The following is a 66,302-nucleotide window of genomic DNA, read 5'->3' as shown; positions in this document are numbered from 1 at the left end:
TTTCATTGTTTTCACATGTGTTCTAGTCAGGGTTGGGCTGGGGGAGAAATAGGACCCGGCCACTTTTGGCTTCATAGGACCCCTCATAAGAACTGACTCACTGGTGGGTCCTGCAGAAATGTTAAAACAAGTAATTATTAAAAACAATGAACATTTCTGAAAATAGGGGCCCACAAGGGTGCAGGGCCCACCGGGAAATGCCTGGTATGACAGATGGCCAGTCCATTCCTGGTTCTGGTTGCCTTGTCTTGTCTATGTTATTTACTTTGTTCCCATTCCCTTGTTATCCCCTCTCGTTACCCTGTTTGACTCTTGTCATTGTATGCCTGTTCTGGGGTCCGTTTCTCGATTCTTGTCGTTGCTAACCGTCTTAAGACCGTCTTACCGTTCCGTTGGATTTAGTGGTGAGCGTTGCTGTCGAGAGAGAGTTGAGTCGCTCTTACGAAGGACTTTGCTAACGTTGTTAGCAAAGACGCTTTCGAGATACGGACCCCTGATTTGTTACCCCCTTTGTGGTTTGTCTTCTGTGTATTTAAGCCCTTTGTTTTTTTTGTCCTGTGTGGTGTCATTTTGTTCTGTTGCGTCAACCTCTGAGACGGCTGTAAACCTTGTAAGTGTTTATGTTTTTACAGTTGTACACAGTGTACAGTTTCCCCCCACATGGGTTTTTAAAAAAATCCCTTTCCTTCTCACACACTTTTGTGCTGTTTGTAGTTTTTTATTTGAGTTTGTAAATAAATCCCCTGACCGCTTCCTGTCGTTGTGTGCTGCATTTGGGCTTTACTCCGTGAAAACCAAGGAGACTAGAGATAGGGCTTATTGACGTCATCATAGCAAAATACGGCTTGCTTGTGAGAGGAGTCACTTGCATTCTTCTACGGTCTGTAGGCCTACTGGAGGCATGGTAAAGTGCAATAAAGTGTGGAACAGGTCATAAGACCATGGGTGCCGCTAGGGGGGGGGAGATGTTACAAATTCTAAGGGCCCAAGCATTGACAAGGGCCCTTAAGAGAGCCCAAAAGCACTAACAGGGGCCCTTAAGGCGCCCAAAATTCGAATCTTTCATAGGGACCAACATTTCTGGTGACGCCCCTGCATAAGAGACAGTGAAATTTTGTCAGCTGTCCTTAATTATCCCCCGCAATTAATGCTGACTGACAGCGGCAGTTAATTTGGCCACAAACTGAACACTGACGGCTGGACATCCAACTGGACATATGGAATTTTTAATCATCATGGCGTCACACCCACTGACCGTCGCACCGTGTCCTTAACCTACGGCCCCATACTACTCTGTGGCCAATGCATTTTCAACCGAGTGATAGTTCTTATACAATCTAGTTTCTTTGTTGAAAACCTAACACGGGAAAGCTTTCAGTCTTTCATTTAAGCCCATACTAAACTATGCTGTAGTTTATCTCTGTGGCATAAAAGAACACCTACACTGTAAAAAACGATACATACATAAGATTTGACAACCTCATTACACAGGACCCTCTGCTGCTGATACAGAAAATGTATAAGCCCATACAATTTTTTCTCCACTCCAACTCCCATTGTCATTGTGACACAGCACTCCACAACACACAAGTGTTCACTGCACACTGCACACAATGAAATTGCATTTATGCCTCACCTATGCAAGGGGGCAGCCCTCAATGGCGCCCGAAAGGGAGCAGTGCGATGGGACGGTACCATGGTCAGGGTACCTCAGTCATGGAGGAGGATGGGGAAGAGCACTGGTTAATTAGGTGCTGTTTCCACGTAGCTGGATATTTTTATATGTGGATATTTTTTTCTCCTGCTTGAATTGGTTTTGCATTGGTTTTGGCCTTCCGTTTCCACATAGCAGATATTTAAAAATCCTGGTGCAGGAGAAAAAATAGCAGGAGAAAAAAATATCCTGTTTAGGGGTCTGAAACGCATTTGTTACAATGGAGGATTTTTTTTTATCCACATGTTGCGTTTACACCTAGCAGGAGAAAAAAATACCCTGCTAAAAAATATCCTGCTACGTGGAAACAGCACCTTATTCCCCCCACTAACGTGGTGGCTACCTTTTGGCTACAAGTTTGACGCCCTTACGTCTCAAGTACAGTAATCCACTGTGAACATTTTTGCAGGATAATATGCCAGTTTTTGTCATCAGTATCCTGTTTATGCAGTGCGATTTAATCATTTTCTCACCACCAGGATAAGGTGGAAAAATCTGTATTTAATATTTATTTTTCAGCCAGCCTTTGCAAACATGCTGATAGATTGTTTAAAGGTGATTTTGAAGGTGTTCATGTCACAGTGTCTGAAAACAAACCAGACAAGATACCATTAATAGTTTGAACATTGTTTTGATTTTTGTTCTTCTCTGTGTGTGTAATGTGTCGATAAAATATCTTCTCTTATGCTTCATTGTTTGTTTGTTGTTTATTTTATTCTGCTTACCTGCCTTTGGATAACGGATGTAATTTAGCAACTATACTGACTCCCCCATATTTATATTAGTATTTTTTTCCGATTAATTGATTAATGTGCATTGTCCTAATCAAGTGAGTCAATGACTGACTGACTGACTGACTGACTGACTGAATGAATGAATGAATGAACATGTCTGTTAGGCAGTAAGACAAAATAGTGCTGAAAGAGGTAATCTATTGAAACCTGCATGGAGAAATCAGCAATTTTAAGAAAACAGACGCCATATTGAATTTTGAGCCAAATTTGAGATGGTCCCAAGTTTGTTCCAGTGGTTCTCAACCTTTTTCGAACAAATGCCCCCTTGACCTCATCATAAGCTTGAAAACACCACCCTTAGTATTAAAAAAATAAATGGATTAATGCCCCCCAATGGCAACAAAGCACCACCCCCATTCAGCTGTATCTTTCTCAACGCCCCCCCTAGAGCTCCCCAACGCCCCCTGGGGGGCTGTACCGCCCCTGTTGAGAAAGACCACAGTAGGCCTTCTGGTTAATAAAGTAACCTCCTGCGAAAACCTTAGCAGGACCAAAGACCACGTTTTTTCAGCAGCTCCTGTCTATGTGCCGCATTTGACCATTTTCTGACCACTTTCTCGAGATATTTCAAGGAAGCAAAATGTAAATTCATATATTGTTTGCTTAGTAAACCTTTGGCAGCATATCTGTAAGGGAATAGGACAGAATTGTTCTGAAAACAGGCAATCCGTAATGTAGGCTATATTATGGCCTAACAGCATTGTGGAGCAAACTTGAGATGGCCCTTAGTTTTAACATTGTTAGCTAAGTAGCCTATAATGTTACAATGTAATGCATTGTACAACATATGACATATTGTATAGTTATTGAAAGTTATTTTAAGGTTAAAATCACAACATATGTCCTAAAGAAACACCATGCAAAGTCTGGTGCTTTTGTCACTTCCTTACCGGTACGGCGTTAACTAAACGGCCTCCACTTCAACAGGTGAGACTCATGAGTTCCTCTGTGCTCCAGTGTGATTGCTCACTGGCCCCTTCTGGTGGATCAGTGTGTTGTGCGGTGCTGTTGCAGGCTGATAAAGCAGATCCTCATATCCGGACTAGGGACTGATAAGTGCATTCGAGTAGTTGTCAACGCATGCATGCCCATTTAGACAGCAATGCACTCTGGATGAAAATGCTGCATGACGTTTAGATTTCCTGTCAAACTTCAAAATTTCGGCGATGTTGCGTTGACGAGGTGATATGTCACATGGTGTCAAACTATCGCGGGATGAATGCGACTGCAGTCAGATCTTGCAACCTCTGCAGTTGCTTATCCCCTTCAACGCTCGCCTGCAGACCGCCTCCGAGGCCACGCGCCCATGAACTGGTTGGTCAACAGCCCCGTACGACTTTGCTGCTGTCGACCAACGTTGACGGAAGCACGTGAGCGAGGGTGTTATTAAAAACAGCGCATTTACAGTCGGACACAAATATGAACGAGACGATGAGCTCGCGCCAGTTTGCTCTACTAACACACCACGAGTGAGGAGTGGGGAGACAGGCAGTGAGGAGCTGAAGTGGGGACCTGCGCAAACCTGTGTAGAGGTGTGAGACAAGACCCATATACACACGTGAGTGAGTTGTTGACCAACCAGTTCATGGGTGCGTGACCTCGGAGGCAGTCCGCCGATGAGCGTTGAAGGGGATAAGCAACTGCAGAGGTTGCAAGATCTGATTGCAGCCGCATTCATCCCGCGATAGTTTTACACCATGTGACATGTCACCTCGTCAACGCAACGTCGACGAAATTTCGAAGTTTGACAGGAAATCTAACCGTCATGCAGCATTTTCATCCAGGGTGCATTGCTGTATGCATGTGCATGTCTGCGTTGATGTCATGTCGAATGTACTTAACAACTCATTCACCTCTACACAAGTTTGCGCAGGTCCCCACTTCAGCTCCTCCTCACTGCCTGTCCCCCCACTCCTCACACGTGGTGTGTTAGTAGAGCAAACTGGGGCGAGCTCATCGTGTCGTTCATATTTGTGGCCGACTTTAAATGCGCTGTATTTAATAATACCCACATTGTGACAACAAGTTCTCGCTCACGTGCTTCGTCAATGTTGGTCGACAGCAACAAAGTCGTATTGGGCTAATATAAAGGACTCGAGTGACTGGTGGTGGTGGTGGGGGGGGGGCAAAGCGGGTGGCAGGAAGGGGATCTTCATTTCACTTGGAGCTAGCACCCTTTCATGTACTGTGGGCAGGGGATTTTGACATAAGTAGGCTATGTAGTACAGTGGCTAGGCTACGTTTACATGAGACATTTTAATTCGGAATTAGCTGACTTCAATTCTGAATAAAGCTGAATTCCACTTTGAAAACATCATGTAAACACCTCTTCGGAATTAAAGGAAAGATCAAAGCAAACTCAACAGAACTATTTAATTCTGAATTATTAGTTCTGAATTAAAAAAACATCATGTAGGCCTAAACGTAGTGATTCAGTCACATATCTCTGACACTGCTAACCCCAGGCCCCCACCACCTTGACTATCATATTTGGAAAGACTATAGTACTGGACTGCGATCAAAAAAGGCCCCTGAGCATATTTGGCCTTGACTGGCCTCTCACACATAAACTTACACAATCCACTTGTCTTTCATACTGTATCCGGATGGGCTCAGTCCACTATCTATTTTGAAGGTGGAACAATTGCCTAACATTACCCCCTCTATCTTGTGGGCCAGTCCCTCAGGAAACCCCAAAACAAAACAAAACAACAGCATGAGCCCCTGGACTATAAAGCACAGTCCAGCCCTGAAAGACTATGTACAGTTTTATATGAAATATAACGTGTAGGAAATTAATGACTAAATTAGAACTTACACTACTGACCAATCTGACATGTTCATTTCTTAAATGCATAGTGTAGTAGAACATTTCTGGGTGGTAATTGCTAATATGTATGTTGCCCAAATTCACATCATTTCAATAATATTTTATTGCACATATAATATACTGCTAAAACCTGTGTTAAAGGGAAATGCAATACAACAAATGTTCATCTAAAGTCTCATCTTTCCAGTTATGCTGACAAAAGCAGATTACAAAACATGACCATAAAATGAATTAGTTAGTGAGATCACCTTAACATACAAATTATTAGAACTATTTATATGTGATATCAGTGAGTAAGCAGTAAGAAGCTATTTTCACACTCAAAGTGTTCTTAGTGCAGTGAAGTCACATGTTACTAAATTACATTATTGTTTCCATTCATTCATTTAATTAATTTAAGTTTACAAATGTTATAACACAAAAATGACATATCTCTCTCCAGCCTTTGCTGTAAATTACATTTCAGTGTACACCAGTGGTGTAGTCTACGTAGAACGCAGGTATACGCAGTATACCCACCTCAAAATGTCAGGGATGTTAGTATACCCTCCTAAAATTATTTAGAATAGCACAACTAGGCCTATGTACAGTATACCCACCTCAAAAAATGCTCAAATATACAGTATATAGGACCCACCACATAAAAGTAGACTACACCACTGGTGTACAGCTATAATATTGTATACATACACTGATATTTTACATTACAAGGCGCTCTACTGCCGCGTTTCTTAACTGGTGGGTCAGGACCCAAAAGTGGGTCACAGGGGGGTCCTGGGTGGGTCGCGGAGCTGAGGTGTAAAAATGTATTAAAACAAGATGCAGAAGGCAATGAATAAATTATTGTGATGTTGAAGAGAGAGTGAAACATATTTTAGACTCATCTCAACTAGAAAGACAAGTCATATGTCAGAAATACAATGCAAATTCTGATGCATATTATCAAATGCATGGATATATTTTTTGATAATTATTTGCAGATTCCGGAGGGCTCAACAAAATATTGGGTCCCAACGTAATGGCCATGGAAAATTGTGGGGCCCAACACTATTCAAGTTAAGAACCACTGCTCTAGTGTACACTGGAGTGCCAATGTTTCTCTTGTGGTGGCTGGCTCTGCAGGATCACATGAAACGTCTTCTTTCCATCCAGCAGCTCCTCCTGCATGGCTCTCCTCTGATCTCATCTGGGCTGCCATGAAGATCTTGATGCTGAGACACCTGCACAGTAAAATACTGTATATCAGTCACTACGTTTACCTTACGTTTTAACGGTGGGGTTGTAGGTATGACATCACGTTGGGGGAACTCCCTCTAAGGTTCTACATAGACTCATATAGAGCCTAGGGAGCCCCCAACGTGATTTCATAATAGTACATATTCTTAAGATGGTTAACCTGCAACCCCACCTTTAAAATCCGAATTAATAACGCCGAATGAATTAGTTCCGCCGAGTTTACTTTGAACTTTCATTTAATTTAATTTAATTGTGAAGTGTTTACATGACATTTTCAAAGTGGAATTAAGCTTTATTCAGCATTAAAGTGAGGTAACTTTTGATTTTTTTGCTGTCTGGCCCAGGGGCCCATCGAGTCATAATCCGTCTCTGGGTCAAATGATACTCTTTACACTTGCTATAGTTTTCAACTGAAGAGGGTAAAACACTGACTCTACAAGTAGGAAAGCAGTAGGTCCCAGGAACTCAGAGGTAACTCAGTCCGAAGAAGGAGGGACTGAGTTACCTCTGAGTGCCTGGGACCTTCTGCTTTCCTAATTCTGGATTTCCTAACCCCTAGAGCACCATTTTGGACATTTTTTCCACACACCTGAACGCTGGGTTGACCTCTCTCTTTACACTGTCTACAAGTCTTTAGCAATAACATCTTCAGGTAACTCTTGTGCTCTAGAGTCAGTTACTCAATTTTTCAATGAATGTCTACTCATACAAAATGTCCAGAATTTACCTTCACTGGCATTACTTCTTCAAAGATGACGATGTCAAGTTTCGCTTGCTCTCACTTCTCGTGGAATTCTGTCAATAATTCATAAGAGATTATATTCTTGATAACAAACTTGAATGTGCAATTAGAAGAGAAGAATAGGTTTTGTTGTTAGTGAGGGACTCACCGGAGGCATAATGCATTTTAGAAACTCATCTCGGACCTAATTGGAACCAGAAGATCGGGGATGTTACTGCAGTCATGCTACAACAACACCTTATAATAAGTGTATTTCACTGGAGAAAACAGTATTTATTTACCTTCTTTTCTCCAAGACATCCTGTTACTAAAATGAAGAACCCCTGCAAGTACAGATAAAAACAACATTCAAGACCACATAGAAAATATTCTAAAAAAAACACACACACACAGATGAAGTCAATCAAGAAGCAAAAGTCCACATACCTGAAGAGAATTCACGATGGTGAAAGCATAGTTCACTAATATCCCAGTATTTGTCTTAGGATCCACTGAGAACACAAAGTATCCAAGGAGCCACGTTCCACCAAAGACGGGTGTCAGAAAGACTACGGCTTTGAGGATGCTCTTCAGAGTCTGCTTGTCGTCTGCCTTGCCTTCTGACACCTGGGGCCGGAGCAGAGTCACAATCACCACCACCATGGAGACCAAGTTCATCAGTGTGATTACGCCAACGGGGAACAGGAAGGCGTGCAGCGACCCCTTCATGGGACCCTCGTAGTTGAGCCAGCACGAATCTGGGTTGTGGTAGTCGCTGTCCGGCACCCGATCGTAGTACACATACGAGACGCCTACCGTGAGCAACGGGCAGCCGTAACCCATGGTGAAGGCCAGGATCATGAAGACCTTCTTCCGGAGTGGACTGAAGACGAAAATGAGCTGGTGGAGAAGCATGATGCCGAGGCACAGCATCCAGAAGAACATGGCCATGAAGAAGAAGTGCTTGGCAAGCACCATGAGGAGGCAGGTGAGCGATCCCAACTCCTTGGGAAAAGCTGAGGCCAGAAAGCTGCAGTCTGCTATCAACAGGCACACGCCGATGTTGACCAGGCACGTGTGGCGGAAATGGGACAGGTTGGACCTGGTGACGGCACCCCAGACAGCACTCTCGATGATGAGGAAGACGATGAGGGAGCAGATGGACACACCGAGGCCGATGTAAGTGAGTTCGTCCAGGAAGGGTAAGCCGTCCAGGTCCTCTGGGTTTTTGGCCATGAGCGCTGAGAAGGAGGTCAGGTGGTTGCACTTGCACACAATGTTGTCGTCCTCGTCCTTCTCCGTCACACAGCCCTCTGACGACCAGGTGCTCTCGTTGATGTTCCAGAAAACACACTGGAATGTGGCGTTGGGGGGGCCTGCAGTGTTGTTGAAAGGAAACATCATGGTGATGTTTGCCTTATGGTCTGAGGCATTTTCGAGAGTGGCTGAGAGAACAATGCTGTCGTTTAAGGTTAAGAACTCGGTACCATTTACTTTACTTGGCAGTCGGTCTGAGAGGTTCCTCAATGCCAATACTTTGGACTGGTGTGCTGTTGTTGACAGCGACATTTCCACACCAAAGATCGAACTGTTACAGACATCGTTATCTTCACAGACCTGGAGTTGAATTTCTGAGGAGTTGTATCCCTTGCTTTCATTGACTTTGATGTTTTTTACCAAGCCCTCGACTGCTTTAATGTAGTTTGTGGAAATTCTGTGTAAAACCTCAGTGTTGTTTGTCCATGATGTGGTTAGGACATTGCTGGCAGAATCAATAAAGTTCTGAAAAAACAAAAAAATCCAGCCATTTCCCCAAGATGTCATGAGATTTCAACACATATAAAAGCAATTTCAGAGCACTGTCATAATTTACAGCAATGATATGTTGCAAAAATGTAATTAAGCTAGCCAAAATTAATATGCTAGCCAAAAAAGAGCTTAGCTCATTATGGCATGGCCCCTGCTAAGCTTTACTGTTACCAGAAGGGCAATGAGCAAGTCGTGATGTATTACTGAAGGCCCTGCTTACTGCCATAGTAGTGTGACTATGGCAGTTAACCGTCTTAACTGCCATAGTCTTAACCCCCTTAGCGCAGAGCCTATGTCATAACCTTACTGTCACCAAAATTGTAATGACTATGTCTTAATCTGTTACTTAAAGGGACACTGTGCAGGAAATGGTCAAAAAAGGTACTGCAACTATGCTGCTTATTGAAATTGGGCTGCCTATTGCCAAATTTGATCTTTACATGAAAGTTTACTAAGTAATAAGCAAATATTTTCTAGTATGGCCCAAGTACAGTAATATTTGGAGCTAAAATTTGCTATTTTTGGAAATTCAAAATGGCGGACCATGGAGAAGATCCCCCTTTTCATGTATGAAAAGTGCAATTTTTCCAGTCATAATGAATACTTAAAATTTGATACTGGTGGTAAGTATTCATGAAAAAGGTAACATTAGTGAATGGGCAGCATGAATTCTGGAAATAAACAACTAAAAATCTCACACAGTGTCCCTTTAAGACTCTCCTTTATGTCATAGCAATGTTGTTATGATGTAGTTGAGTATTTTCAGCAAATAGTGAATAGGCCCGCCGGCAACCCCATCTGCACAAAGAGGCTACATCTTTTCAATGACTAGTGCAGTGTTCCATTGGCGGAACGGCATGCATTATGAGGCTTCTACTCACTCCCATCATTGAGTCGTCTTGTAAAGGGATGACTTCGGAGGCAAGAGCCATGCCATCCAGGATGTCTATGGAGGCTGCAATGTCACCAAGGCTCATGTTGGATCCTGAGGAACTGCTGTTTTTTAAACCAGAAAATATTTCCCCCGCAACCGCTGGTGTGGCGTTTAATCCAAGTTTGAAGTTCTGAAATGACACATTAGGTTGCATGAGGGTACGGGGCACAGTCTCTGGAACAACACTGCCCTACAAAGGCAAAACGCAGTAACTATGCCAACATGGAAACTGAGAAAAATGCCTTCAAAGCCTTGGTACTTGTGGTTGCTGCAAATTTGTCATAGCAATATCTCTAAAACGGGACACATTTGGACCATAAGGCTTTGTCACAAGATCCAGTGAAGGAGGTGTAATGAAGACAATTTTCCAAAAGTCTAAATTGAGTCTAAACTCAATTTTATCAGAATATACTGCTGCACGTTGCCTTTGAAGGGCAGAATGCCGTTAGTGCAGTCACACACAAAGCACAAAGCTGTGGAACCTGCAAGGGATAAGACTAGGCGTGAGAGGTTCAGGCATCTACGTATGTTGTGTTCAAATGTCAAATGCCTGAGTTCGTAAACCCACCTCAACAGAGGAGCTCAACTTCTGAATGGACTCACTGACACAGAAGTCCATCTGAAGTTCCCATTCACCGAGGTCATTACACGGACGGCTTATGTTGCCAATTTTGCCGGGTGGACAAGGCCCAGTCGCTGTTTCGTCTGCTTTGGTCTTTGGCCAATCTTGGTCATTTTCACAAAAAAGTTCTGAAGCTTGATAAGAAATTAAACAATGAAACAGTAATTTAGGCATAGCATGCGCACATTGAAATGCAAAGAAGTCTTTGATTTTTAAAATGACAAAATCAGTGAAGTGGGTGACCGGAGACAAGTGCAGTGAGAGACCCAGGCTAGGGTTGGGAAATGACCCAGGCCGAACTTGAAGAACCTAGGTACCCATGGACAACTGGTGGGTATGTTATCGCATTTGCATCACGGCACCCCCAAAACAGTCAGATTTGTATTGTTATGGTGCTACTTACGGAGGAGAACCGGGATGTTTAAGGTTGCCACTTCAAACTGCGACAGGCTGTTTTCAAATTTACATGAAGTAGAAACTTCCCCTGGAGCACATGTTATACTTTTTTTTTGGGAGAACCAAATTTTCTCCTCAGAAGTGTCATCTAAAAATGTCAAAGAACAATTAGGAATCATGTGATCCTGAATCATTGTCTTACATACATATACTCTATACTGTATGATACTATACTGTATGATAGTGGGCACGTAAGGTGTACTGCCTACTGCACTACTTTAAAAATATTTTAATTCTGTGCAAGTTTAATGTAATTTGTTTTCGAATTTAGTGTTGGTGTGGGTCACTGGACCCATCAAGGTCTCTGTATGTCTGTCTGGCCATTCACCAAAACTAAACTCAAAATGATACACTATATAAAGGCTCTTCACGCACAACCATCACCACTGAGAGATGTTCTTACCTGTGCTTGCTTTCACAGGCTTTTCATCCACAGTGACGGTGTAGTTAGCAGGTGGCAGAATTCCACACTTGACAGTGACCTCAGTTACGCCTTTGCCTGTGCAGTCCGCTGTCTGCGGGACACTTTTGATGGTGATCGCGTCCGGCAGCACTGCAATGCTCAGGTTCTGGGAGGCCTTCTGGAAAACCGTGCCGTCCGAGATCTTGCATGTATATAAGCCTATATTTAAAAATAAAATATATGATATGATATGATATGATATGATATGATATGATATGATATGATATATGATATATATGATATAATAGGCCTATAATATAATATTATACACTACAATATATAAAATACAAAATAACACGTTGAGAGGGAAAAGTCTTTGGCCTATGTGCTTTAAGATGTTTGTATTATATTTCCTAAAGCAGGCAGGCTAGCACTTAGTTATCTGTGAGAAGTACAGCAAATACATGGGCAAAAACAAATGAGATTCTCAAAAGGGCTGTTGCTCCCACTTAGCAACTCGGTTGCCTATGGGAAATTGCATTGCAACCAGTTAAGTTGCTAACTTAGAGAGCAACAATGCTGTTAAGAAACGCATCCTAATTATTGATAACGCCTAAAATGATTTGCATTGTTGGTTGCTTATTGTTACATACTGCAAGCAGGGCAGGAAGATACCATGGGAAACAGCAAATCCTATCAGAAAATTAAATTCTAACTCCCTACACTAGATTTTATATCACACAACCTATTCAGCGTCTATACATCTGCCACTACAGGTATGTTCAAAACCTGTACCACACATCTCTGGTTTTTGCATACATGCCTTGGCTTTTAAAAACACTGTTCGTTTTACCAGTGAAAATACAACATATTCAGCCTGCAAAGGCCTACAACCTAGTTCATTTTATTTAAAGAATTTTTTGAATATATAGCATAAAATTATCAGTAGTGTTAGTATGAAAGACATGAGGAGTAAACCACAAAGGCACACTGTTTGGCAGTGATGTAATCGAGATTGCTTAGTTCAAGACCAAAACATTACCAAGAATGGAGGGTCAAGGCCCAGGCCCATAGAGGTAGAAAATAACACTAGAGAGGACCCCGCCCCCCTTTTTACGGCAATCTGTAGCGGCCATTATCTGTAGGTAGATCAGAGAAATGGAAATTAACGGAGAACGAGGCTCACCTCTGTCAAAAATGGCTTAATCATGTGAAAATGTCCATCAACACACTATACAAGGACAATTGTTGTTGAAGTGTGTTGCTAATTATGTTCATAAAATATATTATTTGATTTTTAAATGTATTTTATCGACTCATATGATTTAAGTAGATATTTAGCCTGACATTTCAAATCTGGTCTTTGATTAAAGTTATACTTCATATTTACACAGTTTTAGTCAATTTCTTGACAGGGGTGGGCGTGTTCTCCATTGACTTGCATTGCCTGAAGTTACCTACACTACCTACGGAAGTTGGGAAGCTCCAGCTGCCATTTCCCAGTGCTGTCGCAAATTGCTGTGTCCTCTCTAGTGTTATTTTCTACCTCTATGCCCAGGCCAAGCCCAAGACAAAGTCCATACCAAGACCAAGAGAGGGCGAGACCCAAATCAGACTAGCGGAACAACTGGTTGAATCCACATAGACCAGTGTTTCTCAACTTTTTCAGACCAAGGACCACTTGGTCCCCCGCAAAAATGTTCAGGGACCACCTATCAACTGAACTGACAGTTGATGGGTGCTAATTTGGCATTGCTAATTTTGATGCAGATCACTTGCTTTTTATTCACATTTACAAGCCTGTCCTATTGAGTTGAAAATATGAAAATGTTACAAATATAGCCTACAGCTAGCTTGTCTTGGAAAAGTAGAAATCCCGCTGAGGACCACATGAGCTCTGTCGCGGACCACCAGTGGTCCCCGGACCACACTTTGAGTATCACTGACATAGACACATTTACTGTTTGTACACAGATGTGACATAATCGGGCTGCGCGCGCATTGTTAGAGCAGGTGTTTTTTTTCCGAGATAAGAAAATGGATGGTCACTATAACTTCAGACATGAAGTGGGCGCCACAAACACAGGCACTTATGATGATGTCCTCTGTCCAGTCGGTAATTGCTTGTGACCACAGACATCTCCTATGCTTCTGAAACAGCCTTTTCCCTTTTGGAATAGCGTAACACGTGTGCTTTTTAGGATCTCTATTATTCACAACCGTACACACTTCAGGATGGTATGTCTTCTCTTTTCAGGGTCTGCGCTGTCTGTGTGTGTGTGTGTTTGAGCCAACAATGCACGCACAGCCAGTGACGATGTAACTTCCAAAGGGGTCAATTGAATCCATGCATACGCAAATGTATATATTCTATATAGGCCTCCTAGTTTAAGAAAAATAGAAGCCGACAGTGCAAGAAAATAACTTTTAAAATGTTGCGTATGCAGCGGTTGCATTTGAATAAGGGTGTAATACATAGTACATGATTTTGCACAAAAAAGTGGTCTTGAGACTGGTCTCGCCACCATGACCGGTCTCTTAAGGACTACTATGCCTCTTTTCCACTGCAGATTTTCTGGTGGGCCTACAGCTCGACACAGTGTGACTTGGACACCACTTTGGCGGCTGAGTCGCGCTGTGTCGAGCTGTAGGCCTACCAGAAAACCTGCAGTGGAAAAGAGGCACTGACTAGACTACTTTTTGGGCAGGTTTTACTGTTTACAGCACACAGCACATCAACATACCATCCCATACGCCTCTTGTCTCCTTCAGTGTAAGTGTAGTGGAGTTTTCACAGCTGGAGGCACCAACTACCACTTGCGTCCCGTTTCCGAGCTGCGCTGTTGACTTGCCGGGTTTTGTGAGAAACCATTCGCATGTGTTGAGTGTGTCGTCGTCTATAGAACAACTAAGAGTCTGTTTTGATTTGTACTCCACAGGTGTCTCATCAGGTGCAACCATCACAGCCAATCCTGAGAGGGAGATGAACACACACTGATAAGGTTACACAAAGATGTCATGTTAATTACTATCCTGTGCCCGATGTACGGAACAAGCTTTAACCCATTTTATATATATCTTTATAATATCTCAGCCTCCAAAGCACATAAAAAACATGACATGAGTTGCATTTAAAAGCTAGAACCTTCATTTTGCACTGGAATGTGTTCATTCAGCTCTAACTCACCTAGATTTTTAATAAAACAGCTAAAAACATGACATGAGTTGCATTTAAAAGCTAGAACTTTCATTTTGCACTGGAATGTGCTCATTCAGCTCTAACATACCTAGATTTTTAATAAAACAGCTAAAATCTCAAGAACTTGAATGCAGCGTATATGTCGCTCCAGGACACAATGGGCTAAATAGCACAATCTGGGCTGTTATGTGTCAGCATATAACCCCAGTTGACACCATGGCTACCACTTTATTTTGACAACCTTTTGAAGTCTGCATGAATGTATCAGTATGTATACTGTATGTCCCAACAGAAACCTGTGCAAGAACTGAACGTACTGCTACATACAGTGCATTGCTGTAATTGATGTATTGTTCATAAGCACCGTTGTGACCAAGGCCGCTGCAAGGCATAAGCAGAGCATGCATAGTGCTTAGGGCCTCAACCACTTTGCCCCCAAAATTGGGGTCTCCTAAACTGAGATTGGCTAAATAAACATCTTGAAAAAATATTGTATTACATTATAAAACATATGTATATTAGTTATCAAAAGGCCCATCCTTTTATTCTTTAAGAATTGTGTATTCCATTACTCAATTCGAGATTTTCAATTATTGCTATTTAATTATGAGGGGGGCCTCCTGACCAGTTATGCTTAGGACCTCCAAAACCTTAGCAGCGGTCCTGGTTGTGACATACGGTAGATAGGGTAATAATAATCTCCACATTCCACATTCCTTCATTTGATACGTCTCAAGTGTCAACAAGGCCATGTACTTTTTTAAATGTTCTTTTGATCTGTTTTATTTGATCATACTGGTAGCACGAATCAAAGAGATGTTTTGCAGAGAAAGCCTTCCAGTTTCTCTATCGTTGACAGTCCAACAGTGTGACCAAACGATCTGGATGTCTGGTGTGGTTATGTAAGCATTTTTCATACATGAAAAGGTGGATCTTTTCCGTCATAATGAATAAGCCATACTTAGAATTTTGTGGTGGTGGTAAGAATTCTTGAACAAAGGTAACGTTTGTGAAGGGGCAGCACGAATCCTGGAAATCAACCATTAAAAATACTACACAGTGTACCAATGGCCAATGGTCAGATGTGGGTGGGTTGTTGCAGAGCACTTGCCTGTGGCTTCAACGGTTATGATGGCAGTCAGTTCAGACTCCAAGCTCTTAATCAGTGACGTGAGAGTGGCAGTCTTAAACACTGCACAGAGCTTCACTTCAAACTCAGCATTCATCCCGTCTTTTAGGCTGGGTAAAGTAGGAAGAGGTGACAAAGTCAGGACATACTGTACGTATATACTGGGTAGTATATATGAGTAGTATAAGTATATGGGTAGACATGACGAGACGTGTAACTAACTAACTGTCATCTACCCATATAAGTATTACGAGTATATACATAGGTTTCTTGTATACAAACATTCCTGTCTGCGCGCACAGCTGAGTGAGGATCGCTCTGCAACCTCTGACTGTTTGGAAATTGCTGTCGCTCAAACAATGCGCTCACACGATTGGCTGTTTCGCATCTTGCGAGGAGGGCCTCACAGCATGAATGTTTGTAAACAATCTAGGCAATCTATACAGTGTACAAGTATTAGGGCCATAGATGCTGCGGTTGCAGATATCCGAAACATTCGACATTTGATTGCGACTATATTATTGACATTTTGAGTTGAATGTTGAAATGGCGACTTTGATCTCACCATGTCAGCTTCAATCTCGACATTTGCCTTCCGTTTCATTCTTGATATTTTGAGTATATTCTTGACATTTCGACTTAACCATACAGGATACCACTGTGTTGCAGAGTAGTATGGTGGTTTTTTTTTAAATCTTGTCTCCAAGGTAGAAAATGAATAGAATAGAAACAGTAGGGCTCCCCAATGGTTGTTGAGAACACAAAGGACATGAAGTGCTCAACGGTGAACCAAATCAATCATCACAGTGATCAGTGATCCGTTTCAATGATCAGTTTCTTACAGGGGCGTAGCAGCAAATTGTGGGCCCTATGTTCCATTGGCTGCAATGGACACCCCCCAGCCATACAGTATATCCACATAAATCAAACACTGTGTGGGCCCCCTATATACATGGGGCCCTGGTGACTCACACCTGGTGAGTCACACTTTACCCCCCTGTACTAGACCCCTGGTTTCTTACCTAGTTGTGAGCATCTCAAATCCATTCACTCTCTGAAAAGTTGTATCCACCTAAAACATGCCAGTGAGAAGTTAGTAGAATTCATAGAGTTTTGTTTTTTTGATAAATCAACAAATATACAGATCAGTCTACTACTGTTCATACAGTATATGTACTGTAGGTATGCCACACTCATTCAAACAGGATTGTACTCACTCTTGTATTCAGGTAATTCACATCACTCCACGATGAGGAGCCCTGGTTTACCATAGTCCCCGACAGCTGAACTATAAAATCAAGAGGAACAAAGGAGAAAACCATTCCCATTGTGATCACACCGCATACATCTATTCAACTCAAGTTTGGGCAGCGCATTTTCAGCCATCCCTAACACGTGGTAATGGTACTTTTCACATCAGACCACCTTCTAAACATGTTCCTCTGATTTTACTGTTAGTGTTCTGTCTAATCCAATACACTTCCTAACACGTTCACACCACATAAGGACGCCGCTTGATCTTGGCATCCCCGGAGCCACGAAAGGAGTTACGCAGAGGTCAAAGGGGGCCTGCGGTTTTGGACAGTCGGCTCAAGCGGAGTGAGTGGCTAGCAGGAAGCTAGCCTGAGCCAGGGCGGGTTTTGGACCCCTCTCCGTTGGATTTTGGGACTGTTATTGTCCTGTGCATGGTACCTCTTTTATGGGGTTACGTGGCGCTATTCCGACATGTCGCTATTCCGACGTTAATGTCTATTGTCGGAATACCGACACGTTTTCCACCGTCCGCCGCTATTCCTACATGCCGCTATTCCGACATCCCTAACTTTAACCCTAACCCTAACCCTAACCCCTAAAAAGTGTCGGAATAGCCGCCTCTTTTATTGCCTGGGCAAAGTCGACTGTTGACTCCGTCAAACAGTCTGGCAAAAGCTAAGAGGAATCCGTCTTCACGCAGGGTGTTAGATGGTCTGGCCTTACTCTCCCATTTAAATTCATTGGTTTCGAATTCTAATTAAAACTCATATTGTGCGACTGCTACGATAGTGTCGCAAAAGCATACAAATAACAAAACAAAAGTGTGAATAGCGTCACCCAGGGATGGGCAAAGATACAGTTACATGTATTTTCAATACAAATACAAAATACCCAGCAAAAAATGTTACAAATAAGATACAAAATACATAACTGTAACAGTATCTAATATCGAAATACAATATTTTGTATTTTCAACACAAAAAAATACCCTCAAAATACAACAAAAAACATTGTGTACAAAAACTAGCAATTTGACTTACACAATGAAATTAAATGAACAATTAAATTCTGAGAAATGAAATGATGGTTAGAAAACAAATAAGTATGTATGCCCTTTATCATCCCAGTGGGGAAATTCATGTTGCAGCAATAGCATACATGCATACAACTTGTGCAAAAATACTGACGATGACATACAAACACAAGACCAAAAAGTTGAATAATACTATATAAGGGAGATATACTGTAGGCTGTCATCATAATTAATTTTTCAAACAGCTTCAAATTCCAACGTTGGCTATGGGGCCGGTTTATGACGCCTGCAAATGAGAACATCTCTCAACTGGTCACCCTTCACTCTTGACTTAATTTGTCAATTAACATGTCAGTGCCATAAGAATAGCAATAATTTCTTTGACAAAGTAGAGATACAAGTGCTTTAAAAAAAAAGTCCACTATAGGATGGTGGCCAAAGTAGGTATTGCAACTATACTGCTCATTGAAACTGCGCTCCCTATAGCATGGTGGCCAGAGTGGGTATTGCAACTATACTGGTTGGCTCTATGAGTACATTCCAATATGCGACCTTGCTTCCTCCACTTGTGCTTGTGGCCTCGTCCCGCCTCCTGGCCCATCCTCCGTGGAGAAAACAATTAAGTTTCCCAGCTGTCAGCCTAGCCACAACTTTTACGGGACTGTTTCATTCACCATCCCAATTGCAAATGAGAAAAAGACTTTAAAATTGACCTTTTGTGAGATATTTAAATATAATGCTGGTGTCAGTGATGTCATCACGACATATTACTTACTGGTACGAGGCCACAAGCAGAAGTGGAGGAAGCAAGGTTGCATATTGGAACGCACTTTGCCTACAGCTAGTTTTAAAACACTCAATTCTACACAAAAGGCCCTAAATGGCAAACTGAAAGCAAGTTTGATTGACATGGGGGAAACATTAACACGTAATTGAGGAATTATTATTAAATGATTAGCCACTCACCTTGAACCAAATTGAACTTCCTGTGTAGTCAAGGCTTAAAAAATCCAAGCATATGCCTCCAATTCAGCTAGGGGCATTCATATACTTTTTAACCTACAGCACCATCTTGTGTTCATATTGTGTAATAACATTCTTTAGAACAAAGTATTTGTATTTTGTAGTTTTGTGAAATACACAAAATACTGGAGGAAAGTATTTTGATACCAAATACAAATACGTGTAATTCACTTATATGAAATACAAATACAAAATAGTATTTTGTATTTCAAAATGTATTTCAATTAGATGTAATAGCAGTACTGCCCATCCCTGGCGTTGCCTACTACAGACTTCGCAGCGAATTCTGCATCACCACTCTCAACTGTTTGTTGATTGGCTAAACAATGAGTGAACCGAGCTTGGAGGCTGTGCGGAACCAAAATCTTTGGGTGGAGTACATAGGATGGCGTCGCCAGGCTATCTCTTTTACTGTTAATTTGTTCATGCCTGGGCTTTTTCCCAGAAAGGCTCAGCGACCGAGCTGGTTCGCCCTGTGACTGCTCATCGTGGCTCTGAGACAGACGGCTTGGGCGCACATCTGGGAAGCATGTGGGTTACACATGGCCCTCAGGCCGCCAGTTGAATAGGGCTGGCATAGACCAACATGTCAATCTGCATTTAAAACAATACTATGTATTAAGGCCTTGGTCTCCAAACAAATGCCCGTGGGCCAAATCCGGCTCGGGCATGGCAAACATTTGGCCTGCCTTGAGGAGAGAACAAATGAAAGCATAGATGTCTGTGATTTGCGACCACTGAAACTTCAGTGACTCATATCTCTCCAAAGCATTCACAGAGAGTTAGGTCTTATGATAACAGTCTCATCACAGACATTGACAAGAAGTTCAAACGGAAGAGCGAAAATCTGTTCTCTGTCCAGACATTTATATTGTTTCTCATTGGGTTGGGGCATTGGTTTGGCCCGCAGCCTCACTTGCTCTTCATAATTTGGCCCTTGGAGAAAAATGATTGGAGACCACTGTAGTAAAGTAATGTGTAATGTTTCCAGAGTAAGAATCATGGAGCCCCATAATCTTCCACCGGTGGAACACTGTAGTCATTGAAAAGTTTTTAATATTCTTTAAGTGATACATTCGACTTTGTCATTACCATTCTAGGAACAGCAATTTACAACACGTTCCTTCATATTAAAGGGGCAATATGTAGGATTAAAAGTTTAATTAGCCACTTTCCCGAGTCAGCCGATGCTTATTTGAGTCAATTGTTAACACTAGAACTACCACGGAGGGGTCAATTGACCTTTTTACCTAAAAGACCCACAAGAGGGTCATTTGACCCTTTGGACCCCCTGCGGACACTCCTTGTGTTGTGGAAATGTGGCTGTTAGCAGCTCACAGCTGTGAGCTGCGCGTTTCGATGGAAGTGCATTAGATTATTCGAGCACTTGCAGGCCCGGTGTTCTGTCGAGATATGTTGCCTCGTCGAGATGAGCGACCGGTCGCCCTACTCGATAGTGGTGTTCTATCGATTTGCGCTGCCTCATCTAAATGAGCGACCTTGATTTTCCGTGGAAGACGTTTCAATCGGTCCACGTAGGACTGTTTTAATAACCATTACTTTGTTTATTTCACGGACAGGGGTGTGCAATCGTTCGTGCGGAGTTTAATAAGAACGTGCGGCTGCTGACCACTAAAAAAACGTGAGCCTCTCGTTTGAGCAAGTTAATAAACGTGCCATATGAAAGAGACTGAGTTGAGTTTGCGCAAATACTGGAGAAAGTGTTTGGGATCAGGGCCTGGCTACGGGTTGTTTAATGCAGCCATTTGCTGTTGGTTTGGTTTCAATGCGACGTGGGCCTGTCTCGCAAGGCAACATTGCCATATGAAATTGGGATAAACAAGCGCGGTTTAGAGATTCCCAGATAGCAGATAGCGTATTGTGGCTTTGTTTTGGCAGATGTCTGTCAATTTATGGGCAACACCTCTTTTAATGACCGGAATCATATTTTCAAAACATCCCCACCAGTGCATTTCTTATTATTGTAGCAAACCAACCTTAGGCTACTTAACCCATACGAGAGTATGCAATTTCCGAACCAGTGGTCTACTGCCGCGGTCGCACAATTCGATGGGCAATCACCCGCGAAAACCGCCGCGAGGGTGTGCGCATGCGTGCGCATACTCAGTAGCGAAAAGTATCACATCTCGACGGGTCGCTCATATAGACAGGACACCGGGCCCGTCGGCTAAGGAAGGGGCGAACTCGGGCCCCCTCACAGGCCTGGGGGGGCCTGGGCCCGGGGACAGTTGTCCCCCCAGCCCCCCCTATAGGCCCGCCCCTGCCTCTAGCGCTAGAAGTCTCTCAAAACGAGATGAATAAGGTAAAACAAAAACAATCATGTAGATGGGTCATATAGTCACAGCAATGTGTGTGTGATGTTTTAGTAGTTTTTGTCCAGAAGTCATGCTGCCCATTCACAAATTTTCACAAATGTTCTTTTTTCATGCACATTTACATTTGTACTACCAGCATCACTGTAAGTATTCATAATAGATTTGAAATGTACAGTACATGAATAGGTGGATCCTCTTAGTGTAAATCTGCCATTTTGAATGACCAGTCATGTAAAACCTATTGGTCAGGTCAGTAAATATCAGTTTACTTAATGAGTAAAATATTAATGAATGGGCAGCAAAAACTTATAGATGAACTACTGCAATTAGCCTACACACTGGACTCATTGATAAATGAATATGTTAAACGATCTGCCCCCTTTCTTGAATCCACCAGTCACATATCTGTTTCTGTAAGCAGTGTTAGCAAAGCATGCATGCACAAACAAATGAAGTGTGCTTATAGGTTTGGTGGGATGAGCTACTCACTTGCAACTTTGGGAACACACAGAGGTGAATAGTGGGAGATGTTTGCCACACACTCATTGTTGTTGCGGCATATCTCAAAGTCGATGCTCACGCCCTCGCTCCAGACATACTCAGGTGTACACCAGCATGTGGTTTCTTCACCGAGAGTACGGCACTCTGCCCAGGAGACAGTGCTTGCAGTGGTTAATATCATACATCTGTGCATCTGATATCTTCATGAACGTGTTTTTGAACTACACATATAGGCCTAAATAGGGGTGTAGCTACGGGGTTGGGGGGTAGCTATTTGCCCCCGGGCCCATGGCACTTCCCTATTGGTGTAGGTGGGCAAATTATGACCTTGGCAGGCTGTATGGGAGGGCCCTATCAGTGTTTTGCCCTGGGCCCTGTGTCCAATTGGGGTATTCATGACAGGTTTTCCACTGTGCCTGTTAATATACAGTGTATTATCTACTGGATATTCAAGTACAGTAGTCCACTGCACTGGAATATTCAAGAATACACAGAAATATATATGAAGCGTTCAGATGAAAAAAAACCAACTCCATTTCTGAAGACCTGCACTTCTGTCATATTTAAATTACATAAATAAAATAAAATAAAATATATACAATTTTGATAGATTAGTATACAAATGAATTATGAAGTGTTCCTGGAAAGGCACTTAGGGGGTTTTTGCATCTGAACTCATAAAGGTTGCCCTTGACCGAAGGTGAAACTCAATGTGTAATCATAGGCAGTATATGGGCATAAAAAGGCATTCATAGACCATTCATAAAAAACATTGTATTTGTCCACAGGCTAGTGGAGCTATTCTGGTTTGGAGGTCTGCTCATGGGGTTCATGCTTTTTTACACAAATATATAAAATGGAATGACAGGATAGTGTGTGTGTGTGTGTGTGTGTGTGTGTGTGTGTGTGTGTGTATGCGTGCGTGCGTGCGTGCGTGCGTGCGTGTGTGTGTGTGTGACCTTACCTGCCACTAATTCTGCCTTTTCAATGGTAACAGACTGACCGTCGACAGTAAGCGGTTGATTATTCAAAACGCTTACATCGACAACTAGGGTAGAATTACCCTCAACCATAAACTCCCCGATGAAAACAGATGGCTCTGGAAAATAAAGTCAAAGCTGTAGGAGAATATAGGAGGTACGGTAGCTGAGCGTAGTATTGGCAACGCTCAGCACCATTGTCATAACAACCACATCATTGTAGCCTTGAAATGATGTCAGAGGAAAGAGTGTAAAGATGCTGCACAGAAGAATTACATTATATTACATCATTACATTACATTGCATTACATTACATTACATTTAGCAGACGCCTTTGACCAAAGCGACTTACAAGGAGGAAGTTCAAACAAGAAGAGAATAATGGGTCAGCGCAGAGTACAGCACAGTATACAAGTATTTAGTAGCAAAATTCAGACAATAAGCAAAGACAACTAGGTGCAGTGTACAGTTGCAACAAGTGTTGCTGGTGTTAACTGTTAAGACAACTCCTAAAGGGTTGAAGTTAACTCCATTACGTAACGTAATGTTATAATTGTACTCTTTGGTGGTCATTGTAACACAGTGTAACGAGATAATTCCACTCAACATACAGTTGTGGAGTAGGGTGCATCAAACGCCCCTCGAAAATGAAAACTTTGCAATATCCCACTCTGCTCTTGCAGTATTGTTCCTTTGCACTATCACAACTCCCTTGTAAATGTCTAACAAATGTGTTAAAGGGTGGCACAACAGGCTTGTCGTTTTGAATGGTAGTGAATGGGCTTTTTTTTTTTAGCTAAATCTGTGTATTGTGACAGAATTGACAAAAGTGTATTTTGAGACTGTTTTGAACAAAAACGGTAAGGACAGTCATTTAGAAAAATCCTCCAGTTGCTTTGCCACTTCCCCAGGACTCCAGGTTATGAAATAATCTGGATTTATATAAGTTTACTCTGAAACACCATTTTTATTATGTGTAAAATGCAGATATGACTTGATTGCAAAGATAAAGAACGCTTACCGGTGTCAGCTTCCTGTATGAAAAGAAATTGAGTTGGATGAGTTCATTCATTTATGTTCTTTGTACATTTCAAAACTTAAATTTGCATTTTAACGATCTTCATGTATCAAGAAAGTTGACGTGTGCCTTGTAAATTGGCATTAGTATTGGATACTACGGTGTATAGGCCTACGGATATAATGTAAATAATGTTGCCTAACACTTAAAACTGAACTTGTTTGTAAAATCTTTAAAAAGTCAGACACGGTAAGAAAGGGCATTTTCACACCTGGGTCCTGATCTCAGTCCTCTTTAAGTGGACCAAAAAGTGAACCGACAGCAAAAGGACTCAGTTCTGTTTTTGTTCATATTGTGGCTGCATTATGAAAAGAACCGGCTGCTCTTTCTGGTCTTGTTAGGCTTTTATGGTGTGTCAGTCCCCTTTTGATCACCCCCGGTACCTCTGGAGCTCTGCTCAAGTGATTACATAAATGTAACTTTTAACTCATGAGTGAACCGTACTGAGGCTCAATTCGAAACAGGGAAGGCAGCTGTCCTTCCAGTGAGCTAACTGGACATTGAGTCATGAAGTGTGGATCGAAACTGAAAATTGCGTTATTTTCTCCCTCGGCAATTGACTGCATTTGTGGGCGTGACAGGGATATTTGAGGTCAGCATCAGATGCTGACTTCGCTGCCTTGGTACCCAACATGCTGTGCGCCACCTCCCTCTCAACCGGAAACCTGAAAAACAAACATGGCTACTACCCAAGCTACTACCTTATCATACTCTTTATTCTGACACTTATGTATGTAGATATTGAAAATCGAATGGATAAATCAACATTGTAGTATCTAAATATGCTGTCGCTAGATCTATTTATAGCCTATTTTACGATTCCGCCATCTGACGATCATTCACCATTCAAATAGCATGCGTAAGCTAAGCGCTAACGTGATGAACGTAACTCCCACCACAGAATCGCCGTAACATCAAATGTGCAAGACAGCGCACACATTAGTGCCGTTCATAACGCCCGTCTCATTAGCTAACTTCACCTATCTGATCAGAGACCTGTTTATGTAGGAGGAGAGTCATCGAGTCACTGCCTCCCGTTTCGAATTGAGCCTGAGACCACGTCAACAAAGGTCTCAGTACGGTTCACTTCCGAGGGGTCTGGGTACACTTTGGCGCGTTCACATATGCGCAGAAAAATGCTGAGTCACAGGTCAGAGTTCACTTAAATGGCTGAAAGGGACCAGGTGTGAAAACCCTATCAGGCACAAATGACCATGTTACATTTGGTCAATACAGCCTCCACAGCCTGCAAAGACTGGAGCCATCTTGGTACACAGTAAAAAAACAAAACCTGTATTACATTAACACGTATAGAGTACTCTGGGACCAAAAACACACTAGAAGATGTTAAATCAACTCTCTAATGCCTCTTTTACACTGCCATTTTTTTGGTAGGCCTACAACTCGACACTGCCACTTTTTCCTTTTTTGAATAGGCACGACACAACTCAATCGTAAAGCAAAAATTGCCGGCCGAGTTGCATTGTGTCGAGCTGTAGGCCTACCAGGGAATCGGCAGAGAAAAAGAGGCATAATGCCTTGTGTACACCAAACGCGACCTACGCTATCTGGGCGACGAAAGTCATAATTTCTCTATGGAGGGAAGGCAAATAAAGCTATCACAGCGAATTCGCCAAGAGGGAAGCAAACTGAGCAACCAGGGCGACTTTTAATGATTAATGTAAAGCTAATCTTATGGTAGCCTAATGAGCTATGATGCAGTTCGGCGAAAACCAATTGGAACGTTCATATCTCCAAATGTCCCAGGCTGTCAAGCTAGAGCCGTTATGTGATTAGCTGAATCAAACATGTCAATGTCCGCGTCCAGAGCGAATTCATGGCGAAACTTCTTCAACCACCTCAGCTACCTGGGTAGCGTAGGTCGCACTTGGTGTACACTACGCATAAGAGTAGTGTAGGCAGTTTTGCCAGATGTGTCTAATCAAATCCCGCCCAAAAGGTTATCAAAAAACACAGAGATGCTAAATCTTAATGGCATTGGTTTCTATGGGCACAAAACTGCAGAAAAAAACGCCCAATGGCCAACTTTTCCAGACGGCTATCCCAAGTAGCCCAATAACCGCCCAATCTGGCAACGCTGAGTGTAGGCATGGTAAGCAGCCCATGCAGAAGACTCAATGTAAATTGTGATGGCCTTCTTACCATTGCATGGAGGAGGAGCAAACAGAAGACCACTGCCGACCAGGACACCGCTGAAGTTCTTCTGGAGAGATTGAAACAATTCAGTCAGGTTATATATGGGTTCGCAGTGATTGAAAACACGATGTGATGAGGAGGGGCAAGACACTGGCAGCCAACCATGTGAGCTAATTTTTTGACCGACAGCGGTTGTGTTGTGTGCAGCCAGGGTCGCGCAGCCAGGGGAAAACTAAAATTTAGAACCCATGTATATAGTCAGGTCTTTTCAAACTTTAAATATGGCCTGATCTTGGCCTAAAATGGGGCAGTTCTGGTTAGTGAGGCGGTCTTCAGGTCAGAGGATTGCAGATTGGAATCCCACTCCTACCTCTCCCTACACCTCCATCCTTGAGCAAGGCCCTCCATCCTTGAGCAAGGCCCTAATAGCCACGGATGGGGGCGATTTGGCCCGTGAGATGATGTTAATGTTTTTTCCTTTAATATATTAAAATATAAATATATCTGCAAACTTGTTGTTTTACTCAAAAACAAATTCCACAGATTTCATAACATGTATTGACGAGTTGCTGATAAGCAACATGACAAAAGCAACTGGTAGAATATCCTTGAAGTAATACCTTGTAAATACTGTAAGTTGCTTTGGATAAAAGCATCAGCTAATTGTACGGTCTTGTATTAATGTAATGAATGTAAAGAACTTCCTCCGTGGTCAGAGCCTCCATTATCAGGGCCTGAGCTGCAACAGCTGCAGATGCCTGTGAGAGTATTGATGCTTGAGGCACATTGATGCCTGCACAGCTCATTTCACCATCAATACAATGTAGCCTACTTTGTACTGTATGTTACACACAGGGTCACGAGCATCACAACTAGTGGTTGACGTAACATTTTATCCAAAGTGACTTGCAGTTATTTTAAGTGCAGGATACTACTGGTCACAGTTCCTGTATCAGTGTCGGGTCAGGTGCCTTGCTCAAGGGCACTTCAGTCATGAACGGAGGTGTGAGAGATGAGGGTGGGATTTGAACCTGCGACTCTCAGAATTTAAGACCACCTCCATAAGCATTCGGCCAAGGATGGGGCATAATGGACTGCCTTGGTGGGAGAGGGGGTTAGATCATTTAGTGGCATGTGGCATGTGCCAGTGACCTGCGGAAGTGCCGCAGTGGCATGTCCATTGATTTTATATTAACCACAGACCTATACTAATTATTATTAATAAGTGTAATCATGTTTATTAATAATAAGTATTATTTTTAATTATTTATGTATTCTAGGTCTGTAATTTCAACATTTAAAGGGCATGTCAAGCGCCGTCACGGTTGGTTACTAGCCTATGGTTACAGTGGCTACTACAATGTTAAACTGTGCCTAAACCTAAACTTATTTCTAAACCTAACCTGTCAGTGAAAAAATGTGTATAAACCAACCGAACTGTGCCTAAACCAAAACTCATTCCTAAACCTAACCTGTCAGTGGAAAATAGCATGCCAGTGATGCCACTTCCGCATGTCAGTGGCACATGCCACATGCCACTAAAGGATCTAATTCATACTGCTTGGTGGGGCAAAGAACAAAAAAGAGAGGGGAAAGGAGGAGGGAAGGACAGAAAAGGGAGAGGAGAAAGTTTTTTTCTTTTCATTTCAAACAGTTCAAACTGTTTGGCTATGACCATCACCAATGCGGTCACTGTGCAAAGCCCTGCCCAAACAACTCTCTGTTCCGATGCTTACAGAAAAAAGTCAGGTAACATTTTATTTTAACCCCTTAGCGCAGAGCCTATGTTAAAACCTGCCTGCCGGCGACCACATCTGAACAAAGAGGCTGCGGTTAATGTTTTAGCCACTAATGGATACCTAACTCTCTGTAGAAGTCATGTCAAGCAAAATCAATCATTTATTAGCCGTGTATTCACAAATTTCCTATTTACTGCCAATAAGGCCCTTATGATTGATATACCATAAGGTATCAGTAGGACCTTGACTAGTACTAGGCCCACCGTCCAGAAAAGTCACTTCAGGTTTGCTTCATTACCTCCGCCAAGGAGGTTATGTTTTCGGTCGCGTTGGTTTGTCTATTTTTCTGTTTGTTTGTTTGTTTGTCTGTGTGTCTGTCAGTAGGTTAACTCAAAAAGTCATGAACGGATTTGGATGAAACTCTGTGGAGTTGTTAATAAAGACCAGAGGAACACGTGATTAAATTCTGGTGGTGATCCGGATCACGAACTGGAACCAGGATCACCATTGCTGGCCTATAAATCTAGATGCCCCTAGTGACGGCAAATTGAATTGTGGACAGGGTGTTTTTTCAAAAACATTTTGACAGCTTCACAAAAAGAAGGCAGGAAGACTTAAAATAAAAATAGGCAGTAACATAGTCCAATGTTTTATCAAATAGCTTCCTTGGCGGTGGTCTGCACTCTCAGAGTGCATTTCTAGTTCACTATAGGCTACTGTTCTACATAATGGGGGTAAACCAAGACGCCACACAGAGGTCAGGTATTCAAATTGTGGTTCTTCTGGTACACCAAAGCAATTTGCAACCTCTGTCCGGTTTGTGTACAGACTGTGTAAGGACTACACTTACACTGACTCATTCATAAGGAGTTGGCAAAAAGAAGTGAACCCTGTTATTATGTCCTTAAGGCAAAGCACTGTTTACAACATACAAATGTTTGCAATTCACATCACATCAGTCATTTGTACATTGTACATGTTTCTGGGGGTGGGGGGTATAAGTGGGTTATTTGCCCATGGGCTTAGGGCCCTCTTGTATTGGTGTTGTGGGCCCTATTGTGACCATGGCAGGTCGTGTGTATGTGTGTGTGTGTGTGTGTGTCTGTGTGTGTGTGCGTGTGTGTGTGTGTGTGTGTGTGGGGGGGGGGGTGCGGCCTATCAGTGTTTTGCCCTGGGGCCCTGTGCACAATTGGTCCGAAACTATTCTCAGCCAGAGCCCAGACTAAGCTGAATTTACCTACAGTAGTGTGACGTTTATAAATGAATCGATTCTTTTTAACGGCTCCTAGATGTGAACAAAGGGAACTGAATCAGAGCTGCCTCTATTTTCTGTTTTTGTTGTTGTTGTTCATTTTGAGCAGGTGACCTTCATACCAGTGGTGCAGTCTACTTTTTTATGGTGGGTATACTGTATATTTGAGCATTTTCTGAAGTGGGTACACTGTATATATTTGTGCCATTCAAAATAATGGAATTTTAATAACAATTTTAAGTGGGTATACTGAAATCCCTGAAATTTAGAAGTGGGTATACTCCGTATACCCGCGTTCTACGTAGACTACACCACTGCCTCATACAACTTTAATTTGAGAAAAATTGTCTCTGTCTCAGAGAGTGGCAGTAGCGGTCTTTATAAAGGAGGAGGACAGTCCGTTGATGTTTGGACAAAATGAGCCAGAGGTGAATATTATCTACTGAATAAATATTAAAAGGGGGCAATGTGGCGCAGCGCACCCACATTTGGGCTTACATTGCCCATGCGGACTCCGGTTCGAGTCCGCCCGGGGTCATTTCCCAGCCCTGCCCCATCTCTCTCTCCCAATCATTTCCTGTCTACTCTCACACTGTCCTGTAATAATAAAGGCCAAAAATCCCCCCCCCCCCCCAAAAAATATAAGTATTAAAAAGTTAGACAGTTTATTTGAACCACTGTTTGAGAGGAACGAGCCACTATGATCCAGGATCCGGTGAAAGAGCCATGAACCTCATCTATACAGTATACAGTATGTGCAGTGGTGTAGTCCACTTTTTATGGTGGGTATACTGTATATTTGAGCATTTTTTGAAGTGGGTATACTGTATATATTTGTGCTATTCAAAACAATGGATCAATCAATTTTAAGTGGGTATACTGAAATCCCTGAAATTTAGAAGTGGGTATACTCTGTATACCCGCGTTCTACGTAGACTACACCACTGAGTATGTGACTGTGTAAAGATGTTTGGCATAGCACATGTCAAAAAAGAGAACAAGTACTCAATTCATAGGCATATCCCCACTTAACAATTGAAAAGCATTTTAGTGGCACATCTGCACCAACTGTTTGCTTAAGATCATCGACACATTCACTGACACTGCCACGTTTCCTTAACAAAACATAGATAGACTACATTTGGGCTTGGGCATAGGTACTTTTGAATGACTTTTGAATGGGTATAATTTTTAAGACCATTGACACATTCACTGACACTGCCATGTCTCCTTAACAAAACATAAATACATTTGGATTTTGGGCTTTGGCCTGGGTACATTTGAGTGACAATGTGACTTTGGGTATAATTTTTAACTATCTATTTCCCTTTAACTCGTTTGCACAGGGCCTTTGTTATAACCTTACTGTCACTAAAGTTGTATCCTATTAGCTGTTGTTTATGCCTCCCAGTAATATCATAGCAATGTTGTGATGATGTAGGTGGGTATTTTAAGCCTAAACGGGCTTGTCAGCAGGCCCATCTGCAGAAAGAGACTACGGACTACTTGAGAAGACAAAGCGAAGTTATATTCAAGTTTAAAGCTGTCAGTCATGTGTGGTTCAATGTGTGGTTCAATCCTGACACTTCAATTCTTTCCAATGGATAAGAAAAAAGTAAATCTAATGTGGAGGCTTTAATAAAAAAAATCTTTTGGGGCCCACCCAAAAAAGGAGGGCGCTCTAATGAAGACGGATGAAGACTTTGGCAAAACAGCACATAACATGCCAAAACAGGCGGTGGCCCTACACTGCAGCAGTGTTGCACTCTTACTTCACAGGCTCAAAAGTTACACTTTGAAAAGCTGCACGCGGAAAAAAAATGTCCAAGGAGTGCAGGGCCTTGCTAAATCCACCGCCACCACAGCCATATCCTGGGGGGCACAACAGAGAACTTAAATGACCTTTCACAACCCACACCTTTGCCACCCCATCTCACTATTTTAGAAAGCTTCAAGTGTGATCAAGTGTGTTGAATAGCCACATCAATCAATACAGTGGAATCCGCTTATAGTGGTCACGGATATAGTAATCAACCGCTTATATAGATCAAAAAGCTTGGGACAGAATCATTTCTATACAAATGCTGTTTAAATAATTCGTTTACAGTGATCAAAAATCCGCTTATAATGTTCATTTTTGTCATTTTATGAATGTAAACATGTGCAAAAAGTATTGAAAAACTCAGTGTAGCCATTTCATTTTTTACTCCCGCGATTCCTTTCCCGACGTCTGCTTCTGTATATGCCAGATAGGTTGTAAGGGTATTGCGCGAGACTCAACTCGCCACTTTTCCGGGTGGTAGCCTACTGTAGCCTACTCTAGGGGGGGGGGGGGGGGGGTGCAAACTCCATACAGTGAATGGGCTGCGCTCTCCCGACAGCACCCCAACTGCAGGCATGGCTCGACTGAGTGGGGACGCAACCTGTTTACATAGAAACTCTCTGGTGATGAGGCTGTGTAGGCTACACATGCTTCTGTCTCGCTAGCCAATGTAGCCTAACAAGTTAACACCGGGCAGCAAGCTCGTGAATCATGTCTCTCTTATTCTGGGAATGAAAAACATAGGCTCTTCGAAACGTATGAAAATTTACCAAAAACGAGCCAACGAGATGTTTTGGCGAAGCTTGGCATTCCTCAGGCTACCTTGTGTTTAAACTGCAACAGCTGTACAGGCTGCGTCTCCCCACGAGTCCCTCCCACTCCCCCTCGCCCTTCTCATCTCTCCTATGCCAGCAAGCCCAGCGCGACTTTCCCAATTCCAACCAGTTCTTTGCGTGGCTTTTTTTAAACGGTGTCCAAAAAAAAAAACACGTTGTAGGCTACTACTGTACAGCAGGCTATGCAACAGTGTGTTATTTATCGGCGTGGCAATTTTAAGTGCGCAGTCGCACTGCGGCGTTTTGCATGCATAACCTGAATCACACTGTGCAGAAACTCGCCAGAAAACGTTTGTGGAATGGGAACTTTACAAACTTATTTGACATCATAAGAGATGACGACCCGTGCGTGGTCTATGCTTTGAAATGCATGTAAGCCTCGTCTTTCTCAGCGCTCATTTTTGCCAGACAGGTAGAGACGAAAAAAAGGGGTGAAATAATACAAATTCGGTTTTAGTAATCAATCGCTTACAGTGTTCAAATTGGCTCGGACAAACGTGACCACTATAAGCGGATTCCACTGTATACCAAAGTGAAGGTCGCACACACTGTCCTCCAATGCAAACTTGTAATGGCTGATGGCTCACCATCATCAGGCAACTTTTTCAGTTGGCCTGAAATGTTTGATTCAGTTGGCCCGAAATGTTCGATTCATTTGGCCCGAAATGTGAAATTTGCAAAACAGGGCAGTGTGCAGGACCTTTACTTTTGAAATATTGGCCTGGAAGAGACTGTCACAAAATGTTCTGTGAAGACAGACGCCACAAGTACAAACCTTCTAAATATGAGTGTTAATTGAAAATTGAAATAAAATTAAAAATGACATGCCACTTACCTCATTATCTGTTGTTTTGAGTGAGTTTAGGTCTAATAAGTCAGAGCTCCGTCAGGATTGGGGGGGTGCTTGTTATCGTGCCTGAGGACCTACACTAAATGCGTTGAGTGACAACTGAAAAAAAGTGTGCTGACCAGAGGTGAGAAGAAGGGCTAGGCCTATTCTTTTCCTCTTTTTTTTTGTTAAACCAAACAACCTCAGCAGTGTTCATTTCCATGACATAAAAGTTCATTTACATAATGTATTTCCATGTTGTTTGGATAAACAAATACACGACTGCCGGCCACAGTCATGCATAATGTTGGTGAACCCAACGTAAGGTAATATATTTGTGAGCTAATACCCTGAATTTCTGGCTAGAGTGATGACCAATAACCATCTTCACCACACTATGTAAATACATAAACATTTCAGAACTAGAGAATATCCTATAGGTTTCCAGATAATCTTCACTGTGAAATTTGCCTAAACAAAACTGGACTCTTCTGTTGAAACTTGATCAAGGGAGCAAGTGAGGGATATTTCTTAAAAGGGTGTTTGATTTAATATCCTCATTGTAAAGTCCATTATGTAAAACTGAATTTTGAGCCATTTGACAAATATCAATCAGATACTAAATTACAGTCAGATCATCAATGCAACAGGCGCTAGGTGGTGTATGCTTTTTTTCTTGCTCACCTCATTGATCTGCCATCAGCCACAATATTTGCGAAGCACCCCTGTGAAGAGGATTGTGATATTGGTTTGGTTTTAGATGCCTGTGGAGACGAATTTGGTTTGGTTTTAGATGCCTGTGAAGCGGAATGTAGTGGTTTGGTTTTAGATGCCTGTGAAAAAGAGCAAAGTATTGGTTATTTTTTAGATGGCTGAGGCTAATACGGCTTTAACACCACTCGAGGCCCCTTGGCTACATTTTTTGAGACCCTTCTGTAGCTATGAACTATTTTTCCTGAAAGCGCCGCATGGCGGCCTACAACACCTGTGCAAATTGGCCCACCTGCTCTGCGAATCATTTGGCAGTAAAATTTTCCCATTTCCCATTTGTCCTTTTTTACATAGTTTTGTTTTGGAAGCAAGGAAGTAGGCCTAAAGAAACACTTGTGTGTTTAAACTTGCCATAATTGGACAATGATTTTTCTATTCTTATTTACATCCACTTTTTCACAATTGAAACCGTTTTATGATTACAACTTCCGCTATTCCTAGGGGTATATCTAAAACCAGTTGAAATTGCTTCCGGAAGGTGTATATGAATTGGTGGTGATTTGTGAAGTAATAACTGTGTAGCAAAGGGAAGCAGAGTTGCCATGATGGGACATGAACCCAGAACGTCTGGAGACATTCTCAGATACCTAAATGGGCCTCTGACGACCACTACTCAAGTTTTTTTTTGCATGACAGTCAGAACACATCTGCAATCCTAGTGATGGTCATGCCATCACAAACAGTTTTCTTTCTTGTTTATCTTACTGACCTCTGTATTTGGTGCTTCACATCCCTTACACCCCTGTGTAGGATGGTGGCCAGAGTAGGTATTGCAACTATGCTGCTCATTGAAACTTTGCTGCCTATGGCCAAATTTGATCCAGCATGAATTCCGGAAATAAACTATAAAATATTACACAGTGCACCTTTAACTTTAGTCTGGACATGTCTGGATCCTGTTCGATTCTGATTCGGGCCATTTTTTCAGGGAGAAAACATTAACAGACATATAACATGCAATCACACAAGAAAGCAAACTGTTTTCCGACAGACTGAGATGTGGCAATAAAAGTCACACAAAGTCACTCAAAGTCACAACATTTTTAGAGGTTTTTTAATTCTATTTTATTTTTTATTAATTTGCAAGGTTATAATGTGACAATCATCTGAGTATCTTCCTTGAAAATGTTTTTTTTTTCTTCAAAACATTAATCCCCCCTTGCAAAACCCTCACTTGCCGCCATGCTGCTCATGCCTACCTACCCTATCATGAAATCAGAATGTATTTGTAAAGCATTATTTCCCAACTATAGTTGACTCAAAGTGCCTCACATTCATATACAGACATTCACACATTGACACAGCAGCTCTGGAGGCAGTTATGTAAGCAAGGGCAATTTTCTATGTAAGTGAAAGTGACGTGAAAGCCCAACTGGGAAACTCCACCCATTGTCATTGTGACACAGCACTCCACAGCATACAAGTGTCCACTGCATACTGCACACAACAAAATTGCATTTATGCTTCACCCGTGAAAGGGAGCAGCCCCCAATGGCGCCCCAAAGGAGCAGTGCTGCGGGACGGTACATTTTCAGGGTACCTCAGTCATGGAGGAGGATGGGGGAGAGCACTGGTTAATTACTCACCCCACCAACTTGGCGGGTCGGGAGTCAAACCAGCAACCTTTGGGATACAAGTCTGACACTCTAACCGCTTACCCATGACTGTCCTTTGTAAGGCCAATATGAAAGGCTACCGTGTCTTAGGCTAATTTTCCAGCCCTTCCTACCACATTTACATTGCATTACATTTCGCAAATGCTTTTATCCCAAGTGACTTACGAAGAGGACATACAGAGCAGACTGGGAGTCAATACTACAGAGTAAAGCAATATAATAAGTGCAGCAAATAGTTAAAGACCAAATGAGTGTGCAAGCAGGACAAAGTAAGTGCACAACTGAGTTATAGAGGGTAACAGATGAGTAACATATATTTTGGTATATTTTGGTATATTTTGGTATGCCGGGAAGCTCTCTTCACATGAGTCTTCATAAGCTTGATGAGGGTTAAGAGGGATGACCATTTGGGCTGGTGTGAGAAGAGGGGCCTCACTAGTTCTAGGCCATGTCGGCCCGGATGGGCGGGATTTTAGTTGTGCGTACTCGTGCACGAGAGCTGAGGTCAAGACTAAATGGCTGGTCCTGGAAGAAAAATAGGGCTTTAGCATAGCCTTCAGATGAGTCTGAGCAGAACCTGATGTAGCAATTGTTGGCAAGAGTCAGGTCCTTTTGTTTAATAATTTGCGCAGACATGACCAATGCAGGCCGAAAAAGAGAGGTGTGACATGCACCCTTTCAGGTAGGGTGAAGGCCATCCCTGGCAACCTGCCCAGCATCAGACAAAACAATGAAAGTGCAGGCAGCTAATTTCCCTGCACGCAAACCCACCATGGGCCATACTGCTGAAGCCAACAAGCAACAAAACAAGAAAAACAGGTTCTACATGTATCAAGAACTTAAATGGCTGTAATACTAAATAAAATACAACCTAGTATGATGAGGGTACATGGTGTACCTTTACCTGTGTGAAGTTGGCACCCATATGTTGAAAATATGGATAAAAACATTTTGATTTGTTTGTGCATCGTTTGTGCACGATTGTGCAGGCAAAATTAGCGTTTGTGCACAAACCGTCTGAAAGATATTTAACTTTATGACCTTAATTGACCTTAGGTTACTCAGCACCCCATTAACATCCAAATGACTCGAAAATGGTTGGAATCGTTTGTGCTTTGTTTGTGCACGATTGTGCAGGCAAAATTAACGTTTGTGTACAAACCGTTTTTATATAATTTAACTTTTAATTTTTTGGAAGTAGGTGACGCAGCACCCGTTAACATCCAAATTACTCAAAAATGCTTGGAATTGTTTGTGCTTCGTTTGTGCGTGTCTGGGGAAAATACATGTTTGTGCACAAACCATTTGTATGTTATTTTGTTTGCTTTTGCTATTTTATTTATATTATTTAACTCTTAATAGTTAAATATCTTAAAGACGGATTGTGCACAAACGCTCATTTTGCCTGCACAATCGTGCACAAACGATGCACAAACGAATCAAAATACTTTTCTTCATATTTGCAACATATGAGGTGCCAACTTCACACAGGTTGTACCTTTGGGTCTGTAGCCCCATAATGCACGCCATACCCCCTGTGGCACGGTGTAGTCATTGAAAAGTTAACTACCAGTACTACACTATAGACATAACACAGGGCCTTTAGTAATCCACTATGACTTGTTCATTGCCATTCTGGTAACAGCAAATTTATAACACTGTGTCTTAACGGGTCAATTAACATTTATCAAAACAATTTAGCGTGAGCATCTCCTTTCATGCCTCAGTAAAATACACTTTGCGGATTTTGCCAAAACCTTTGGTCTGCCTTCCCTCAGGAGGCCTCTTTGATGTGTTTTTTCTGCTACTGTCTCCTTTATTTCAGCTCCACTTTTGTATTTTTCTTACGGTATCTCCTCTACTTCATTTTATGATTTTTTTTGGTTTTAACATTGTGGCTAAGCTAACTGGTAAACACATTGATCTGCATGTCTTGTATGAATTGTGCCATACAAATACGGTTATTATTATTATTATTGTTTATGATTATGATTATTAGGAAGAGGCCAGTCAACATCATCAAAGACCGCCAGATAGTCTACAATACATAAAACTTTTCAAAATGATTCATATATGCAAATCTTATATGGCACATCATAAAAAAGTCACTCCTCATTTTCCTCATACAGTAAGTATGACGCACATAGCCTGGGGCGTAGGCAGAAATAATAAAACAGGTGGGCCCAGAAAAAATCGGACGGGCCCAACCCGAAAGCGTATAGGTAGATATTATAATATCGTGCTCAAAAATTATGCTTTGAAATTGAAAAATCATGGAAATCACAGAAGATGAACCAGAATTTTGACAAAAGGATTAATTATCGCTCAGTGCTATGCCATTAATTATAGTTCAATGAGGCAACAGGTGACTGTCAAGTGTGAATGGGGTGGGCTTGGATGTCAAGTGGGCGGGCCCAGGCCCACCCAGGCCCACCCCTGGCTACGCCTATGAGCCTACCATGCAGAGCCATCTAATATCAGAGTTACGCCACTCCCATAGACCTCTATGGACCAATCTTTCCACAGCAATGGCGGCTCTCGTGGAGCCTCACGGAGCTTTAACATGGAAATCCCCTTTGACTTTAGTTCTATTAGCAGTTACTTAGTTCCAGGAGGTGGCCGTAGAACACAGAAAATGTGGTAAAGGTAATGTAATTTGTTTGTACTTAATCTTTGTTTGGTATGTGATGGTTCTGTGTTAGTTTCCAACGAACAGAAGTTTACATTTTAATCTACGCAAATCACATCACCAACCGACTTCCTGGTCCCCGGTTTGCGCAACTCTGTTATTAGATGGCTCTGCTACCATGTATTGCATTCACTGAAAGGTTTGTTTAACCATGTCAACTTTCCTATGGGCCCACTTTTCATACTCTGTTTGAAATTTAATTAACCCGTTAAGACACATACATGTAGCGTTATAAATTTCTGTTAACAGAATGGCAATGACTACATATATAGTACATTACTAAAGACCTTGTGTCAGGTCTGTTACGCCCCAAGGGGCGTGGCTATCCTCTCTGCTGCTTCTTGGTGTCTGTGTTTCAGGTGCTTGATTGCTGGCAGGTGACCTGATGACCAAATGAGTGGAGATTGGGCACAGGTGCAACCACCTCCTTTAAAAGCCAGTCTGAAGCCACATTCGAGAGTGAGAGAGGGAGGCAGAGAAGGCAGAGCATGTGTCGCTCTGTTGCTGGCTGGGTTGCTTGCCCCTTCAGGGCCTTAAAACCCAGGATGCCCTTCCTTAACATGTGCCGTTGAATATTTGAAGTATTGTTGCGTTGGTCCGTTGAATATATTGTGCGTTGGTCAGTTGAAATGTTTAGTCCGTTGGTCCGTTGAATATGTGCGTTGCAATATTGGTCCGTTGTGCAATTGAATATTGGAACGTTGGAAACTTTGCCTTTTGGTGCGTTGAAACATGTAAATAAATTATGACTACTAATATTGCACACCTGACTCCGTCCTCCTTTTATGTTGTGGCTACCTTGAGCCAGGTGGTCGTAACAGGTCATAGTAGTGTAGTACTATGGTAGTTAACTTTTCAATTACTAGTATTTCAGTGTACCATATGGAGGTACTGGGGCTACGGCGGAGACTCCTTGCATTACCATCCTCGTTTAATTGACCTTTGCACAACATTACTTTGACTTTTTTCTAAGTATCCATCAGATGGGAATTTACTAAGGCGCTCCCTGGACTCTGTCACAAAAACATGTAGTTGTACTTAGTTGTTTTAGTCCATGAGCCAGACCGCCGATCGCAATCGAAAGGGTGGGCAAAGTCTTGTTGGTATTTTATTATTGATATATATGTCTAGTTTATGAATTGGTATGATAACCATTGCAGAACAGTAGCTTTATCATATTTATCATGCATTTCATATTTGAAACATTTTACACTAAAAACGCCAGGCTAATTTGCTAATATCTTGATAAATTGAAAATAAAAATGACAGTGAGGTAAATATATTTATAGGAAAAGTTGTTCTACAAAATTCTTAGATAGTTTAAAGGGCATGTTACACATATTGCCCACTTAATTTAGTTCAGACCCCCATTTTCACTGACTTTTCATTTATTTTTATTTTTTTTAAAGAAACTCCCGCACACTGACCATTTCGCTGTTCTTTCTTTAATAAACGACGTTTCGGTACTAGACCTTCATCAGGCAAGAGATTGCCTGATGAAGGTCTAGTACCGAAACGTCGTTTATTAAAGAAAGAACAGCGAAATTGTCAGTGTGCGGGAGTTTCTTTAAACTATTGCTGAGTGACCCATGGTGCCATCTCCGACGCACCCGCCAGCTGAGGTGTGCGAAAAAAGCCGAAGTTCACTGACTTTTCATTAAAAAAGGAGTGTTTATTTCTCAAGTGAGAAAATACTGGTAGATTGGGTAACAAAAATAAAACAATTTTCCCAGTTTATCATCTACATTACAATATAGGTGGGTTTTCTATTATTCTTGAAAGTTGTGTTTCATTATCCACACAAAGTGTAATGTACTTAAATGTGAGCTAATTTACATATACACCCAAATTTCATATGTAGACAAAGACCTATTGGATGAAGCAGACACTACACTTTTTACATAAACTAAGGATAAAGTCACTTTTTTACCATGCTGTTGTTGAGAGTGTACTACACTATACAATCCAGTGGCATGCACAGACATTTTGGGGGGCAAGTGCTCAAGGTGGGGGCGGGGGCGGGGGCATGTGGGACTTCCAGTTGCCTTGCCAGAGCAGGAGTGGGGAGCCGTTTTCATTCGAGGGCCACTTCACATTTTATAAAGGGCAGTACTATGAACACAAAGCAGGATTTCCCCCTGCAGTTAGTCCTATATTGAAAATGGACACCTTCACAACAGACCCCACCTTCACTAGGTCTCCTGAAAACATAACTTAATTGTATTGCAAATTAAATTTCTAAGAGTTCTTTACAAAACATGTACATGAACTATATTCCATGTGAAACTGCATAAGATTAAAATTACATCAGTGGCCGTTAACGGCCCTTGAGACACAAGTTAGATTCCCCACCCTTCTATTATACTATATTAGATCAAGGGGAATTGTCACATGCTTTTGATCTCAAGAATCGCTACCATAGATGATCATGCCAATATGGACCACATTATGACAAAAAAAGAAAAAAAAGGAACTTTCGTCCAGTACGGCAAAGGGGCAGGTGCTTTAGAACCACCAAGTCCGTTCCTAGATCTGTGCATGCCTATGATGCAATAACACTTAAAGTAGTGGGGGTGAGGGATCACCTCACCTTCCAAGCCTTCCGAGTCCAGAGAGCAGGCCAGTAATAACAGATTACATGTTTCACGATTACATTATTAAGAATAAAAAAAATGATGAGTTGCATTCCCTTACAGTTACTGCTTCAGTGTCTGGTAATGAAAGTACATTTATGAAAATAAGTGATGGTTTCTGGATTCACATGTTATACTATTCTCAAATTTTGATCATTCCACACATTACGTAGCCTGGGAGTACCCATGCTGCCTTGCGCAGTTCTTTTCGAACTGCTGGACGATTTAGTCTGGCGTTTGCTGCCAGACAACACATTACCAGAAACCCAGAGAAAACACATAATGTGCATACGTGTTGGTGTGGCAGTGGCTGTGTGTCTGTGCCTGACAGATAGAGTGGACATAATGAGTCTGCTTGCATTTGTCTGCTTCTGCTCAGTTATCTACCTTCATCTGGCTGTCCCTGCTGGTAACTCTTATAATATTGTCTTCGGCTGAGTTTCCCAAAAACACTTAAGTAGTAATAAGTAGTACTTAAGTACAGTATACTGACAAGGCGCCACCTCATACAAAAGTTCTATAGCCTCCAGGGATGGAAAGTAACTAATTACATTTACTGAAATTACTGTAATTGAATACTTTGATGAGTAACTGAGTCCAAAGTAGTTATTAAAATAGGTGATTTTACTTTTACTCAAATTACAATTTGGCCCAAGTATTTTACTGACATTTGAATCTACCTTGAGTACTGAGTAAATTCTGAGGTAGGCAAAATGGAAATAAATGGGAAAAAAAAGCCAGACATGATGAGAAATACCATAAATTATATATTTTGGACTAATCTATTGGATGACTATCTAGGGCCTGCCGACAGCCCACAGACGGTACACAATAGAGTTGCAAGTAGCTGGCTGGGAATAGTAGAGCACACACCAAGGACTCCAGCTGAGGGAATAGCAGTGCAGCCTGAAAACAGTTTTCTAAAGATAAACAAGAATTAGTGTTTATTAACAAAACTTATTCATGAATTTAATCTCACAACTGGCAATTAAATGAAATCCACCAGACTATTTCCTTTGGTAGGCTTCCCAGTCTTTGTATTTGAAGCAGAGCCAAACTCAATGAAGTCCAGACCCTTAAGTTCAGAGTAATGGGCTGTTGTATGAATGGGCTGACCCTAGCCCTGCAACTTTGCCACACCAGCACACACAGAATTGTGTTGTCACGATCGCCAGGTTATTGGAAGATGACTTGTGCAGAGATAGACAGAGGTCACGAAGGGTGCTTTTTAAGGAAAGCGATATAAAAGCAAACTGAAAGTAACTAACTTACTCAAATCACATTTTTTAAAGTATTTTTTTTAACTTTTATTTAAGTAGATTTTTAAAGAGGTAATTTTACTTTTACTTTGAACCAAGTAATTGTACTTTTACTTAATTACATGTTTTAGTATTCCTTCCACCTCTGATAGCCTCTTACTGCAAATGGGCATGGCGACAGGACAATTCACTCTTGGCTGAAAACGCTGAACTACATTGTAAGAACATTGCTAACAGTGCAGGAAGTCTTAGGTAACTGATTAAGACTTGGCCATTACCATTGACAATAAGGTTATAACAAAGGGACTGCGTTATGGCGTTAAAGCCAGCCGGGGTACACCACATGACAGCCGGGGTACACCACATGACAGTCGGAGTAACTTACACCACATGACAGTTTTCTTGAACTACTTTGTACCCAGTGTGAGTACCACCAAGCCACGAGGTTATGTGATAGGGTATACAGTATCTTTACTTGAAATACTAATTTTCTAATGTAAGGGGGAAGAGGCTAGGGCTAAAATAGGAAAGTAAATACAAAAACAATCATAAAAACACAAAAGGACAGTGCTGGTCGTGGAAAGCTCAGAGCCGTAGCCTCTTACTGCAGCAGGGGTCGCCGGCGAGCCTATTCACTATTTGCTGAAAATATTCAATTACATCATAACAACATTGCTATGACAGCGCAGAGAGCCATACGTAACAGATTAAGACATATATATTACAATTTTGGTGACAGTAAGGTTATAACATAGGTGCTGCGCTAAGGGGTTAAAGCTCATGATGAGACCAGAGCTCTTTCAAACAGTTTTTCATGAGCTGGGACAGGACTGGGAACTGTCCATGGACCTATTCGTGAAGCATTTAGGTGCCAACTCTACATAGCATCGACAAAGATGGAGAACATAAATACAGCCCGCTACCAGCTTTTCTGAACACAGCATAGAGTGTGTGTGTTGCCTTCCTAACTGATATGTTAGGGAAGCGCTGATTCTCCCTGTGGTAGGAATAGACAAAACACACACGTTGTTCAGATGTTCGCTTCACAGGAAGAACTTTTATTCTCCCTCAAATGTATTTAGTAACACTTAGTGACTTAATGAAGTATTCACACAGATCATTTACCTTAAATGATCATTTTATGTTGCAACAAACTCATTTAACCATGTCACTGTGACACTGTCACATAGAACTCATTAAATCTTCAACATTGAATGTCAACAATGACCAAATCATAAGTAACCAAATACATGAAACCTGCAGTTATCCTGAAATTACCAGGGATATACATGTTCCCAAATGCATTGTCAAAATAAGAATAAACATGGCTTAGATAAAGTCCTTTAAACCCAAGCATAAACATACTGTATTATTCCACAGACTCCATAACAAGTGAAGCCTAAGCTTTAGGTGCATGTAGATGATGCATAAAAGTCCGTTTTTTTTACTCAAAGTTAGCATGGTTAACATTCAATGGCATTACCTAGGGCAGCCACTGGCTAGCATAACTAGCTTACACCAAAATCTCAATCACACTGCATCAACATCGGCTATTTCCTCAATTACAAACTCAAAGTACAAATTATACATACAGTCACGAAATCTGCACACTTAACCTGCAATATATCACATTAATTCCAAGTTGTAGGTTTGTTTACTGACCTGTGGTAGGAAAAGACAAAACACACACGTTGTTCAGATGTTCGCTTCACAGGAAGAACTTTTATTCTCCCTCTGCGTGTGTTTAAATGCTATTCCCTACCATGCAAGCGCTGTGCGCCCCCTTGTGGAGAAGTTGCCACCAAGAAAATAAAGAGTTGCAAATAAAACATTGCTCTTGTACTGACCCACACAAATATTAATGTAACACAAATAAAATGTAAATGAAAGAAAATAAGGGGTGTCTTGTTTTACTTTAATTACTATTTAACCCCATAACACTCTCCCCTCCTTAAAAGAATGTCTCCTGACAGTTACCTATGTTAATGCACTAAGGTGAAACAATTTGGGCAATAAAGCTGTGGCAGGAGGGTGTAAGGGTTAGGGACAAAGTTTGGGGTCACTACGAAGGGGTAACTGGGTAAGAGAGAGTTCACGGCTGCGCCCCAATGTGAGTATGATGGTTGTCCTAGAGAATCGTAAGTGAGCCTTTCAGTCGGCCGGCCTTGTCGCTGGGATCTCCTCAACCCGACTTCATCTTCTATATTTGCATTCTCAATCTCCCCCATTTGATCAATCCTCTCCTCAACAATCTCTGTGTATTCTGGTACCTCCAATCCATCCTGAATGATCTCAGGTTCTTGTCTGTTAGGTTCAAACTCATTGGCTGTTTCATTCAGCTCTGGTTGCGCTTGAGAAATGGCGGGTGCTTGGGACTGCAATCCTGTCGGTCCATAGCAAGGGTTTCTGCTCCGGAGTTCGTACCTGTGGTAAGTATACTCCTCTTCCTCATCAGAGCTCTCTGTAACTGGCAGGTCAATGTATTTTTCTGTTTTTTTCTGCCTTTTCTGTTTTGTCAGTTCTATTGTGGGGAGGTCAGCTTCAAGAGGTAAGTCATTTACTGGCAAAAGCAGGTTTCGATGGAGCACACGCAAGCGCTTAGTACCCCTCTCTGGCTGTACTTTGTATACTGGTCCATCTCCTATCCGTTCCACAACACGATGCACTACATTTTCCCAGTATGCACGCAATTTGCCAGGGCCCCCTCTCTCTGAGCAGTTTTTCACTAGCACTCTGTCACCAGGTTGCAGACACACCCCTCTCACTTTTTTGTCATACTGGTTCTTTCCTTTGGTTGAAGACTTCTGACTGTTGTCAGCAGCAATCTGGTAGGCTGCTCGCATCCTGTCAGCCCACTTTTGAGCAAATGACTGGTGACTTTGTGTCTCTGTGTCTTGTTTAGGACTAAAGATTAAGTCAATTGGTAATCTGGGGTTCCTGCCATATAGTAGGAAAAAAGGAGAGTATCCAGTGGCATCATGCCTTGTGCAGTTGTAGGCATGCACAATGTGGGGTAGATGATCTTTCCACTCACTCTTCTTCTCTTCTTGCAGGGTGCGCAACATTTGGAGGAGAGTACGATTCAGCCTTTCCACTGGGTTGCATTGTGGATGATAAGGAGTCGTTCGAGAATGAGAAATCCCGGCCAGTTGTTGCAATCTTTCGAACAGCCGATTTTCGAACTCACGTCCTTGGTCATGATGAAGTTTTTCTGGATATCCAAAGCGAGGAATGAGATCCTGAAATATCTTTTCAGCTGCTGTCTTGCCTGATTTGTTCCTCGTTGGGTATGCCTGAGCAAAGCGTGTGAAATGGTCGACAAGCACAAGGATATACTCGTACCCTCCTTTACTTGGCTCCAGGTGTAAATAGTCAATGGAGACCAGATCAAAGGGTGCACTTGTGGTAATAGACCCCATTGGAGCTCGTTGTGGGACACTGGGATGTTTTTGTTTGATGCAGGCACATTTCTTTGTCACATAGTCCTCAATGTCTTGCTTCATGTAGGGCCAAAAAAATCTTTCACGAGCTAGTTGAATTACCTTTTCGGCACCTACATGTCCCATGTAGTTATGTAAGCTCTGCAACACCAGAGGTTTCAGGTGTTCGGGAAGGACCAGTTGCTTGTACTGTTCAGTTTGGCGGTAGAGTATTCCCTTATCCACCTCCAGTTTGCTCCACTCATACAGTAATCTCCTTGTCCATCTCCCCATTGTTTTCTTGTCACTTTTGTCTGGAGTCCCTCCATTCAGTTTCAAGGACACAATTTCTTTAATGGCTGAATCTTCTTGTTGTGCAGCCCTAATATCTTCGGGGCTAACACTGGTATCGCCACCTGTTGGGGCAGTACTGTCAATGTCCTCGGCCAGTTGCAAGGCAGCAACCCATGGCACATCATTGTCTTGTACAGCCCTGCATCCTTGCCACACTGCAGACACCACCTCCGGCAACACTGTCTCTGTATGTTCTCCCATTTCATCTTCAAGATTGACTGGCCTGGACAACATGTCTGCATCCGAATTCATTTTCCCTGGCCTGTATTTAATGTCAAAGCAAAAATCCGCCAACTCCCCAACCCATCTGTGACCCACAGCATTTAACCTGGCAGTAGTTAAAATGTATGTCAGTGGATTGTTATCGGTATAGACCGTGAATGAGGGAGCATAATAGAGATAGTCGCGAAATTTGTCACAGACGGCCCATTTGAGGGCAAGAAACTCAAGTTTTCCAGAGTGGAGGTGGTAATTCCTCTCAGCCGGTGTTAATGTCCTGGACCCATAAGCAATTACACGCAACTTGTTATTCTGGTGTTGATATAACACTGCCCCCAGGCCTTTGTTTGAAGCGTCAGTGTGCAACACAAATGGAAGACTGAAATCGGGATAAGCAAGAATGGGAGGATTGGTCAGCATCTCCACGAATTTTGACAACACACTCTGGTGTTCGCTGGTCCATATAATGGGTGTCCGTGAAGGGAGCTGACCCTTTCTCCCTTGGCCTGTCTCACCCCTGGCCTGAGATTGGTTAGTGTGACTCATGTTATCTGGGGTTTGTAGGAGGTTGAACAGTGGCCTTGCCAGACGTGAAAAATCTTGAATGAATGACCTGTAGTATGTAAGAAATCCTAGTAGGGTCCTCAGCTGCCCCACTGTGCGTGGAGTGTTCTGTTGAAGGGCAATTACTGCTTCCACGTCTTTCGGGTCAATTTCAATCCCATCACCTGACACGATTCGGCCAATGTATCGAATTTTTCTCTTAAACAGTTCACATTTTGCTGGCCGCAATTTAATCCCATGTTTTCTCATCCTACAGAGGACTTCTCTAACATGGTCCTCATGTTCATGGAAGGTCTTTGATAGGGCTGGGCGGTTTACGGTTTTAAAACCGTGATCTCGGTTTCCACGACACAAGGTTTGCTTTCTGATGAGAGACGGTTTTTTTTTTTTTTTAAATCACGAACAGCATCACACTTCCAATGTCACTCTTCCCCCTTGAAGTCCACTAATCCTGCTTTCCCTTTCAACCAATAATATATGCACGTATACGTCATGTGACTGCACGCACGGGGAAACAGGCGTTCTCCCTAAACCAATGGAATGCATTGAACCGTACGTCACGTGATTCAGCGGTAAGCGAGGCAGAAGGAGATTATAATATTTTCGAAACGCAACAGCTTGCACGAGTGAAGAGATAGTCAGTCTACTACATGAAGGCAAATGGATAGTGTGGAAGAGCCAGGTGGTAGCGGAGAGAGCCAGGCAAGTGATTCAACAAAGTTTGTCCCCAAGAGAGGTGCGCATTCTGTTGTGTGGAAATACTTCGGCTTTAAACCTGAAGACGACGATCAATGTGGCGAGGTGTACTGCTGCATATGCTCCATCACAGTAGGAGCAAAGCAGGGCAATACTTCTAATTTGTCCGGCCACCTCAAACGCCACCACATAGTGCAATATGACGAAATTATGCCCAAGACACCTGATGCACGCCCAAAACAGGCGTCTATAACAGACACCTTACAGAACGCGACGCCCTATCCGACCAGCTCCAGCAGGCAAAAACAAATAACTGATGCAATAGCATACCACATTGCCAAAGACATGGCGCCGATGTATACAGTCGAGCACGTTGGATTTAAAAAGATGGTCCAAACATTGGACAAACGTTACACTATGCCTTCGCGGAAATACTTTTCCAATGTTGCGATACCAGCAATGTATGATTCCAAGCGGGCAGATGTCAAAGCGGAATTACGTGAAGTGAAATACTTCTCGGCAACGTCAGATTTGTGGTCCAGCCGGACCATGGAGCCTTATATGAGCCTGACCGTGCACTTCATTACAAGTGACTTCGAGATGAAAAGCCGATGTCTTCAGACGAGTTTCTTCCCGGAGGACCACACTGGTCAGGCTTTAGCTCATGGCTTGAAGGAGGCGCTTGCGGCATGGGGGTTGGATGAGGAAAGGCTGGCTTGCATTACAACAGACAACGGGCAAAACATCGTCAAAGCCATTTCCATAAACAACTGGACCAGGCTGCAATGTTTTGGCCACAGACTGCATCTTGCAATCGGTAAGCATTTCGATGTCATTAGTTATATAACTATTACTACCAGTTTACTGCACAGCCAACTGCAGGCCTAGTCCTAGTACAGCAGGCTAATGGTGGACTTATAGGCCTAATAACAATGATGATATTAACAACAACAACATACGGGCTAACTAAGCCTTATTTTAAAGCGGTTTGTCTTTATATGTCTATCTTTTCTTTCTGCTATTAACAGAGTTTTCTGTATGAAATCGTATGTCTGTGCTTTTCATTTCTCCAATTGTAAACATCTAGCCTACCTATTTTGGACACCTGAGGTAAACTATGCATATTTAATTTCCCTCTGGTGTCCAAAACAGGCAGACTACATGTTTAGAAGTAGATAAAGTAAAAGCAAAGACATACAATTCATTAATGTGCGTTAATGTGCAATATCCTGAAAAAATAGACATTAAAATTAAATTAAAAATGTGAATGTTAATTTGAATATATGTATTTCTTTCCAATTTAGAAAATGCCATGAAGCACACAAAAGTTGACAGAGCAGTGGGCCTTTGCAAGAAGATTGTGGGATCCTTCAGTCACAGCTGGAAGCGCAGGAGAGACCTTGCTCAGGTCCAAAAGGAGCTCAAACTGCCTGTGCACAAACTGAAAACGGAGTGTCCAACAAGATGGGGGTCAAGGCAAGCCATGGTGCAGCGAGTCCTTGAGCAGCTACCAGCCATCACTCATGTCTTATCCCCGGACCGGAAGACGAGGCACCTGGTTCCCATGTGGCAGGACCTAGAGATCCTTGAGGCCATCAATGCCACCCTCACCCCACTTGCTGACTTTACAGATGCCCTTTCCGGAGAGCAGTATGTGAGCATTTCTTCAGTCAAGCCGGTGCTGCATCTGTTTGAGTCCTCCGTGTTGGTGGTCAAAGAGGATGACATAGAGTTCACCGCAACATTGAAGACCAAGATCTTGGGATACCTTCAAGACAAATACAGTGACCCGAATACACAGGATCTCCTCAACATGGCAACGACACTTGACCCAAGATTCAAGATGGATTACATTGGAGAGGAGGTCAAACCCACTGTACGAGCAAGACTGGTGGATGAGATGACTGGCCTTACACCAGCTGAGGTAAGATCATGTTGAACTTGTTCTACAAATGTAATTATTGACTTTTCCAAACTGTTATGAATAATATTCATAATCACGAATAAATATGATATTATTTAAGTGGCCATTTGTCAAACAAATTAAGATAAACTGAAATTATTAAACACCTTTTCAGATAGAAAAAAAAAAAAATACAGAGACAGGTTCATGATTTGTGGCCGCCCGGTTTATAGTTTCTTTGCTTCTTTTTTTCATTTCCCATCATTCCAGATGTCCATAAACCTCTTCCTAGTCCCTGCTTACTGAATTCACTTTTGTTCTATGCACACTACTGCCCTCGTGTGTCCAAATCATATACCAGTAAATAAACCAAAGGAAAAGACTAAACCTATAAAGCAAGCAATAAGCTAAACAAATATCTACCAAAATATTAATAATATTACTAAAACATTAGTAATGAAATGCCAATGAATAATGTGATCAAATGATGAAGTTAATTGATGTTCTTTATTCTTTTACAGCAAGTTGCCCCTGACCCCTCGACTGATCCCCAGAAACCTCCTGCGAAGAAGGCCCGGAAGACGCTTGGAAGCTTCTTTAAAGCCGCAAAAAGCAATGAGGAGTCAGGCCCCACAGTTAATCGAGACCAAGCAGTTCTGTCAGAGATGGAGTCATATCTCCTTACACGAAACATAGACACTGAAGATGATCCCTTAACTTGGTGGAGGGAAAATAAGGCCCAATATCCCCGAATGTCTTTGCTGGCACGAAAGTATTTGGGCATCCCTGCCACGAGCTCACCCTCTGAGCGGCTGTTCAGTACTGGAGGGAACATCGTGACCTGTCAACGGTCATCACTGAGGCCTCAAAATGTTGACAGACTTGTGTTCTTGGCAAAAAATCTTTGAGGAAATTATGCAGGGCCTTGTATTGATCTATATTCAGCCCTTTGTGCACCATGTTAAAAAAGAATTGCACTTGTTTTTTTCACAGTGGAATTAATAGTTCTGAATAATTTCCACATTTCTGGCCAATGGTCTTTGTTTTTATTACAGTGTTCAGGCTAACAGTGTGTGGAGATGCCTGTTGTTGGTGAACTTCATAGAGTTAATTGCGGTTCATTTTAGAAGTGAATGGGTCTTCTGTGCTTTTTTATTTTGTATTTTATAGGTGTTCTGGCTAACAGAATGTGTGATATCTGTTGTAGGCAAATTTCTTGGAGATTACAGCCATGGACATTGTGCAAATTGCACATTACCAAAAAAAGCCTTGGCCGTATTAGGCATGCTCAGGGCTGTACGTTAAGCTTTTTCACTAGGTTTATGTTTATGTAAAATACTGTGCTTATTGCACCATTGCTTGTTTCTTCATCTTCATGCACAATAGCCTAGGCTATATGTCAGTGTTTTGTTTCCAACACTGGGGTATGGGGTCACCTGGAATTCCAATGGGCTCCCCTGAAATGTCTAGGTGTGAAATAAAAAAAATACCAATAAATATCACTAACAATCCATAGCTATTGTAGTCTTATACTGTCAGAAATATCCACTGTTTTTTTTTTATAGCCAGCAAGTTTTCTCAGTCATGGTTTTGGTTGTGAAAAAATGGGGTCCCCAAAAGTTCAGGATAAAATGGTCCAAGTGCAAAACGTGTTGGGAACCACTGCTATATGCCATAAATAACAGTTCCCATTACTATTATTAGGCCTACTATTATTGTTGTTGTTGTTATTATTATTATTATTATAACTTCGTGATTAAAAGCATGTAAATCACATGCTTACTGAACCGATTGACTAAATCTTAAACATAGCCTACAACACGTTAATCCCGGTTAATAGCCTAGTTTTTGTTTCCTCAAACGCATAACTTGGAACGGTGTGAAATGAAACTGGGAGCAGCATAATTATCTCACTGTGTTGGCTGCTCTTTTTGATAGCCTACAGCACCGGTAGCTACTGGACCAACTAGACTTTAAATTTGCGCGCACTGCACACTACTTGTCAATGCTCCTCGAATTATATTTTGACTTGATTACTTTGATTGCGATTGCATTTTTTTGCTTAGTCATTGCGAAGGCAGCGGTTTTGGAAACGCCAAAACAGCTCTAACAACGACGTCTTTTAAATCCCATGAGCTAGCAAACCGAGTGGCTGTTTCACTATCGTATTCAAGAGGTTTCCTGTTAGCAATGCAAACTCCCGCATTTGAACGTTTTAAACAGCAGTCCATTTCGAAAAGCTGTAAGAAGTTTTGGCACAGAACATCCGACTGGGAGATGAGGCGTGCGTGTAGCAACCCAATGTAAGTAGGCGGCTGGATGTGAGTGCCCGGATATCCGCCCGAGTATTTACGTCTATTTTACCTCAGCTACTCGCGTTCGGTCGTATATTTACGACAGTTTAACCTCAGCTACTTGATTTCGGTCCGATTTGAGTCTGACTGAAGGAGGGACATAGGTGCCGTGCGTAAAAAGCCCACCGCACATCGCCGTTTCGGCGACACCAGAAAGTTCCTTGATCTCCCAATCAAAGGAATAGACCCTGTGACATCAAAATAATAATAAAAAAGTATACAATGAAATTATAACTTAAAACCGAATTGATTTGGGTGTGAAAATTAAACTGTCTCAACCGGGCACCCAAAGGGAATTCATCAAAAGATAACGGCGTTACTTTCTCGTCGGCATTATTTTGTGTTTATTATCCAGGAGGACTGAGCTGAAAACTGCAGCAGTCACCTTGCACAGTTCTAGCTGCTCTGAAGCACGTGCGTGTCTAAGCAAATCATCCTGCCCATTCGCAATGTTAAATAAAAAGTTTTGCACAAGGCTAGGCTATAGTCTAAAATAGACACTGGAATAGCCCGTTTCGGAAGGCATTAAAGTCACGAGTTTACCCAGTCTAAATGTAGCTAGCACCCGGGAAGTTTCTGAGTTTTACTCCTTACATTAGTGAAACATAATATCAGGATATCCAACAAGTTAAAAGAATATCTGGGCATAGCATTTAAAAGTGTCAGTGCAGAATTAAACTGGGCGCTGAATATAAATAGCCCATTGGAGCCATTCTCCCTCCGTGTCTATACAGTCAGAGGCGCGCGCGCACGCTCTTATTTCTGTATTATTATTATATGAAAATATCCTAAAACGGTCACAACATCAGAGGACTTTCGTGGTGGAGGATACTTGCGGCGGGGGCCGAGACCGAGTTGTTACGGGACACTCTTAATATTATTGAAGGGACAGACCATGCTCGATACTTTACCCGGTCTAAATGTAGCCCTCGAAAAGTTATGCCGCATAGGCCTATTGTGCAGATTGATGCCAAGAACACGTGAAACTAGGCACATTGGAGACTAGAGCCTATAATTTAGACATAGCCTATTCATTTGATTGTGCTACGTAAACTTAAAAGTGTCAGTACAGAATCAAGCGGGACGCTGAAATATCGGAGCCAGTAACTTCGTGTCCGGTGGACAGCCTATTGTGCAGACGTGTGCGCACGCACAACTAATTTCTCTCCCATTGCTAATCAAGCCTCCGATCTCCAAAAAGACACGGGCACTCAGGATAACCGTTTACACGAGCTGTTTAAATAATGTGATGCACGTTCTTCATGACATGGCATGGTTTGGCCACCCTAAATTCAACATGACTGCATTCGCACATATCGTTTAAACATCCATGATGGAATTGTCACTCTTAATGTGCAAGTATTGGATATGAAAAAAGATCCTAAAACGGTCACAACACCAGAGGACCCGTGGTGGTGTGGTGGATATTTGCCGCGGGGACCGAGGCCGAGTTGTTACGGTAGGCTACAGTCATATTATAGAAGGGACAGTCAGGCGACACAGCGCGACTCACATAGGGTAGCTGTGGTACCGCAAAGCATTCCTGATGGCGGAAATGAATGCAAATGCATGCAAATACTCGGGCGGATATCCGGGCACTCACATCCAGCCGCCAACTTACATTGGGTTGCTACAATGCGCGCCTCGTAACTCTTGCCACCAGGGAACTGTGCGAAGCGATTCTGTTGTTGTTTTCTGAGCTACGGGAGCAGAGATGGCTCAATCTTATCCAACACGGAATTCAAGCAACATTGACCGTCTTTTTTTGAAATGCGTTCCCAATGGAGTTTGATGGTGTCTATCATACAGGCTTTGGAAAAAATGAGCAGCTCTCACAATCATGCACTCGAACTCAGGAGCAAAATGCGAATGAAAGGGTTGAAATGCATACTCGTACAGGTGCGCCCGTTTTATTTTTCTTTCTCGCACAGTCAAACATTTAGGCTCAATATGCGACCAATTGGTCTTAATACAGCCCTGGGGCATGCTGCACTTTTATAAACGTTAAATATTTCTGTTTTGTTTTGTTAAGCAAACTGAATAATAGCAAAAGTTGGCGTTGGATTTGAGTGAAATACAGATTTTAATTTTTTTTTTGTTTGTTTTTTTTTTTAAACCGTGCAGAAAACCGTGATGTCATTTTTTATGAAAAAAACCGTGATGCACATTTTTTCCAAAACCGCCCAGCCCTAGTCTTTGAGTAGCAAAGCACATCATCTAAGTATGGTACACAGCATTCATCTCTAATCCCCTCTAGCACTCCCTCCATACATCGCTGAAATGCTGCGGGGGTATTTGTTAGTCCAAATGGTATTCGCACCCATTCATACAGCCCCCAGGGGGTGCTGAAGGCTGTTCTGTGCCGCGACTCCTCACTCACAAAACCCTGATGATAGGCGCTTCCCTGATCCAAGATTGAGAACCACGAGTTGCCTCCCAGACTATCTAACAGATCCTGAATTCGGGGCAAGGGATGGCGATCAGGGATGGTCTTTCGGTTCAGGGCCCTGAAGTCTACACATAAGCGCAAGCTTTGGTCTTTCTTGCGGACACAGACCACAGGTGAGGAATTAGCTGACACAGACTTATTGATCCACCCCCTATCTAGAAGATTTTGCACATATTCCTTTACTTCTTTGTACAGGGGTTTTGGGATAGAATTGTAACTTTTCTGGACTGGCACTTCATCTACCGTCTTAATTTTCAGCTTTAAATAAGGAATGCAGCCTATATCTCCCTCATCAAAAGCGAATACATCAGATTCGTCATACAGCATTTGACGTACCACAGCTTGCTCATTTTCAGTAAGGTGGTCTAAATTTACTGGGGGATGCCATTTTCCTTCACTGGCCTGTTTGTTGCTTTTGTCTTGGTGGTCACTAGCACTTGTTTGTGTTGAACACACAAGGACATCACCATCCTGTGTGGAAGGTGATTGGTTACTTGGTCGAAAACTGCAGGGCTCGTATTCGATGAACTCAGCAATGACACCCAACACTGTTCTCGGGGGGCAGAAAATATCATGCTGTGAGACATTCTGAATCGGGATCCTTACTGTTTTGGAGGAACCGACTGGTATATTGACAATAGCCGGAAACAGTTCCAGTCCATCTGGTAAACCATTCTCCAACTCTGGCTCAAACAACATGGCTCCTCCCCCTGGGAATGCTCTGAGGCGGCATTTCACATCACATATCTGGCCTCTGGAAATAGTGAAGCCCTTCTTTCCCGTTTTGACTACAGGGTGTTCTGGTTCATCAGGGCAAGACATGTTGTTAAGGGCTGAAACTAGGGTTTCAACAGTATGCTTTTGGAGACTCATTGCCTCAGACAGCAAGTCTAACAGGCTTGTGCAGTTTGGTTGTCCCCCATTTTCCATTATAACCGTCTCAATGACATTAAATCCAATCAGTGGGCCAGTCGTACAATGTTTGCTCACAAGCATTGGCACATGTATTGCTACACTTCCATGTTTTTCACTTGTAATCTCCACCAGAATGTCCATCCAACCATCAAATGGGACATATGTGCCATTGGCTGCTGTGACTTCAAGTGGGCCATCCAATGGTAAGCTTTCAAGGGGGAAAATTTCAGCATCTGGCAACGCTTGGCTCACCCACTGCTTTGCTACCATGCTCACCTGTGCACCACTATCAAGTAATGTCTGTACCTTGACCCCATTCAAATGACAATCTAACATACACCTACCACCTATTAGCTTGGCCACCAGTTTTCCTTTTGTTGTGGTGTCTTGTTTGTGTGATTGCATCGCTGGTGGGGCTTCCTCAAGGCAACATAGGTTTACGCTAACCTGGGACGCTTCATTCACCAAGGTCACTGGTGGTCCCTCCCCAGTGGCCGCTGTTGGTTTCCCGACTGGCTATTTTTCCGGAGACACCCAATGGCTCTGTGCCCTTCGCCGCCACAGCGGAAGCAATGAGTGCAGCGGTCATTTCCCTGTGTTATACACTGTTGACATTTTCCCCTAACATCTGATTTGGGTGATGATTTTGCACGTGTCGGGGTAGTGCCAATATTCTCTGGAGTTTTGGTGAAGGCCTTTTCTAGGCTCTTTGTCAAAGATGACACTTGTGCTGTCAGCTCATGTATGGCAGTGCGATTCGCTTGGAGCTCTGTCTGCATCTGATCATCTTTTTGTTGCCCACTATCTTGTTGTACTGCATTGATGTTGGCTTGTCTTTGTTTGTTTGCATGACCCAGGCGATTCTGCCTCTCTATGTCTTCACTCACTGAGCGTGTTATGGTGTCTAAGATGAAATCATCAGTGACCTTCATATTTGAGATGTGTGGCCTGATATCTCGTCTGACATGTGCATATCTCTCATTCATTCCCTGGTAAAGTGAGTGTAGAAACACTCCCTGCACTAGTGTACCATCGTACTGAAATCCTGCAGTTTGCTTGGATGCAAAGAGTAAGCGCTGCTTCAATCCCATTAATCTGTACATAAATTGCTGCGGACCCTCTTTATCAAGCTGTTTTGCATTACTCAGCTCCTGAAACAATTCAGTACTACTTTTGTCTCGAATGTGCGCTCTGAGAAAACTCTTGAGCTCAGCTACTGTTAGGCTTTGTTTGGTAGTAAGCATGTCTCTAAATGTGCCAGGTTTAATTAACTTGAACACTGTTCTAATGATCTCAGCCTCTGTAAACCCTTCAGCTAGACCTTCATCAATTTGTTTAGACAGGTGGTTAAAATTGAAATCTGAATCAGAATCAGAAATTTGACCTCCATGAATCTTGTACTCCCTACGAGGTAGCATTGCTGCCACCTCTGTCAGTTTAACTAGACCAGGTACCTTCTCAGCAACTGCTGGTGTTGCTGGTGTTGATGTTGTGCTGGTGTTTGTGTCCATGCTGGGGTTGGTGTTTGTCTTTAACGGCTCAGTCTCTGCTACTGCCTCAGCAGTTGTCTTCTCAGATGCTTGGCCCCCTCCGTTGACAGGCTCCTGTCCACCTTGCAGATCATTGATGAGGTCGCGAAAGACGAGCAGGGCAGCCATCCCTTGGTCCTCAAGAGCCCTCAGTCCTTCACTTCTCAAAAAGTCCTGAAGAAAGTCGTAGAATTCCACTGCTGTCGCGTCCCTGCTTGGTGCCTCTCCTGTGACGTCATCTTTACACGATTGTGCAAGGCTATGCAGGATGTCTGTCCTGGAGGTGCTGGTCAGCTGATGAATTTGTTGTTGAATTTCCCATCGCAGTTCTCTTAGCGTTGTCATCTCTGGATACTGGCTCGAGGAATGGCAAATCCCGAAATTCTGTGATGATCAACACCTGTTGATGAGGCGATGATCCCGGACGTAGCCCCCAAAATTGTTGCCTCCCTAACTGATATGTTAGGGGAGCACCGATTCTCCCTGTGGTAGGAAAAGACAAAACACACACGTTGTTCAGATGTTCGCTTCACAGGAAGAACTTTTATTCTCCCTCAAATGTATTTAGTAACACTTAGTGACTTAATGAAGTATTCACACAGATCATTTACCTTAAATGATCATTTTATGTTGCAACAAACTCATTTAACCATGTCACTGTGACACTGTCACATAGAACTCATTAAATCTTCAACATTGAATGTCAACAATGACCAAATCATAAGTAACCAAATACATGAAACCTGCAGTTATCCTGAAATTACCAGGGATATACATGTTCCCAAATGCATTGTCAAAATAAGAATAAACATGGCTTAGATAAAGTCCTTTAAACCCAAGCATAAACATATTATTCCACAGACTCCATAACAAGTGAAGCCTAAGCTTTAGGTGCATGTAGATGATGCATAAAAGTCCGTTTTTTTACTCAAAGTTAGCATGGTTAACATTCAATGGCATTACCTAGGGCAGCCACTGGCTAGCATAACTAGCTTACACCAAAATCTCAATCACACTGCATCAACATCGGCTATTTCCTCAATTACAAACTCAAAGTACAAATTATACATACAGTCACGAAATCTGCACACTTAACCTGCAATATATCACATTAATTCCAAGTTGTAGGTTTGTTTACTGACCTGTGGTAGGAAAAGACAAAACACACACGTTGTTCAGATGTTCGCTTCACAGGAAGAACTTTTATTCTCCCTCTGCGTGTGTTTAAATGCTATTCCCTACCATGCAAGCGCTGTGCGCCCCCTTGTGGAGAAGTTGCCACCAAGAAAATAAAGAGTTGCAAATAAAACATTGCTCTTGTACTGACCCACACAAATATTAATGTAACACAAATAAAATGTAAATGAAAGAAAATAAGGGGTGTCTTGTTTTACTTTAATTACTATTTAAGCCCATAACATGTGAAAAAAGCCAACTTCCACCATGTGAGGAATAGTAGTAGTAGTAGTAGTAGTGTGAGGACTACCTCATCATGCAAGCTATGTGTGCCAACTATCAGTCTGGCATCTGGAAAGCAAGTCTTTAGCAGCATCCACAAATCCCAAGCCCACTCGACCATGGCTGGGCCAACGATGAAAATGACCAGCTCACTATACAGTGGATGTAGGGATATACAGCCCCTGAGGCAGTGTTACAACTGATGTCTTGCAAGTGCAGCTATCAATGTAAACTGCCGGATTGCCAATGTCTGAGAAGTAGCTCGAAATGCTGCACAACCCTCTGAAAACTTCAGACATGTGTATATCAGCATGAAGAGGATAATCATGGTGACATATTTACAGATGCTTACTGGACTGAGTCAGTTCCTGAGGACTGAAATAATGCTCTTTATTTATTCTTGCTGTTGCAGGAAAAGTAAAAAAAAAAAAAAAAAGATTTCATACTGTATGTTGTCACATTTTGTCATTCATATATTGCTTTGGTGATTCTATTAGGTCAATTGGTATGGTGTAACAACCTCTTTAGGGTCTTGATTGAAGGGAAAGCATCCCTGAGGAAATGTAGGCACCCTGTGTGGTCAACAAACTGCATAATAACAAAGAACAACAATACAGTTTTCACATTTCCGTTTTACTGGTCCACCATTTCAATGCATGATCATTCACTAACTATCTATTTGCAATGGTTATCATGCCATGTTATTGTACAGTATATGGTTATCACATATTAGTATGTGTTTGTTCATTATGTTTTTTGTTTTTGTTTTACTGTTGGAGGAAAAGTAAAAATAATAATAATAAAAACAAAAACGGATTTCATATGTTATCCATTTTATCACATTTTGTCATTCACATATTGCTGAGGTGATTCTATTAGCCTACTAGTGTGGTCTAACAACCCCTGTAGGGTCCTGATAGAAGGGAAAGCATCCCTGATGTAATTTAAGCACCCTGTGTGGTCAACAAACTACATAACAACAAAGAACCACAATACCGATTTTCACATTTCCATTTTACTGGTCCACCATTTCAACACATGATAACTACCAAAAAGCTACCTGTTTGCAATGGTTATCATGCCAAACTGTTAACTTGAGATGTCCAAGAAGTAAAAAAAAACAGATTAGAACTTGCCCACCCGTTCGATTGCGAGAGGTCAATTTTTGGGTCCTGGCTCAAGGCCTATTTGGTTGCAACTGGGATGTGAATATGTTAGGCCAACCCCTTTCCACATGACAAAGCCCCACGAGCAGTCAGTGAATTGGCCTGAACAGGGCAGCGGACAGCTTTGACACAGGTCTGAGACAAAATCATCTGAAAAGCTCCTCCAACCCAATACATACAATGTAATGAGGACCCAATTCTGGGCCTCCACTCCCCCTGTGCCCAGGACAACCGACCTGTTTCTTCCCCTTTGTCAGCTTCCCTGGGTGAGGCGGTTGTTGAGATGTCACACATTCTAGCCAAAAAAAGGTCATTATATGTTGTTTGACCGTCTTTAGCTTTGATTACGAAATATATTTTGTGTTGAGATATTTCAATAAACTTTAATGTCTGGATTTATTTTTAATCTAGCGTTGCATTCAGTTTTCACAATTTCTTACATTGATCATGGTAGAGTTTGAGTGCAACCCCCTCTTGTGTTAAAACAGTGCAATTTTCACAGTCACAATGAATACTTAATTTGATGGTTGTGGTAAGTATTCATGATAAAGGTAACATTTGTGAAAGGGCATCATGCATTCTGGAAATAAACTACTAAAAAATATGACATGGTGCACCTTTAAGTGTTTGAGGAGGGTCAAATTGCAAGCATCAGCAATCACTGAACCCTTTGGTGTCAGGTTTAGGTTTAGATACAGTGTGTGCTCAAAGAATGAGCACAGCTGACTACCTGAATATAGTGAATCCATCATTCCATTCCATCAATGTTTTTTTTTTCATGATGGCACAGGCATATTCCAAGATGACATTTTCCAAGACTCATCGGGCTCAAATTCTGAAAGCTTGGAGTCCAGGCCTCAACCTCAGAGAGAATCTTTGGGATATGCTGAAGGCTTTACACAGCGTTCAGACTCTATCACTACAAGATCTTGGTGAAAACTTAATGTAAAACTGGCCGGAAATAAATTAAGACATTGCAGAAGTTTATTGAATCAACAAAACAACATACTAGGCTAATACTATGTATTAGGCCTTGTGTGTGTGGCTTTTTCTGTGGCATTTTTTTAACAACACTGTGTACTTTGAATCAGCTCACACTGTGGTCACATTGTGGTATGCAAAAGAGCTCCGTGGAAGGCTGAAACACTGTTGGTGATATCTAGTCTAACCACTGTTGTGTTTGTTTGTTTGTTTGCCTTGCAAGGGTGCAGAGTCACAGGGACATGAATTTCCCCCCTGAAAAAAAAAACCCCAAAACAAAATAAGCTAGATAAATAAATAAATCAATCAATCAATAAAATGGATTAGATTTAGCCTACATAGTTTAAATATGCAAATAAACAAGAAAGTTGAGCACGGTGTATTTTTGTGGGGTAGGCCTATATGTTTTATTGTTTGCCAAGCTACTAGGATGTTGTATATGGTAGGCTATATTTAATTATGAACGTATCATCACAGTACTAAGGTGAGAGTAACAAGACAGGGGTGCATTTCTCGAAACCATAGTTGCTAACTATGCTAGCTACTTTGTTGTTTGCAATGCAATTTCCCATTGGCAACTACTCACGTTGCTAACTGCTAACAACTACGCTTTCGAGAAATGCACCCAGCCCAGTATCAAGAGTCCCCATTAGCTTCCATTTGTCTTCAATTTTACACTAGATGGTGCAATTCAGCTAGCCCATGAGCGCGAGGACGCACATGTGTAGAAATTCCAATGTCTGATTTTAGGGCTGCAAAGCAAGCCTCACTTGACAAGACTTGATATTGAGAACGAAATAGTAATTTAGTAATACAGTATGACTATCTTGCTTAAAAATACATTTCTTCGAAACAGTCTGCGTTGGAAACCCTGGACTCTGGGCTAAATTGATGTTCCCAGGACTAACAATGCAAACCTCGTGAATGACAGCATTGCGGTATTGCTCACGTGTCTTTATGGCCTTCAAGCCTTATTTCTAGTTGTATACTGTAGGCTACTGTATGGGGTGGTGAAAATCAGACATAGGCCTATTGTGGAGTGAGGAAAGACTGCTGACCTGTCATCTGCCAGTTATTACCAGACAGTCAATGTGAGCGTCCTGTGGTGTTCTGACGTTAATTGGAGCAGCCCATCCCGCCCCGAGTCCAGTTACCACTGAATATGGCCAAATAGCTGACAGTTATGTGACTGCCATAAGTAGAATCCAATTTCTAGACGGATGGGGGTATAGGCTAATGTAGCCTACATTAGATGTTGACAGGGCCATAACGAAACATCTGAGGAAATGCAGGGTATTTTGAGTCCACTGGACTGAACAAAAACTATGTGTGACCTATCACCGGCAGGCCCCTTTCACGTCTCGCGCAGGAGATCGCAAAGATCTGTCCGCTTCGGGGATCATACATAGCCAAAAAGCCACGATGTCTTCTTTGGTGCGAGCGCTTTGGATTTTCGCACTTTTGAGGCATGCTGTGGCGGATCTCTCGCCGTCTGCTTGCACAAAACTGGAGATGGATCACCTGCGGAAGAAAAGAGTGGAAGCCGTGCGCGGCCAGATCCTCTCCAAGTTGCGCCTCAGCAGCCCGCCAGACGGACTTGTGCCCAACGAGGTGCCGCTTCAATTCCAAACGCTCTTCAACAGCACCAGAAAACTCGTGGAGGAACTGAGCAAAGAGCGACGACAGAACTGTGGCAATACCAACCCAGAGGATGAGTACTATGCCAAGGAAGTCATCAAAATCAACATGATCGACGATCCGTCAGATCACAGTGCGTAAAAAAATACTTTGATTGTAACTGTATGTCATGTAATTACGCACGAACATTGCAGAAATGGACAGTAACTTTAAAATGTATGGCAATGTACATTGGCTACTTTGCAATATGAGAATTTGTTTAGAAAAGCTACAAAGTGGGTAGCCATCATCAGGCACTGATTGATTTGTTGATGTTGTTCTGAACTAACACAGCAAAGCATTGCCTGCAGAGACTTATTGCTAATAATTTATTTCTAGGGTCACCTGGACACCACGTATCTGGTTGTGTGCAGATGATTATTTCAACATAACACAATAATGTGATTTTTTAAAAAATATGTTATATGATGAGATGTGTATAAGTAGGCTTTTCTGAGCAGACATAGCTGCCAATGAAAGAAGAATAGCTCCAGGCTTCATGAATGCAAAGAGGGGGAAAAAAAACCCAAAAGAATTCCTAGTGCCTAATGCAGAGGAAGAATGAGAGGTTGTGTTGGTATAGGCTTTTGTCTTGTGCTTATGTTGGTGTTGCATAGGGTCACTCAAAATGCCCAGGGCAGGGATGGTCAACTTTGATGATAAGGTGGGCCACATTTTTTCATCGCCTCCATCGGAGGGCCGGAGGGCCACATCATGGCCATGCATCTGATTCCAACTTACAGATTCGGGGTGCAATTGGTTGCTGACTAACAGCCGAAATTGTTAGGAAGAAATTGGAGTCTTTTCGATTGGCCAATAGTATTCACTTCAACAGATTGATTTAGTAGTTAAAGAAAGACTGCTTTAAAAAAAAAAAAGTATGTTTATCTGTTATCCATGGGCCATGCTCATGTGGCCCCTGGGCCTCCAATTGCCCGTCCCTTGCCTAGCCTAGATATCTTGCCATGCATCGATTCACCAAATATGTTTTACAGGTGGGTAGGCCTATAGTTTGAGGCCAGACATTGACTTTGATGTTATTGTGATATCAACATTCCTGCAACATTAACGATAAAATGATACAAACAGTAGACTACACGATGATCCGTTAATTGGGATTATTTGGTGATTTATGTGGAAAAGGTAATTAATCGAGACTTTTGTTTCAAATTCAATTGATGTTAAAAGGGCACCATCAACAGACTCATTAATTGGACTTTGGCTTGATGTTAACTTGCACGGTGGCCTGCCTGTGTCATTGTTTTTGCCTGTTGCAGGTGGCTCTCATGGCTGTCCAAATGAGAACATCAGATTGTTCCTCTTCAATGTCTCAAGCCTCGAGAGAAACGCCAGCAGCCTGTTCCGTGCCAAGTTTCGGGTCCAGCGCGAACCCAACTCCAGGGCCAGGCAGACTGAACAGCACATTGAACTGTACCAGGTCAGTTCATCCAGTGATGTGTGTAAGGCAGGGCTATGTACTGTAGGCTGTGGGAGACTCATCAACAACCTGTAGAGTACTTAATACCGAAGATGCTTCATACAAACATGTACGCAGACGCATGCAAGCACCTCCCCCCACCCACCCCACACACACACAAGGCACCCAAAAACACAGAATTTACTATTATTTAACAATTGCTATGTTTACATGAGACATTTAATTCGGAATAATGAACTCACTTTGATCCGGAATAAAGCTTAATTCCGCCTTGAAAACGTCATGTAAACACTTCACCATTCGGAATTAAATGAAAGACCAAAGCAAACTCGATGGAACTATTTCATTCAGAATTATTCATTCGGAATTAAATGTCTGAATGACATGTCTGGGAATGATATGAAGAGCAGCTGTGGCTGACACCCAAATAGACTGTGGCAGCTGCCAGGACTGTCATTGTGCACTGGGCCTGCGCACTGTGATGTAAATAATCGGCTCGCCTAATTGGTTATTGACTGATTTTCATCCTCAGAGGCGGAAAGGTGAAAAAGGTTTGTCCAGTCGGCGCTACATCGAGGGCAAAAACGTTCAGACCAAAGGAGCGGCGGAGTGGCTCACGTTTGACGTGACGGAGACGGTGAAAGATTGGCTTCACCACCCCGGTAAGCGTCAGAGAGTGAATGAGTGTAGCAATCAAACAAGGGCAGTCTGTGAGACTGACAGTAAAGCCCATAAGAAAATAACTGCCACACACACACAAGCCACAAGACTTAACACAGTCCATTGTCTTCATTTGTGAATAGGCCTACTGCCTACTACAGGGCCATAATCTGAAACAGATGAAACAGAATGGTAGACACTGTTAAATAGACCTCTCTATAGCAATGTCTCTGTATTCTTCTATGCAAATAAGTATACATAGTATGCACCCACCTCAGCAGCGAGCAGTGCACAGACCAAGTTTGTGTGGTGCACGTGTGAGAACGTTGGGACCAGTGTGAGTGGTGTTTAGTTGTGTACTGTATATCTCTGTTGCTCTCTCTCTCTCTCTCTCTCTCTCTCTCTCTCTCTCACAGGGATGAAATGAAAAAAAAATGTCGTGGTAAAAGTGGGAATCAACTTGTGTCGCATGTTGTTTTCAATATGTGGCGCTGCGCTATGCATGGGAAGCAGTGCTGCTGAGTCTTCCACTTGTTTTCATCCACAGAGCACAATCTTGGTCTGGAGATTGGTCTCCATTGTCCTTGCCGTTCCTATGGTCCTGATGCTGACAACTTTAACAGTGAGGATGAAATACTGGAGGTGAACTTCAAAGGTAACGACTATCAGCACTTTATAACTACTATCCAGTGAGCATTTACGCATCTTGCATTAGAACTCTTATCACTTTGCTCACCATTGCTTTTTAACCTCTTCATCAACAGTACATCATTTCTAAATATATCGGCGCAGTGCACATACAGTAGGATGCGTTTATGTGTGTTGCACTTCTTTAGTTTTAATTTTGTGCATATGTGCCTGTGTGTTTATGCATCTGTATTTATGTGCGTGTATGCGTGCATGCTATGCGTCTGTGATTGCATGTGTGTGTGTGTGCGCGCATCATGTGCCTCTGTGCCTGTATGTGCGTTTGTGTGTGTCATGTGCATCTGTGCCTGCGTGTGTGTGCATGTGTGTGTGTGTGTGTGTGTGTATCATGCGCGTCTGCGTCTGCTTGTGTGTGTGCACCTCCTGAAGGGGTGGAGAGCAGGCAGGAGAGGAGGCGTGGTGACCTGGGTCGGCTGAAGCGGCAGCGGGACGAGAGTCTCCCCCACCTCATCCTCATGATGCTTCCCCACCACCACTCCCCCACCCGGGCTGGCCACCGACGCAAGCGCACCCTGGACACCAACTACTGCTTCTCGTAGGTCCATCTGGTCATTTTCAATATAAAAGCTTTATCTTTCGGTCTTTATTTGGACAGGAGAGTGGAGCGGAGCCAGCACTAGACATGGGTATACAGTACGAGGTGGTCGCCAAGGGGACTGTAGCGAAGGGGAGTAGAGTTGCCCAGCTGGGACTTGAACCCAGACCTTCTGGGGTAGTAAACTGGGGCTCTGACCGCTACACCAAAGAGCCAGGCTCGTTGGTGTGACAGTCAGAACACACCAACAACGCTAGTGATGGTCACTCCATCACACTAATGCCCAAGGGGGGGCAGTAACCCCTGAAAGAATGGCCATGATCAAGTCATTATGTTTTTCTGAAAGTCTCTGTGTAGTAGTAGCCTACTATGGTTCCACTGACGACTAGATGTCACTCCAACCTAAAAAACTTTCAAGCCTTATATCTAAATATGCAGTAGGAGTAGGGTAAATTCAATTTACTGTTGGTCAGTAACTCAATCCATTGGAGTGTCATTATATCCCCGAAACGCGGAGCGTCGGGGATGTAATGGTTTTGCGTGCACCGCCGCCGCCGCCGCCGCCGCCGCGTCCGCCGCCGCCGCCGCCGCCGCGTAAGGTCTTTCGTGTTAACGCGATAACTTTTGAACGGATGTTTGGATTTGTCCCAGATTTGGTGTGTGAATGCTCTAGGGCAGGTTCATGAACTGATTCGAGTTTGGAGGTCAACAATTTCAAGATGGCCGAATTCAAGATGGCCGAATTTTTGTTTGGCCCATTACTTCTGACCGGGTGGATGGATTTGTCCCAGATTTGGTGTGTGAATGCTCTAGGGTGGGTTCATGAACTGATTCGAGTTTGGAGGTTAACACTTTCAAGATGGCCGAATTCAAGATGGCCGATTTTTTGTTTGGTCCATAACTTCTGACCGGGTAGATGGATTTGTCCCAGATTTGGTGTGTGAATGTTCTAGGGTAGGTTCATGAACTGATTCGAGTTTGGAGGTCAACAATTTCAAGATGGCCGAATTCAAGATGGCCGAATTTTTGTTTGGTCCATTACTTCTGACCGGGTGGATGGATTTGTCCCAGATTTGGTGTGTGAATTCTCTAGGGTGGGTTCATGAACTGATTACAGTTTGGAGGTTAACACTTTCAAGATGGCTGAATTCAAGATGGCCGAATTTTTGTTTGGTCCATAACTTCTGACCGGGTGGATGGATTTGTCCCAGATTTGGTGTGTGAATGTTCTAGGGTAGGTTCATGAACTGATTCGAGTTTGGAGGTCAACAATTTCAAGATGGCCGAATTCAAGATGGCCGAATTTTTGTTTGGCCCATCACTTCTGACCGGGTGGATGGATTTGTCCCAGATTTGGTGTGTGAATGCTCTAGGGTGGGTTCATGAACTGATTACAGTTTGGAGGTTAACACTTTCAAGATGGCCGAATTCAAGATGGCCGAATTTTTGTTTGGTCCATAACTTCTGACCGGGTGGATGGATTTTTCCCAGATTTGGTGTGTGAATGTTCTAGGGTAGGTTCATGAACTGATTCGAGTTTGGAGGTCAACAATTTCAAGATGGCCGAATTCAAGTTGGCCGAATTTTTGTTTGGCCCATTACTTCTGACCGGGTGGATGGAT

General features: G+C 42.5%; 3 protein-coding genes across 3 annotated transcripts in view; 2 read left to right on the top strand and 1 right to left on the bottom strand.

The window, feature by feature from the left end:
- Window positions 1-6,298: 6,298 nt before the first annotated feature.
- On the bottom strand, window positions 6,299-45,662 carry LOC134468215 (adhesion G-protein coupled receptor F3-like). The gene is made up of 15 exons (XM_063222157.1): window positions 44,843-45,662; window positions 43,820-44,176; window positions 22,959-23,093; window positions 21,983-22,138; window positions 17,065-17,135; window positions 14,264-14,513; window positions 11,520-11,738; window positions 11,064-11,204; window positions 10,607-10,794; window positions 9,986-10,168; window positions 7,743-9,077; window positions 7,598-7,639; window positions 7,465-7,500; window positions 7,302-7,369; window positions 6,299-6,558 (listed from the first exon to the last, which is right to left on the bottom strand). Exons 1-14 carry the CDS (start codon window positions 45,660-45,662, stop codon window positions 7,313-7,315), a joined length of 3,990 nt encoding a protein of 1,329 aa, XP_063078227.1. The 3' UTR covers window positions 6,299-6,558; window positions 7,302-7,312.
- Window positions 45,663-46,630: 968 nt separating this feature from the next.
- Window positions 46,631-50,302, top strand: LOC134468586 (E3 SUMO-protein ligase ZBED1-like). The gene is made up of 3 exons (XM_063222488.1): window positions 46,631-47,724; window positions 48,212-48,831; window positions 49,332-50,302. The coding sequence occupies exons 1-3, from the start codon at window positions 46,872-46,874 to the stop codon at window positions 49,716-49,718; spliced, it is 1,860 nt and encodes a 619-aa protein (XP_063078558.1). The 5' UTR covers window positions 46,631-46,871; the 3' UTR covers window positions 49,719-50,302.
- Window positions 50,303-60,929: 10,627 nt separating this feature from the next.
- The window catches only part of LOC134468585 (transforming growth factor beta-3 proprotein-like), an 8,285-nt gene continuing 2,912 nt past the window's right edge, over window positions 60,930-66,302 (top strand). The window contains exons 1-5 of the mRNA XM_063222487.1: window positions 60,930-61,433; window positions 62,617-62,777; window positions 63,310-63,439; window positions 63,985-64,092; window positions 64,515-64,680. Of these exons, the coding sequence (XP_063078557.1) occupies window positions 61,085-61,433; window positions 62,617-62,777; window positions 63,310-63,439; window positions 63,985-64,092; window positions 64,515-64,680 (914 nt within the window). The 5' untranslated portion in view covers window positions 60,930-61,084. The remainder of the gene's footprint in view (window positions 61,434-62,616; window positions 62,778-63,309; window positions 63,440-63,984; window positions 64,093-64,514; window positions 64,681-66,302) is intronic.

Source organism: Engraulis encrasicolus, chromosome 18 (genome assembly GCF_034702125.1).
Source record: "Engraulis encrasicolus isolate BLACKSEA-1 chromosome 18, IST_EnEncr_1.0, whole genome shotgun sequence".
Classification (NCBI taxonomy): Eukaryota; Metazoa; Chordata; class Actinopteri; order Clupeiformes; family Engraulidae; genus Engraulis; species Engraulis encrasicolus.
This window is presented reverse-complemented; position numbering and strand designations above follow the sequence as displayed.

Coding starts and splice junctions, on each gene's coding strand:
- LOC134468215 (XM_063222157.1), bottom strand. CDS start 45,662: ATGTTGTCCAGGCCAGTCAATCTTGAAGATGAAATGGGAGAACATACA. Junction 17,136..21,982: donor GTGTGTTCCCAAAGTTGCAA/GTGAGTAGCTCA, acceptor TTGATTTTATAG/TTCAGCTGTCGGGGACTATG. Junction 7,640..7,742: donor CCATCGTGAATTCTCTTCAG/GTATGTGGACTT, acceptor CTGTACTTGCAG/GGGTTCTTCATTTTAGTAAC.
- LOC134468586 (XM_063222488.1), top strand. CDS start 46,872: ATGGATAGTGTGGAAGAGCCAGGTGGTAGCGGAGAGAGCCAGGCAAGT. Junction 47,725..48,211: donor CAGACTGCATCTTGCAATCG/GTAAGCATTTCG, acceptor TTTCCAATTTAG/AAAATGCCATGAAGCACACA. Junction 48,832..49,331: donor CTGGCCTTACACCAGCTGAG/GTAAGATCATGT, acceptor ATTCTTTTACAG/CAAGTTGCCCCTGACCCCTC.